Source organism: Bubalus kerabau, chromosome 2 (genome assembly GCF_029407905.1).
Source record: "Bubalus kerabau isolate K-KA32 ecotype Philippines breed swamp buffalo chromosome 2, PCC_UOA_SB_1v2, whole genome shotgun sequence".
In the NCBI taxonomy this organism is placed as follows: Eukaryota; Metazoa; Chordata; class Mammalia; order Artiodactyla; family Bovidae; genus Bubalus; species Bubalus kerabau.
The window spans coordinates 151,858,302-151,930,390 of record NC_073625.1 but is presented as its reverse complement, the minus strand read 5'-3'; the positions used below and the strand labels follow the sequence as shown (position 1 = coordinate 151,930,390).

At 38.3% G+C, this 72,089-nt stretch overlaps 1 long non-coding RNA gene across 1 annotated transcript; it reads left to right on the top strand.

Moving 5' to 3' along the window:
- Positions 1–31,816: 31,816 nt before the first annotated feature.
- LOC129643934 (uncharacterized) lies at positions 31,817–56,254 on the top strand. Its single transcript, XR_008710608.1, has 4 exons — positions 31,817–31,960; positions 52,559–52,612; positions 55,235–55,343; positions 55,795–56,254. It is a non-coding gene; the product is annotated as an uncharacterized LOC129643934 (long non-coding RNA).
- The last annotated feature ends 15,835 nt before the right edge of the window (positions 56,255–72,089 follow it).

Here is a 72,089-nt window from a genome sequence, read left to right as displayed (position 1 = left end):
ATCAACTAAACAGAAAATTAGCAAGGAAACACAAACTTTAAAGGATACAATGGACCAGTTAGACCTAATTGATATCTATAGGACATTTCACCCCAAAACAATGAATTTCACCTTTTTCTCAAGTGCACACAGAACCTTCTCCAGGATAGATCACGTCCTGGGCCATAAATCTAGCCTTGGTAAATTAAAAAAATTGAAATAATCTCAGGCATCTTTTCTGATCATAATGTGATAAAATTAGATGTCAACTAGAAGGAAATGGCAACCCACTCCAGTGTTCTTGCCTGGAGAATCCCAGGGATGGGGTAGCCTGGTGGGCTGCTGCCTCTGGGGTCGCACAGAGTCGGACATGACTGAAGTGACTTAGCAGCAGCAGCAGCACAGGAAAAAAACTATTTAAAATTCCAACATATGGAGGCTAAACAACACACTTCTGAATAACCAACAAATCACAGAAGAAATCAAAAAAGAAAACAAAATATGCATAGAAACAAATGAAAATGAAAACACAACAACCCCAAACCTATGGGATTCAGTAAAAGCAGTGCTAAGGGGAAGGCTCATAGCAATACAAGCTTACCTGAAGAAACAGGAGAAAAATAAAATAAATAACCTAACTCTATACCTAAGGCAACTTGAAAAAGAAGAAATGAAGAACCCCAGGGTTAGTAGAAGGAAAAAATTATAAAAACTAGGGCAGAAATAAATGAAAAAGAAACAAAGGATACCATAGCCAAAATGAACAATGCTAAAAGCTGGTTCTTTGAGAAGATAAATAAAAAAGACAAACCATTAGCCAGACTCATCAAGAAAAAAAAGGAGAAGAATCAAATCAACAAAATTAGAAATGAAAATGGAGAAATCACAACAGACAACACAGAAATACAAAGGATCATAAGAGACTACTGTCAGCAACTATATGCCAATAAAATGGACAACTTGGAAAAAATGGACAAATTCTTAGAAAAGTATAACTTTCCAAAACTGAACCAGGAAGAAATAGAAAGTCTTAACAGACCCATCACAAGCACGGAAATTGAAACTGTAATCAGAAACCTTCCAACAAACAAAAGCCCAGGACCAGATGGCTTTAGAGCTGAATTCTACCAAAAATTTAGAGAAGAGCTAACACCTATCCTACTCAAACTCGTCTAGAAAATTGCAGAGGAAGACAAACTTCAAAACTCATTCTATGAGGCCACCATCACCCTAGTACCAAAATCAGACCAAGATGCCACAAAAAAAGAAAACTACAGGCCAATATCACTGATGAACATAGATGCAAAATCCTTAACAAAATTCAAGCAAACAGAATCCAACAACATATTAAAAGATCATACATCATGACCAAGTGGGCTTTATCCCAGGGATGCAAGGATTCTTCAATATTCACAAATCAATCAATGTGATACACCACATTAACAAATTGAAAGATAAAAACCACATGATTATCTCAATAGATGCAGAGAAAGCCTTTGACAAAATTCAACATCCTTTTATGATGAAAACTCTCCAGAAAGTAGGCTTAGAAGGAACATACCTTAACATAATAAAAGCCATATATGATAAACCCACAGCAAACATTATCCTCAATGGTGAAAAATTGAAGGCATTTTCCCTAAAGTCAGGAACAAGACAAGGGTGCCCACTCTTACCACTACTATTCAATATAGTTTTGGAAGTTTTAGCCACAGCAATCAGAGAAGAAACATAAATAAAAGGAATCTAGATTGGAAAAGAAGAAGTAAAACTCTCACTGTTTGCAGAAGTAAAACTCTCACATGATCCTCACATAGAAAACCCTAAAGACTCCACCATAAAATTACTATAACTAATCAATGAATATAGAAAAGTTGCAGGATATAAAATTGAGACACAGAAATCCCTTGCATTCCTGCTGCTGCTGCTGCTGCTAAGTCGCTTCAGTCGTGTCTGACTCTGTGCAATCCCATAGACGGCATCAGGCTTCCCCATCCCTGGGATTCTCCAGGCAAGAACACTGGAGTGGGTTGCCATTTCCTTCTCCAATGCATGAAAGTGAAAAGTGAAAGTGAAGTTGCTCAGTCATGCCTGACTCTTAATGACCCCATGGACTGCAGCCCACCAGGCTCCTCCGTTCATATACTAACAATGAGAAAATAGAAAAAGAAATCAAGGAAACAATTCCATTCACCATTGCGACGAAAAGAATAAAATACTTAGGAATAAATCTACCTAAAGAAAAAAAAGACCTATATTTAGAAAACTATAAAACACTGATGAAGGAAATCAAAGATGACACAAATAGATGGAGAAATATACCATGTTCATGGATCATAAGAATCAATATAGTGAAAATGAGTATACTACCCAAAGCAATCTATAGATTCAATGCAATCCCTATCAAGCTACCAATGGTATTTTTCAGAGAACTAGAACAAATAATTTCACAATTTGTATGGAAATACAAAATAATACCTCAAATAGCCAAAGCAATCTTGAGAAAGAAGAACGGAACTGGAGGAATCAACCTGCCTGACTTCAGGCTCTACTACTGATCTACAGTCATCAAGACAGTATGGTACTGGCACAAAGACAGAAATATAGATTAATGGAACAAAATAGGAAGCCCAGAGATAAATCCACACACCTATGGACACCTTATCTTTGACAAAGGAGACAAGAATATATAAGGGAGAAAAGACAATCTCTTTAACAAGTGGTGCTGGGAAAACTGGTCAACCACTTGTAAAAGAATGAAACTAGAACACTTTCTAACACCATACACAACAATAAACTCAAAATGGGTTAAAGATCTAAATGTAACACCAGAAACTATAAAACTCCTAGAGGAAAGCATAGGCCAAACACTCTCTGACATAAATCACAGTAGGATCCTCTATGACCCACCTCCCAGAGTAATGGAAATAAAAACAAAACTAAACAAATGGGATCTAATTAAACTTAAAAGCTTTTGTACAACGAAGGAAACCATAAGCAAGGTGAAAAGACAGCCTGAAGAATGGGAGAAAATAATAGCAAATGAAGCAACTGACAAAGAATTAATCTCAAAAACATACAAGCAGCTCCTGCAGCTCTATTCCAGAAAAATAAACTACCCAATCAAAAAATGGGCCAAAGAACTAAACAGACATTTCTCCAAAGAAGACATACAGATGGATAACAAACACATGAAAAGATGCTCAACATCACTCATTATCAGAAATGCAAATCAAAACCACAATGAGGTACCAACTCATGTCTGTCAGATGGCTGCTATCAAAAAGTCTACAAACAATAAATGCTGGAGAGGGTGTGAAGAAAAAGAAACCCTCTTACACTGTTGGTGGGAATGCAAACTAGTACAGCCACTATGGAGCACAGTGTGGAGATTCCTTAAAAAACTGGAAATAGAACTGCCATACAACCCAGCAATCCCACTGCTGGGCATATGCACTGAGGAAACCAGAATTGAAAGAGACACGTGTACCCCAATGTTCATCGCAGCACTGTTTACAATAGCCAGGACATGGAAGCAATCTAGATGTCCATCGGCAGATGAATGGATAAGAAAGTTATGGTACATATACATAATGGAATATTACTCAGCTATTAAAAAGAATGCATTTGAATCAGTTCTAATGAGGTGGATGAAACTGGAGCCTATTGTACAGAATTCAGTAAGTCAGAACACAAAACACCAATGCAGTATATAAATGCATATATATGAAATTTAGAAAGATGGTAACGATGACCCTATATGCGAGACAGCAAAAGGGACACAGATGTAAAGAACAGACTTTTGGACTTGGTGGGAGAAGGTGAGAGTGGGATGATTTGAGAGAATAACACTGAAACATGTATATTATCATATGTGAAATAGATCACTGGTCCAGGTTTGATGTAAGAGACAGGGTGCTCAGGGCTGGTGCACTGGGATGACTCTGAGGGATGGGATGGGGAGCGAGATGGGAGGGGGGTTCAGGATGGGGAACACATGTATACCCATGGCTGATTCATGTGAATGTATAGCAAAAACCACCACAATATTGTAAAGTAATTGCTGCTGCTGCTGCTAAGTCGCTTCAGTTGTGTCCAACTCTGTGCGACCCCATAGATGGCAGGCCACCTCCAATTAAAATAAATAAATTAAAAAAAAGAAAGAACCCCAACATACTGGCACCTGATATCAGACTTCCAATCTCCAGAACTGTGAGAAAATAAATTTCTGTTGGTTAAGCCACCTAGTCTGTGGTATTTTGTTATGGCAGCCCAAGCTGATTAAGACACCACTTCATTTTAACACAGCCTCAAGAAGGCTTACTTCTTAAGCTTAACCTCATGCTGTTTTACTGTAGCTCTAACACATGATCTACCTAATTTAAATCTCACTGTCTGACTCCAATCCACTCTTACTAAAAGTTTACAGAATAATTAGGCAACCTCCAGAGGTATTCTGGCTCAAAAAAATGCACTGGGTTACTTTCAACAAATGGTACTGAATTTGTGCATGAAAAGTTTATTGACTACTATCTGCAAAGCAGGATAAGGGTCTGATTTTCTTAGTAGCTGTTGCCTATATTCAGAATAGCACCTGATGTCACTATGGACCCAATTTGGTATGCCATTTTTTTTCTCTCAAAATAAAAATGCAAAAGAAAAAAATTGACTTTAGGAAACTTAGTTAAAAAGAAGAAAAACCAACTCTCAATTTGAGACTCCAAAATTTAACTCCTAAAAGGGAATTTTTGTCTTCTTTCTTCTGTCCTCAAGTCTCCTTATTTGTTGCTTTAGAAGGTATCTGGGGAAGATGGGGCATGTCCTAAATATGATAGTTCACAGATTGATGGACAGAATGACAGTGCCATTAAAGCTATAGATATCCTTGCTTAGAAGCTTGTGAAACCAGGTTGGTGGTGATTCTAAACAGAGCTGTCCTGGGTATTATATTGTTTCCTCTAACCCTACAGGTTTTTCTGGAATTTTTATTGTGTCTGGTAACAATAACTCAATTATGTATTATAGCCTTTTCACATAAGTCATCAGATCTATTCTCTTGCTTTAACTTAGGTATTCTTCAGTCTTGGCTTAGAAGTAGATTATAAACTTTGACCATAATCCTTCCCTTAGCATTTGCCTGTGTTATAGTGTTAAAATGTTTTATCTTCACAGTGCTAAATGATAATATATAGCCATTTTTCTGTCGAATGATCAAGGACACTTAATCATGACATCCAATAGCAATGCACATTTGGGTTGATCATAATTCTAGATGACAATCTATCCTATAGAATGAACTGGATGGAGAATGACTAAAAGTTCGTTTATAGACTAAAAGTTTATTATGACAATATAATTTCTTGCCTCTATGTTAAACAATTGCTTAAACCATTCTCTCCTCTGCTTTTGAATATATGACCTTGTCCTTATTTAAATAGTACTGAGACGAATCACAAGTTAGTGACTTGGTCCAGAAAATGCCTTTTCCTGGAATATAAGAGCAACTAACATGCTCATTAAGAACAATGGCTTGTTTATCAAGCTTCAAGGCCATGGCCCCACTGTGCACACAAATGCATAACTAGTATGTCATAATTTGCCCATTCTGCACCAGATCCCTGCCTTGCAACATCTACCTCACATTCATTCAACCTAAGCCCTAAAACTTTTTTATAATTTTCTAATTCCCAGCTTTTGAGATACTACTATCCCTTATGATTATACAGTGTAAATGAGAAATAGATTTAAGGGACTAGATCTATAGATAGAGTGCCTGATGAACTATGGAATGAGGTTCGTGACATTGTACAGGAGACAGGGATCAAGACCATCCCCATGGAAAAGAAATGCAAAAAAGCAAAATAGCTGTCTGGGGAGGCCTTACAAATAGCTGTGAAAAGAAGAGAAGCGAAAATCAAAGGAGAAAAGGAAAGATATAAGCATCTGAATGCAGAGTTCCAAAGAATAGCAAGAAGAGATAAGAAAGCCTTCCTCAGGGATCAATGCAAAGAAATAGAGGAAAACAACAGAATGGGAAAAACTAGGGATCTCTTCAAGAAAATCAGAGATACCAAGGGAATATTTAATGTAAAGATGGGCTCGATAAAGGACAGAAAAGGTATGGACCTAACAGAAGCAGTAGACATTAAGAAGAGGTGGCAAAAATACACAGAAGAACTGTACAAAAAAATCTTCATGACCCAGATAATCACAATGGTGTGATCACTGACCTAGAGCCAGACATCCTGGAATGTGAGGTCAAGGGGGCCTTAGAAAGCATCACTACGAGCAAAGCTAGTGGAGGTGATGGAATTCCAGTTGAGCTATTTCAAATCCTGAAAGATGATGCTGTGAAAGTGCTGCACTCAATATGCCAGCAAATTTGGAAAACTCAGCAGTGGCCACAGGACTGGAAAAGGTCAGTTTTCATTCCAATCCCAAAGAAAGGCAATGCCAAAGAATGCTCAAACTACCGCACAATTGCACTTATCTCACACGCTAGTAAAGTAATGCTCAAAATTCTCCAAGCCAGGCTTCAGCAATACATGAACTGTGAACTTCCTGATGTTCAAGCTGGTTTTAGAAAAGGCAAAGGAACCAGAGATCAAATTGCCAACATCTGCTGGATCATCGAAAAAGCAAGAGAGTTCCAGAAAAACATCTATTTCTGCTTTATTGACTATGCCAAAGCCTTTGACTGTGTGGATCACAATAAACTGTGGAAAATTCTGAAAGAGATGCGAATACCAGAACACGTGACCTGCCCCTTGAGAAATCTGTATGCTTGTCAGGAGGCAACAGTTAGAACTGGACATGGAACAACAGACTGGTTCCAAATAGGAAAAGGAGTACGTCAAGGCTGTATAGTGTCACCCTGCTTATTTAATTTATAAGCAGAGTACATCATGAGAAACGGTGGGCTGGAAGAAGCACAAGCTGGAATCAAGATTGCCGGGAGACTTATCAATCACCTCAGATATGCAGATGATGCCACCCTTACGGCAGAAAGTGAAGAGGAACTAAAAAGCCTCTTGATGAAGGTGAAAGAGGAGAGTGAAAAAGTTGGCTTAAAACTCAACATTCAGAAAACGAAGATCATGGCATCTGGTCCCATCACTTCATGGGAAATAGATGGGGAAACAGTGGAAACAGTCTCAGACTTCATTTTTTTGGGGATCCAAAATCACTGCAGATGATGACTGCAGCCATGAAATTAAAAGACGCTTACTCCTTGGAAGAAAAGTTATGACCAGCCTAGATAGCATATTGAAAAGCAGAGACATTACTTTGCCAACAAAGGTCCGTCTAGTCAAGGCTATGGTTTTTCCTGTGGTCATGTATGGATGTGAGAGCTGGACTGTGATGAAAGCTGAGCGCTGAAGAATTGATGATTTTGAACTGTGGTGTTGGAGAAGACTCTTGAGAGTCCCTTGGACTGCAAGGAGATCCAACCAGTCTATTCTGAAGGTGATCAGCCCTGGGATTTCTTTGGAAGGAATGATGCTAAAGCTGAAACTCCAGTACTCTGTCTACCTCATGCGAAGAGTTGACTCATTGGAAAAGCCTCTGATTCTGGGAGGGATTGGGGGCAGGAGGAGAAGGGGACGACAGAGGATGAGATGGCTGGATGGCATCACTGACTCGATGGACGTAAGTCTGAGTGAACTCTGGGAGTTGGTGATGGACAGGGAGGCCTGGCATGCTGCAATTCATGGGGTCGCTAAGAGTCGGACACAACTGAACGACTGAACTAAACTGAAGACTCTCAAGGTGGTGTTCTTCTATACTGCAATAAATTTAACAAACTCATCTTTGCTTAATCAATATGTTTTCCTGGTGGTGTCTGAGAGAGGGTTTCAGTATATCTTGCCTCTATTTCTCACTTTTATGGGACTATTTTTATGACATCTGAAGCACAATAGGCTTCTTTGGGAAGCAAACACTTGCAATCTAATTTGCTTAAGGGTGAGACACTTAGCTTAACTGAGCAATCAATGAGCGTCTATCCTTCTATGTCATTTTCAGTCTTTTATTCTTATAGTTGAGGTCTAAAGGCAGTTGAGTCTCTAATTTTCTAATCCAAGACTTTGCATTTCTAGGTTATCTATTCCTTTCAGTTTTCCTTTAATCCAATTAATTCTTTTCTTAGCACATCTCTTTAATACCGTGTATCTTAGCCTGTTCAGGTGGCTATAACAAAAATATAGATTGGGTGGCATAAACAACAAACTTTTATTTCTCATAGTCCTGGAGGCTGGGCAATCCAAGATCAGTATGCCATCATGGTTGGGTTCCGGTGATGACTCTCTTCCTGGCTTGCAGACGGTCGTCTTCTTGCTGCATCTTCACAAAGCAGAGAGATTGCTGGTCTGTTATTTCTCTTACAGAGGTATCAGTCACATTTTGTGGGTTCTACCTTCATGACCTCATCTAACTTAACCACCTCCTAGAGTCCCCACTTCCTAATACCACCACATTGGGGAGTAGGGCTTCAACATTTGAAGTATAGGGAGACACACACATGCAGCCCATAAAATTTTGTAAAGAATAGAAAGGAAAAGTAATGCACACTAACTTTTTGCAACCACTTTCCTTGGATATGGGCTTCCCTTGTGGCGCAGCTGGTCAAGAATCTGCCTGCAATGTGGGAGACCTGGGTTTGATCCCTTGGTTGGGAAGATCCCCTGGAGAAGGGAAAGGCTACCCACTCCAGTATTCTGGCCTGGAGAATTCCATGGACTGTATAGTCCATGGGGTTGCAAAGAGTCAGACACGCATGAGCAAATGTCACTTTCACTTCCTTGGATATACAGGCTCAGTAGGCATATTGTTTGCACTCTAGATTATCTCTGCTCTTTTGCCATTGTGTAACATAAATCTTTCTCTTTTCAGCCTCTAATATCAATTCCTTTACTAAGTCCTGCCTGATCACTAGTAACCCCACTTGATTTTGATTTCTGTATTAGTTTGGGTAATGCCAAACATGGACAAAGAATAACCAAATACCCATGAATTAACACAATGTAAATTTCCAGGTGGTTAGTGGTAAAGAACCTGCTTGCGAATACAGGAGACATAAGAGACTTTGGTTCGATCCCTGAGTCAGGAAGATCCCCTGGAGGAGGGCATGATAACCGACTCCAGTATTCTTGCCTGGAGAATCCCATGGACAGAGGACCCTGGTGGGCTACCGTCCATAGGGTTGCAAAGAGTCAGACATGACTGAAGAGATTTTGCATGCATTCATTATCATGCAGGTATCTAACAGTCCAAAGAAGGTATTCCTGGTTAAGGAGCATCTTTGTCTATAAGGTGAATCCATACTGTGGCTCTACTATCTTCAGTTCCTGCTTCTGAAGATTGATATAATTGTGTGACTCAAATTTGGGGGTGTAGAAAGATCATTGCACATGGGAGATTTTTTACAGGTTAGGCCAGATTGGCACACATCACTTCCACTCACCACTGACTTTAACTCAATCACATGGACAAACTTGACTGCAAGGAAGCCTGGAAAGTGGGGCAGAACTGTAAGTCTTGCAAGAAAAGGAAATGAGTGTGATGAAAAGCTGGACATTCTCCGCCACAGCTGTGTCTTTTTAAGCATGCAGGTTGACACTTAGGTAAACAGACTCCTGGAGACAGTGTCAGGCAGTAGGTAATGGTGCTGGAAATAGAGATGCAAGAGCTCAGCCTCTGATGTGGCTGGGGAAATGGCTGACAAGAGACATCCTTATAAAATTGTGATATGGATAAGGAAAGACATCACATATTGGGATGAGTAGAATGTGCAGAAATTGTAGATTAATGTATTAGAGGCAACATTGAATGTACATATTTAGGGGCAGAAATGATTATGGTGGGTTTGAGGGGCTATGAGGGGATTTGCCTGATATGCAGATTTCTTTTAGAGACTAAGAAAAACTAATCTCTAACTGGAGATGTTGGAATGGAACTGAGATCAGCTCACATTAAAAAGTTATATTCTAGAGTCATTTAAATAGTATTGACCTTTTAGAATCATTGTCTACTTATATATAATTTTGTTCTCTTTAGGACTGAGGGCTTGTAGTTCAGCATTTGATACTTTCCTTTAGGTAGAAGATCTGTGTCAACAAGAGATACACAGAACTTTCAAAAGGGAATGGACTGGGAATGGCCTACTATGCATTCATTATGTTCTCCAATGTCAGCAGGAGTTTTCTGGGTCGCTGGTAGTTGTGTGGATAATGGCTGGAAGATGGAGTCCTAATTACTAAGACTGGCTTTGCAGAGGCACCACTGAGTGCAGCTTTGTTGGAACATATCTTTGTCTGAGATGATTAGATACTACAGCTAGATCATTGAAAGAGGCACAGGTAAAACTCTAATTTCCTTTGGCCAATCAGTGTGATTTTATAGTTAATGTGCTTGATTAAAAAAAATGGGAAACATAATAGAATCTTTCAAAATATATAGTCTATTCAATATGAGAAAAGAGTCCATTATTAGTGTCCTAGTATTCCCAAAAGGCTTTCTTATAATAAAAAGTTTATTTTTTTTTTGGATCTCAGGAACCTGAAACATGTTTCAAAGAAATACAGTGAGCTGTTCAGGGAAGGTGAGGAGTATAGAAATAAGGGGATCTGATCCTGTATCTCCTGTGAGATTTTTTTCTTATTTATGGTGACCTGTGTTATTTGTGGGGAAAAATAATCATGACTGCTCAATTGAACTCTTTCTAAAGGTGCGGACAGTAAACTCAAATCCAAAATAATATATTTGTGTTGTTATAATACTCTAGCAATGATATCCTCATCTTTGATTACTCAAACATGGCACAGAGTTGAACCCTTCAATGATTGTATGACTTGTATGTGAAATATATATTGTGTATAATGGACAGTCTTCATTCTCTATAATCCTAGCTAAGAAATATGCAGAGAGATAAGATGTGCCTTATGAACTTGAGAAAAATATCTGAATTCTTTCTCTTTCTTATATTAGGTTTGTTATTAATAAATTAAACAGATTGGGAAATTTTTGAGAGGGAAAGTTTGGTACCATTAGTAATTACTCTGGAAACATATAAATTAACTTGGATATATGATACCTATTGAAAATCTACATGAATAAATGAAACTGACAAGAAAGATGAAAAATCAGGCCTTAATCATTTACCAAATACTTCTATGTGGCAGGGTCTCTACTAAGCATCATATATGCATTATTTCATTTAATTCACACCCATGAGGCTGTTACTGTTATAGCCATATTCTAGATGAGGAAAATAGAGGTTAACTAATTCTTACAAAGAGGTTTGTTGTTTTTGATTTTAGGTGCTAAGCTGTGTTCAACTCTTTGCGACCCCATGGACTTAGCCTGCCAGGCTCCTCTGTCTATAGGATTTCCCAGGCAAGAATGCTGGATAGGTTGCCATTTCCTTCTCCAGAGAATCTTCCTGACCCAGGGACTGAACCTGCATCTCCTGCCTTGGCAGTGGATTCTTTACCACTGAGCCACCAGGGAAGCCCCTTACAGAGGTTACTAATACTTTTAAGATTCCATATCTGGTTGGTGGCAAAGGCTTATTTTAAGTTTTATGTATTTGTATAAATTATGGAAAATAACACTAAAGGGCGTTTGACAGTAAAGGCATAAATAACCACAGTTTTATTATAGCTCTAATATCATTATTATAATCTTTAAGACTTTATTTCTGACTTGTTTTAATGTGTGCTATTTTTCTCAAAGAAATTAAGAAATTATTACCAGAGTTATAACACATACGATAGAATAAAGAATTTAAACCATACAGAAAACATAAAATGAAAAGCAAAAGGCACTATTCCTACTCACACTTCATACTTCAAGCCTCATATTTCATAGTAATAATTTTTAATAATTTTAGTTTTTGCTTATTCTAGATATTATCACAATAATTCTAAAATAATATGTTCATTCCCCATTTTGTGATTAATCATCTTTACTCTGCATCTTATGACTACCTGCTATGAAAAGCAATGTATTAGTTTCATATTGTCTCCTCTTCTCCTCTCAATTTATAATAACCACCTGATTATAATTATTCTATTGAGCATTTAACTTTTTATGTAAATATAATTTTTCTGATTATAAAAATGATATATTCTTATGGTAAAATTGAGAAAGCAAGTTAAAATGTAAGGAGGAAGAAAAGGTGACCTGCAATCTCACCCTCACTGTCAGACCCTACGCTAGTATTTTGAAGACCATATTTCATGTCATTCTTTGTCAGTATATTAACATATATACACTCACATTAGAAACATCTATATGCTTATTTTCACCCTAGGTTGTGCTTCCCAGGAAAGAGACTCTGAAAACAGGGCTTGTGTTTAGGAAATTAATTGGACACAGTATCAAGGAGCAAGGAAAGTGAGAGGGTACAGTGGGAGAAACTGGGCTAAGATGCAGTTACTCCAAAAATCTCAACCGATTCAATGGGGAGCTTAGAAGCCCACCTATCTCTTGTCTCAGGAAATGTTAAGAATTTTAAGTATCCAGCCTGAGGCCCACTTCTTTGTGCCCCATGGAATGTAAACAGAAGGCCAGTTGTAAATGTCTAGCCTGGAGCCCATCTATCTCCTCCCTCATCACAATGTACAAGTAATTTTAAAGGTCATGTGCAACTTTCAAAATTATATACTATTAGTATATTAGTATTGTCAATTTCTTGTTTATTTCCCTCTCCATTCTCTCCTATATTCTCCTCATAGTGACCAAAGTTATCTATCTCATACATATTCTTTCTTATCTTTCTGCTTGCTCACATATTTATATATTATCACCCATGCTTTTGGAGAAGGCAATGGCACCCCACTCCGGCACTCTTGCCTGGAAAATCCCATGGACGGAGGAGCCTGGTGGGCTGCCAGTTCATGGGGTTGCTAAGAGTTGGACATGACTGAGCGACTTCACTTTCACTTTTCACTTTCACGCACTGGAGAAGGAAATGACAACCCACTCCAGTGTTCTTGCCTGGAGAATCCCAGGGACGGGGGAGCCTGGTGGGCTGCCGTCTATGGGATCGCACAGAGTCAGACACGACTGAAGCGACTTAGCAGCAGCAACCCATGCTTACACCTTTTTTTTTCAGGGATGGGGAAAGGTTCATAATTCATTTTATAAAAGTGCATGCATGTGTGCTAAGTCCCTTCAGTCATGTCTGGCTCTTTGCTACCCTATGGACCATAGCCCACCAGGCTCCTCTGTCCAAGGGATTCTCCAGGTAAGAATACTGGAGTGGGTTGCCATGCCCTCCTCCAGGGGATCTTCTTGACCCAGGGATCAAACCTGTGACTCTGTCTCCTATACTATACTGGCAGGTGGTTTCTTTACCACTAGCATCACCTGGGATGCCCTTTATATAAGTATAAAAGTATATAACTTCAGCACATTGCTTTTTGCTTTACGCATAGTTCCTGGAAATCCCTCCAAAGTAACCGATACAGTGCCAAGTCATTCTTTTTAATGGCTGTTTTTCCATAAAGTATTGCTAATTTAACTCTGTCTCTCTCCTCTCCAAGTTTACCCTTCTGTATTTAGCTCTGAGATTCTGATGCCTCTGTAAGTCACATCTTCCAGAATGCTGGAGTGCTCCATCCTTATATCTCTTGTTCACAATTATTATATAAGTGATTGCATGCACTGATATTTGACTCCTGAGCTCTCTCTCTTGTTTTTCTGAACTATTTGGCTGTTACTACGCCAATATTATACTGCTTTGTTTAGAATGGCCTAGATGTTAAATATCATTTCCCCTAGTCCACTTCCCACCCACACTAGCCTTCTTTTTTTAGTTTCTTGTCTATTTTCTGACATTTAGTCTTCTAATATCATTGACTCTAATTCCAATAATAGGCTACAGGATTACATTTGGAAGTGTATTCTATTTACTTATTAATTTAGAAGAATTAATATTTTAATGTCAGATCTACCATTAGAAAATATTACATTTTATGATTTCTTGACATTTTGTTTCAATCTTTGAATTAAGTATCTAGTTTTCTTTATATAAGTCCTTTCCCTTTAATTATTAAATATATTCCTGGGTATTGTGTGAGTATAAATAATATTTTTTTTCTATTTGCACATTTAAATATTAATGTAGTGGAAGCAGAAAACTAAGTATTTACATGTCTTTAAATTGAAGCATATATAGTTATGAGTGGAAAGAATTCTACTTTTCCTAAGATTGATATCAATTATTTAATTTTTTTTACTGCATTTGCTTTTGAGAATCTCAAAAGCAGTGCTGAATTATTATGGTGATAGAGGGCATTCCTGCCTGTTTGTCAGAATAATGAAACTGTTTTACCACTTACAGTGAAGCTTGCAGTTGTATCTACGTAATTTCTATTACTATTTGGCTTACATTTAATTAGTTGATTAGTTTCCTAAAATGCCATTTTAGCACTTGGTAATAAAATGATTGTGCTTTCCAGGTGGCTCAGATCCAATGGACAGAGAAGTATGGTGGGCTACAGTCTATGGGGTTGCAACAGAGTTGGACACAACTTAGCAACTAAACAACAATAAACAGCAATAAAATAAGTTGATGTTTTTCTTCTTTAATTTATAGATAATAAATCATGTTGATAGACTTCCTCATTTTGACCATTCATTCATTTCTAGAGCAAACCATGACTTGACTGTGTTTGTAGTTCTATATACTTCCTTGGGAGAAGATGATTCTTGCCCCTAAGGCTCTGTTTTCATCATTCTCTACTCTCTTTTCTCCAACAGTTGGCACCCTCCCTACCTTATTCTTTGAGTATTTCCAAAGTGTGCTTCTGGATTCTTGTTTTCTAAGCACTATGCTAAATAAATCTTTTTAAATCTCTTCCCCCCCCCATCATTTCTTATTAAGGCTGTATTTCTTATTAGACTCATGTATGTAGGTGAGGTAGACTTAGGGATATAAGAGGAGTACATACGTATGCTCTTTCTGCCATTTTTTTTTTTGCTTGAAGCCTATTTTTTTCTTTATTATTGAAGTATAGTTGATTTGCAATGTTTGAGCTATAGATACAATATTCATACATGTAGGCTTTTTCAGATCTTTTCCACTATAAGTCATTAAAAGATATTAAATATAGTTCCCTGTGGTATATAGTAGGTTCTTTTTTTCTTATCTGTTTTATATATAGTAGTGTGTATCTGTTAATCCCTCTTGCTGCTATCTTGAGTCAAAATTGTGGAGCTAAATGTGATTCTAGGTCTTTCATATGTCCTAAGCCTTTACACTATGCTGCCTATATAACAGGCAAAACTAATACAATTTTGTAAAGTTTAAAAATAAAATTAAAAAAAAAGAAAAAAAAGAATTAGAGCTGTTACACTAATAATTACATTTATATTGGAATAAAGATTGAAAGCTGAATTGTAATTACTGTATAGTGTCAAAAGTGTGAGAATATAATTTTAAAAAAGAATTAGCATAGAAAATCTGGAATTGACTATCATCATTGTAGTAGTTGTTGGTGTCAAAAGTGGACTCAATATATATTGAGACTTCAATATATATCATCTAAACATTGTGAGACCTGGATCTTTTGTAGGACATCTTTTATATTTCTTTTTTAAAAATATTTTAGTTATATTTATTATGTTTTATTTATATTATGATTATATAATTATATTTAGATATAATTATTAATATTTTGACTTTTAAGCATCTTAATATGATTTTTATGACTTTTCTATCACTATCTTACAAGCTTTTTTTTTTTCACTTTTTTATTTTTTAACTTTACAATATTGTATTGGTTTTGCCATATATCAAAATGAATCTGCCACAGGTATACATGTGTTCCCCATCCTGAACCCTCCTCCCTCCTCCCTCCCCATACCATCCCTCTGGGTCGTCCCAGTGCACCAGCCCCAAGCATCCAGTATCATGCATCGAACCTGGACTGGCGACTTGTTTCATATATGATATTATACATGTTTCAATGCCATTCTCCCAAATCATCCCACCCTCTCCCTCTCCCACAGAGTCCAAAAGACTGTTCTATACATCAGTGTCTCTTTTGCTGTCTCATATACAGGGTTATTGTTACCATCTTTCTAAATTCCATATATATATGCGTTAGTGTACTGTATTGGTGTTTTTCTTTCTGGCGTACTTTACTCTGTATAATAGGCTCCAGTTTCATTCACCTCATTAGAACTGATTCAAATGTATTCTTTTTAATGGCTGAGTAGTACTCCATTGTGTATATGTACCACTGCTTTCTTATCCATTCGTTTGCTGATGGACATCTAGGTTGCTTCCATGTCCTGGCTATTATAAACAGTGCTGTGATGAACATTGGGGTACATGTTTCTCTTTCAGTTCTGGTTTCCTTGGTGTGTATGCCCAGCAGTGGGATTTCTGGGTTGTATGGCAGTTCTATTTCCAGTTTTTTAAGGAATCTCCACACTGTTCTCCATATCTTTAGTCTGAGAGTCAATTTTGTAAACTTGTTGATAAAAGTCAAATTGTTAATATTTATGCAAAGCCAAATGAGTGTGCTAATTCCAAACTTTGAAGTTGGTATTTGTGAGTGTGTGTATGTATATGACAAATAAGTGAAAATGGCCTTGTGGAATTGTCTGGTATTGGTATAATAGAAAATTAAAAAAAATTGTATATATACAATATGTAAAGATAAAATTAAGATCTTTCAAAGTAATTTTTTTCTGTTTTTTTTTTTTTTTTTATTTTGCTGGGAGGGATTGGGGGCAGGAGGAGAAGGGGATGACAGAGGATGAGATGGCTGGATGGCATCACTGACTCGATGGATGTGAGTTTGAGTGAACTCTGGGAGTTGGTGATGGACAGGGAGGCCTGGCATGCTGCAGTTCATGGGGTCGCAAAGAGTCGGATACTACTGAGTGAATGAACTGAAAGAGAAGAACAGAAGTGAGACTTACAGAACAGTTATCATGGCATATGTACATAGTCATTCATGCTGCTGAGTTCTGACTAGCATTTTAGGACGTTAACAGCTAAGATGTTATTGTAGATGCCCCTTGAAACATTAACTGTGATGTTTACTGGAAAGGATTGAGGAAAATTAATTAGTAAAAATTAATAAAAATAAAACTGGATAAAATTTAAATGTAAATGAGGACTGGAGTTCAGAATAATGCTTGAGATTAGTGCATTAAATATTAAATTTTATACTAATTGGAATGAATACTTTTTCTCCTGTTTAGAAGCAACCTTTTTAATCCCAGTTAATTTTAATAATATTTTGTTAGAATATATTGACAACACCTAAAACATTTTTACAATTTACATGAGAGTTTGCACCTATGAATCATTGCTGTTTAGAACTATATGTATTTTCAACCTTTTGTTATAGGATAGTACCTCATAAAAATCTCTGTTACACTAGTTTTTAACTCTTGTCTTTACTTGACCTTTTTGACATGGGTTAATCTTGTAAGTTATTCCATTTCACATAGGCCTGAGTCAGCTGCTCTCCACAGAGCTGTGTCTTACTCCTTTATATGTGTATCTTGACCTTTGATATAAATTAATATCTCATACAAGACCCAGGTTTAACTTAATTTAATTTTATTTCTGTGTTAGAATATTGTATCTTTGTCTTGGCTTGTAGGGCTGCCATTGGGTGACTTAAGCAACAGAAATTTATTTTCTCACAATTATGGAGGCTGGAAGTCAGAGATCAAAATGTCAACACTTTTGGTTTCTTTGGAGGCCCCTATCCTTGGGTTGTAAATGGCCACCTTCTCTCTGTGTCTTCACATGACCCTCCATCTGTTCATGTCTGTGTCTCAATTGCCTCTTTGTATAAGGACACCAGTCATATTGGATTAGTGTGTTAAGTTGCTTCAGTCATGTCCAACTCTTTGCAACTCTATGGACTGTAACCCGCCAGGCTCCTCTGTCCATGGGATGCTCCAGGCAAGAATTCTGGAATGGGTTGCCATGCCCTCCTTCAGGGGAGCTTCACAACCCAGGGATTCAACCCACGTCTCTTGTGTCTCCTGAATTGACTGGTGTGTTTTTTACCGCTAAGGATACTAGTTATATTGGATTAGGGCTCACCATAATAACCTCACTTTTATCCTAATTACTTCTTTAAAGGCCCTATCTCCAAATTCTGAGGTACCCGAGGTTAGGATTTCAACATTCAAATTTTGGGGAGCATAATTCATCTCATAACAATCTTAATAATGATAGCATATTATTAGTTACATGGAATTAAAAGCAAATCACCTGATTTTTGTCATAAAATTTTTAGTAAAAAAAAATTAATTAAAACTCCTCTGCTTAGGTAAAAGTACTGCAGCCATGAAATTAAAAGACGCTTACTCCTTGGAAGGAAAGTTATGACCAACCTAGATAGCATATTCAAAAGCAGAGACATTACTTTGCCAACAAAGGTTTGTCTAGTCAAGGCTATGGTTTTTCCTGTGGTCATGTATGGATGTGAGAGTTGGACTGTGAAGAAGGCTGAGCGCTGAAGAATTGATGCTTTTGAAGTGTGGTGTTGGAGAAGACTCTTGAGAGTCCCTTGGACTGCAGGGAGATCCAACCAGTCCATTTTGAAGGAGATCAGCCCTGGGATTTCTTTGGAAGGAATGATGCTAACGCTGAAACTCCAGTACTTTGGCCACCTCATGTGAAGAGTTGACTCATTGGAAAAGACTCTGATGCTGGGAGGGATTGGGGGCAAGAGGAGAAGGGAACGACAGAGGATGAGGTGGCTGGATGGCATCACTGACTCGATGGACGTGAGTCTGAGTGAACTCCAGGAGTTGGTGATGGACAGGGAGGCCTGGCGTGCTGCGATTCATGGGGTCGCGAAGAGTCAGACACGACTGAGCGACTGATCTGATCTGATAGGTAAAAGTATAGTATATTTAATGTGGGAAAGTAGGATCTTTGTGGTACCTTGTAGTTCTGCATGATTTTAGTATTTCTCTGTGTTTTCTCATCATCATCTGCCTTGATAATGTTGACAAGATTTTAATTTATAATATCTGGGAATGTATTTCTACAAATACTATTTTAAAAAATATTATCAGAAGAGTTGAGATTGTCTAAGTTTTTTAAAAATTATAACAACCTTTATTTATGAATAAGTAGAAGGATATATTTAACAAATGATTTGCTTCATGGTTGGGTAAATATTTATTTACTTCAATTTATCAAATATATTGTTTTACTAAAAATCACCTAATACGTTTTACCAGGAGTTTTAGTTGTAAAGAAAAATAAAGTAAGAGAAAAAGTATTTAAAGTACATTTAAAATTTGAAAGTAATTTTATTATTTTTTAAATAATCTGAAAGACACTTCAAGGTCTTGCTTTGCCTCAATGGCAACATTAGGAATAATAGTTATTTTTGAATTTTTAATAAAATAAACAATGACATCTATTATTTAGTGAATCTCTGTTAATATACAAAAGAAATATGTGAAGTGGGCATTACTTCCTCCTTTTTATATGTGAGAAAATTGGAGCTCATTTAAAAATTTAAGAAGACAAAGCTAAGTAAATTATAAAGCTAAGAAGTGACAGAATTGAGATTCCAAATAAAGACTTTTTGTCTTCAAAGTCTGTTCCTTTAACCATTCTGCAGAAATAGGAGTATATTTATTAGAACTTGCCATGTATTGTCAGATAATACAGAATCCTACTGGAGCAGTATAATGAAGTAAGTTCTTAGAATGTAACAATATTGCTAGATAAAGCAAGGATGAGTCATAGCCCACATAAGATTCCTGGTAGGGACACATATTTCCTTAGGATGTTTGAGGAAGGATGAAGGTTAAGAGAACAAGCATGTTTCTGTTCCTGATTAATGTTCTGATGTGTTGAAGAATTGTGAAAGTAAGTATTGTTATGCAATCAAAGGATTGAAGTGGTATTTCTGACCCATAGCCATTGTAAGAAAATTGTCTTAATTTTCTATCTGGACACTTGGAGTAAAAATATGAGAAGAATGGGAACAAAGTACCTAGAGTCACACAATCACTGTCAACTCCCAGCAATTGGGAAACCCTAATTGAGAAAAATGAGTGATGGAATTTCACTTGCATTCAGTCAGAGTTTAACATGTTATGATTGCTGTGGGTAATCATATCCACCCATGGAAGGTATTACCTATGTGTATGTATTCTAGAGTCTCACTAAAGTGCTTGAGATAAGAATAACTTAATTGAAATTGAGATTGAAATTTAAATGTAAATGAGGACTGGAGTTCAGAATAATGCTTGAAGTTGAGATTAGTGCATTAAATATTAAATTTCATACTAATTGGAGTGAATACTTTTGTCTCCTGTCTAGAAGCAACCTTTTAAAGCCCAGTTAATTTTGATTACTATTTTGTTAGAATAAAAATATATTGACAGCACCTAAAACAGTTTTACAATTTATGTGAAGAACAAAGTAATAGCATTATTTACAAATGAGCCAAAGGTCCTGGGGACCCTTCTGTGATATCCAATGGCAAGGGTGGAGTGGAATTCAGCTTGAAAGATGGAGCTATCAAAAGTTCCAACATAATTAGTTGAAGAGAACTTCAGATGGGAGTATTTCCTGGGGTTGCTGGTGAGGATCAGGAAGGAAGGATGCCCCAACAGCAGTTAGGTATCTCTTGAGAAAAGTACCTCTTATCAACCACAAAGACACCTTGCACTGGATGTGAGAAAACTCAATAGGGACTGCACACTGATACTTCTATTTTCATACCCTCTAGCATATTTTGTTTTATGTATGATGATTTTATTTAAACTACAAATTATCCATCGTGTATATATGGAGTAAACATTACTGCGATTTTGGAATTTGAGAGGACTTATCTGCATGACTTTGACTTTCCTGTCCTTCCTTCCTTTTTTTCATGCATTCTTCCTTTTTCTTTTAACTTCCTACTTGAGTTTCTTCCTTATATTTTCAAAATATAGCATTTTATAAAATATACTCCATTACTTTTTCTTTGGTCCTTAGCATTCTTATTTTCCGAAATGTTTTTAGGCCTTCAAATTTCTTTATATTTTAACACACTATTGCATCTTTACATCACCTGTTAATTATTTTTCAACTGTGACATGCTTTGTATAAAAATATAAAGTTTCTATTTCAGTATTTTCTCTCATAAAGGAAGACTAACTTTCTCCCCATTTTGTCCTTTACTTGGAATAACTTCCCACACAAAAAAATTGTGTGTCACAGTTCTCTCATTTTCTGTGGATATTCTGTAGCTATGGTTGATGTGGTAATTATCAAGCTCTGGCTCCTTAGGGCAAGAGGATTATCCTTTTGTTGATAACGCTTTCTTTATTAAACAATATATCAAGCAATAAAGGAAGAAAAGAAACATCAAAAAGTAAGTAAAAGTTGTTTCCTGGCCTGTTTATTATTAAATGTATAATATATCAAACAACAGTCAAAAAATCTGAATCTTACATATCTATATATATATTTGATGTTGTTGTTTAGTTGCTAAATTGTGTCTGACCTTTTGTGACCCCATGAGTTATAGCTCGCCAGGCTCCTCTGTCCATGGGATTTCCCAGGCAAGAACACTGGAGTTGCCATTTCCTTTTCTACAATATACATATATATGCAAATTAAGGAGCAATCAAGAGATTATACAATGTTTCTTTAAGATGTTTTCTATAGTATTATAGTATTACAACTTACTATAAGCAATATTTGGTTTCACAAATATTTTATATGAAATCACATGGTTTCTATCTTTAGCACTGCTACTAATATATAGTTCCATTGTTGGAAAGGTTGAGTCTTTGACTAGTATAATGAATCTGTGATTTTGTGGCATCCAGGTAGTTTCCCCCCCAAATTCCACAGCTTGTATTCCTTTCTTATCAAACCTATTTTTTTTTCTTGGTATTTAAAAAATGTTTGTATCTACTATCTACTTTCAGATTTCTATTAGAAAGTTCATATAAGATAATGTTTGGGATGAAATAGCAATGTGTATCAAAACATAGATGCTGTCATATAGATGCTACATTTATATATACTTTTTTCTTTTTTTAAAATTTTTAAGGATTTTTTTTTAAATGTAGACCCTTTAAAGTCTTCATTGAATTTATTACAACACAGCTTCTGTTATATATATATATATATATATATATATATATATATATATATTTTTTTTTTTTTTTTTTTGGTTGCGAGGCATATGGGATTGTGGCTTCCCAACCAGGGATTGAACCCACACCCTCCGCACTGGAAGGTGAACCACCAGAGAAGGCATTTTTTTTCTTTTTATTATGGTAAAAACAAAACAAAGCAAAACACATAACATAAAATTTTCCATCTTAACTATTTCTAAGTGTACATCAGTAATCTTAAGTACATTCACATTATTATGTAACAGATCTCTACAAGTTTTTCATCTTGAAAAACAGAAAACCTATACCCATTAAAAAACAAAACAAACCCCAAATCAAAAAAACAAAAACCAAAACCTCCCATTTCCTCCTCATGCAAGCCTCTAGTAATCACAATTCTACTTTATTTTTCTATGAATTTGACTGCTTTAGATACCTCATTAAGTAGAATCATACAATATTTTAATTTTATTTTTATTCCATTGTATTTTTATACCATACTTGGTTTATCCATTCATTCATTGATGGACATTTGGGTTGCTTCTACCTCTTGGATACTTTGAATAATGTTGTTATGAACAGGGATGTGTAAATATCTGTTCAAGAAACTGCTTTCAATTTTTTTGGATATATACCCAGAAATGAGATTGAGAATATATGGTATTTCTATTTTTAATTTTTTCAGGAACCACCATACTGTTTTCCATAGGAACTGCACCATTTACATTCCCACCAACAGTGTACAAAGATTCTCTTTTCTCTAAAGTCTAGCCAGCAATTGTTACTTTCTGCTACATGTATTTTAAAATGGGGATTTACAACATGGAATACTCTCTCTGAAAGTTAAAGTGTTAGTCACTCAGTCATGTCCGACAATTTGTGACCCCATGGACAATTTGCAACCCTATGAACTATATAGCTCGCCAGGTTCCTGTGCCATGGAATTTTCCAGGCAAGAAAACTGGAGTGTTGCCATTCCCTTCTCCAGGGGATCTTCTCAACCCAGGGATTGAACTCAGGTCTTCTGCATTGCAGGCAGATTCTTTATCGGATACTCTCTCTAGGGGTTATTAAAAAGGTAACATGCAAAGCAATCTGTTTGAAATATTCTGAGTATCAGGAATTTAATTCCTTTCCTTTCTTACCAGTGAAAGAACAGTGCTATCTTGTATATAAGTAAGGCATAAACAATGTGTTATGGTTTTAGGAGACTCCATGGGTATGTAGTTTAAAATCTGGTCCATAAGAAATTAACATCGTGTGTTTGTTATTTTTATGTGAATTCCAATTTCTGTGTCCCAAAACATCATGAGAACAGAGGGGTAAGTGAAAAGCTTTATTTAGAAACAATATTTCTTTTTTTCCCCTAGCCTGAATGCTGAAAGTCTTATTTAGTAACTAAGATTTTTTGGGGGAAATGTTTTAGAAAACTCTTGCCCAAACCTAGGACAGTTAGTGATGCTGGGAATGATAAATCTGACACATCTTTCCTGTTCTGAGGCAAATCTTTAAAGTGAAATAAATAGTCACGGCAGCTTATCCTGACCTGTTTCCTTTATGTTTCCAAGATTTCTTTGTTCAATGCCAAAAGAAAGAAAATAAAAGTTGAATGCTTGTGATTAATGGCTATGCTGTATGAAGTTACACAGCATAATTTATGGGGTACCTTCAGATGTAAGCACCTCAGGCTTTGTGTAATAAAATAAAAAAGCACATAAACACAGAACTCACCTATAAATTAAAATTCCAATATTCAGTGTTATATTAGGTGAACCAATAATACAAAATTTTCTTTATCATCCAACTATGTCTTTATTTAACCAAAAATTCTCATCCCTAATATATATCTTATATACTATCTTAAATTATCATTTTTATCTTGAGTTTTTCTAGAATTTACCTCATGTAAATTTTTCATACATTTTTACCATTTGAAGTATGTAAAAAATTTACAATAGGACAAATGTATTTAACCCACAGGCATATAAATTTGATGTTAAAGAATTTTCTTCATTGTACATTGCTCTAATTGGAAGAATTTGTAAGTAAAGAGGGAGGAATTTATAGATTGCAATATCAGTTTTCATTCCAATCCCAAAGAAAGGCAATGCCAAAGAATGCTCAAACTACTGCACAATTGCACTCATCTCACACGCTAGTAATGCTCAAAATTCTCCAAGCCAGGCTTCAGCAATATGTGAACCGTGAGCCTCCAGATGCTCAAGCTGGTTTTAGAAAAGGCAGAGGAACCAGAGATCAAATTGCCAACATCTGCTGGATCATGGAAAAAGCAAGAGAGTTCCAGAAAAGCATCTATTTCTGCTTTATTGACTATGCCAAAGCCTTTGACTGTGTGGATCACAATAAACTGTGGAAAATTCTTCAAGAGATGGGAATACCAGACCACCTGATCTGCCTCTTGAGAAACCTGTATGCAGGTCAGGATGCAACAGTTAGAACTGGACATGGAACAGACTGGTTCCAAATAGAAAAGAAGTACATCAAGGCTGTATATTGTCACCCTGCTTATTTAACTTCTATGCAGAGTACATCATGAGAAACGCTGGACTGGAAGAAGCGCAAGCTGGAATCAAGACTGCTGGGAGAAATATCAATAATCTCAGATATGCAGATGACGCCACCTTTATGGCAGAAAGTGAAGAGGAACTAAAAAGCCTCTTGATGAAAGTGAAAGAGGAGAGTGAAAATGTTGGCTTAAAGCTCAACATTCAGAAAATGAAGATCATGGCATCTGGTCCCATCACTTCATGGGAAATAGACGGGGAAACAGTGGAAACAATGTCAGACTTTATTTTTTTGGGCTCCAAAATCACTGCAGATGGTGACTGTAGCCATGACATTAAAAGATGCTTACTCCTTGGAAGAAAAGTTATGACCAACCTAGATAGCATATTAGGAGAAGGCAATGGCACCCCATTCCAGTATTCTTGCCTGGAAAATCCCATGGACGGAGGAGCCTGGTAGGCTGCAGTCCATGGGGTTGCTAAGAGTCGGACACGACTGAGCGACTTCCCTTTCACTTTTCACTTTCATGCATTGGAGAAGGAAATGGCAACCCACTCCAGTGTTCTTGCCTGGAGAATCCCAGGGACATGAGAGCCTGGTAGGCTGCCGTCTATGGGGTTGCACAGAGTTGGACATGACTGAAACAACTTAGTAGGAGCAGCAGCAGCAGATAGCATATTGAAAAGCAGAGACATTACTTTGCCAACAAAGGTCTGTCTACTCAAGGCTATGGTTTTTCCAGTGGTCATGTATGGATGTGAGAGTTGGACTGTGAAGAAAGCTGAGTGCTGAAGAATTGATGCTTTTGAACTCTGGTGTTGGAGAAGACTCTTGAGAGTCCCTTGGACTGCAAGGATATCCAACCAGTCCATTCTAAAGGAGATCAGCCCTGGGTGTTCTTTGGAAGGAATGATGCTAAAGCTGAAACTCCAGTACTTTGGCCACCTCATATGAGGTGAAGAGTTGACTCATTGGAAAAGACTCTGATGCTGGGAGGGATTGGGGGCAGGAGGAAAAGGGGAAAACAGAGGATGAGATGGCTGGATGGCATCACTGACTCGATGGATGTGAGTTTGAGTGAACTCCGGGAGATGGTGATGGATAGGGAAGCCCGGTGTGCTGCAATTCATGGGGTCACAAAGAGTCGGACAGAACTGAGCGACTGAACTGAACTGAACTGAATGATTTTATATTTTTTGTCTTTAGATTTAATGTCTTTGGATCTAATTATCTTATTGTGCACTTTGGATTTGTGTATCAGTGTATGCTTTTATATGATCTTCCATATTAATTTTATTTTTGCATCCTCACAATTATTCTATGGATTATTACAGATCCATAGAGAAGGAAATGAAGTCAGAGTACAATTTCATGACCTGCCCAATGTCATTCAATAATTTAGTGATGAAGGCAAAGCTGGAGTTTTTGGCTCTTGTATGTGATATAGAATGTGTCTCATTGTATAGTGAGACACCACAAAATGTGACTGATTGGGGAAATTTCTAATCATATTGATAGAGAAGTACATTATTTCTTACATTCTGATGTAAGCCTACTTAGCTGAATTCCCTCTTGTCATCCTGCTACAATAATTCAAAGCACTTTTTTGGTGTTCAGTTTTATGATCTGGATGGTCACAGAAGCAGAGCACCTAACTTCTTCGGTGCTATGGCCTTTACATGTTGGGTCTTCCAGCCTCTGAAGTTGACAGAGAGGCTGTGCAATGCAAAACTACTCATGTTGCATTTCACTTGAGTGTGGGGTTTTCTCTATTTCACATTGTATGTCAAGAAAGTTGCCAGGAGTTGGCAACAGAAAAAGAGCAAAGCATGAGTCATGGTCTTCACTCATTTGGAGAAGAGCCCATTTAGGTGAGAATTTGTGATACAAGTGTGTGCAGCAGAGTGGAGAGGGGGGTGGCAACTCATTCCAAGTTCACGTGTACAGGCAATTTATTAGAGCTGGGCACTGTCTTTTTCCTTCAATATCAGGCATATCACACATTAGAAATGAGAAATTGGGAATGGGTGGGACTGTTTCACTGCTCCTTGTGTGTCCAGGTCATACAAAAGTCATGCCTTCTCTTCCTTTATGTAAATTGTGCTTAATAAGGTCATCAGTGATATCATACTGCCAAATCTAATGGCCAATTCTTAGTCGTCCTTTTTCTTAACTTCAGTTCAATCTCTGTCATGTCTGACTCTTTGCGACTCCCTGAACTGCAGCACTCCAGGCTTCCCTGTCCATCACCAACTTCTGGAACTTGCTCAAACTCATGCCTATTGAGTTGGTGATGCCATCCTTTTATTCAGCTTAGCAGCAGCATTTTACAGATCTGGTCACTCCAGCTTTCTTGACATTTTTTCTTTCATTTGGTCTCCAGGATGCTGTTATCTTTCAGTTAGCCTTCTAACTTAATCTCCTTTGTTTGAGTCTGCTCACTTTTTTGATCTCTAGTCATTACAGTGTCTTGGAGATAAGACTTTTCAGTCCTCTTTTTCTCTTTCCACACTATTTTCTTAGATTACACCTTCTAGTTCTGTGGAAAGGATAACTTTCATTTGCTGGAGATTTCTAAATTTATATCTCTACACATATACCATCCTTGGAAAATATAAAGTGCTCAATATACATTTGTTAAATAAATTGTGAGATTTAGAAAAATGGTAAATTTGACATAAAATAGGTCAATATGGTCAAATAATATCAAATTTTATAAACCAGTAGGCTTTGCCATCTGGATAAAAACAGGCTCTCCTGAAAAACAGATCAAGAAGTACAAGGACATGAAAAATTAGTTAGGTCAATTTAATACCAATTGGAGAAATATAAGACACAAAATTAAATAGCTGATATTTTTCCAAATTTTGGGTCACAAAGTTATATTATGTAAGTCATAAGATAGGAAAAAATAAACTAGTGTTATGACTGTCATCAACAGAATATTACAACAAAGGTGCCAACCACGGTTGCCTAGGATACCAAACTGTTTTCCATCATATAGGAATGGTAAAACAAGAATTTGATATATAGATTTACTTGTGCTGTGTAGCAGGAGCACTGTGGTATCACCCAGCTGACCCCATGGGATGCTGTGGGTGAAAAAAGGAACCAAAGAAGAAGAGGTTTTGAGTCTTTGAAATATGTGAAAGTGAACATGTTTGAGAATTTGGAGTACTCTCAGAGGCCCAGATCAGCCCTCACTCCCCCTCTTCTCTAGCATCAGTATCATCACATGGACTGGTTGCCTGATCAGTAACTGGGGCAGAGCATGCCCTTAGCCATGCTTCCACCAGTGACATGTGAGACCACCTGGAGGAGCAGAGACAGAAGCTGTCAACAGAAACATAAATGAAAGAGTAGGTATGAAGAGTGCAGGGTTCTGTTTCCCGTTTCTTCTCTGGGGCCTGAGAGGTAGAAAGCTCAACCACTGGGCATTTCATTGGGTGTAGGCAGACAGTCCCGAGGAAACTGCATGGGCCTTGAACCCAAAGGATCCTTGTTGCTCTTGCTCAATAATCCAGTTGCGTCGGACTCCTTGTGACCCAGGCTTCCCTGTCCTTCATTATCTCCCAGAGTTTCCTCAAACTCATGTCCCTTGAGTTGATGATGCCATTCAACCATCTCATTCTCTGTTGCCCCCTTCTCCTCCTGCCCTCAATATTTCCCAGCATCAGGGTCTTTTCTAATGATTCAGCTCTTTGCATCAGGTGGCCAAAGTACTGAAGCTTCAGCTTTAGCATTAGTCTTTCCAATGAACATTCAGGGTTTTTTTTCCTTTAGAATTGACTGGTTTGATCTCCTTGCTGTCCAAGGGATTCTCAAGAATTGTCTCCAACACCACAGTTCAAAAGCATCAATTCTTCGGCGCTCAGCCTTTTTCATCGTACAACTCTCATATCCATACATGACCACTGGAAAAACTATAGCTTTGCCTATGAAGACCTTTGTTTTCAAAGTGATGTCTCTGCCTTTTTAATATGCTGTCTAGGTTTGTCACAGCTTTTCTTCCAAGGAGCAAGCGCCTTTTACCTTCAAGGCTGCAGTCACCATTTGCAGTGATTTTTGGAGCCCAAGAAAATAAAATCTGTCACTGTTTCTATTTTTTCCCTTCTATTTGCCATGAAGTGAGGAGACCACATGCATCTTAGTTTTCTGAATGTTGAGTTTTAAGCCAGCTTTTTCACTCTCCTCTTTCAACTCCATCAAGAGGCTCCTTGGTTTTTCTTTGCTTTCTGCCATTAGAGTGGTGTCATCTACATATTTAAGATTGTTGATATTTCTCCTGGCAATCTTGATTCAGCTTGTGATTCACCCAGCCTGGCATTTTGCATGATATAGTCTGCATATAAGTTAAATAATCAAGGTGATAATATACAGCCTTGATGTACTCCCTTCCAAATTTTGAACCAGTTCACTGTCCCCTGTCTTGTTCTAACTGTTGCTTCTTGACTTGCATACAGGTTTCTCATGAGGCAGGTAAGGTGGTCTGGTATTCCCATCTCTTTCAGAATTTTCAAAAAAAAATTTCAGTTTGTTGTGATCCACACAGTCAAAGGCTTTAGTGTAGTCAATAAAGCAGAAGTAGATGTTTTCCTGGTACTCTCTTGCTTTTTTGATGATCCAATGGATATTGGAAATTTGATCTCTGGTTCCTCTGCCTTTTCTAGATCCAGCTTATATATCCAGAAGTTCTTGGATTAAATACTGTTGAAGCATAGATTTAAGGATTTGAGCATTACATTGCTAATATTTGGAATGAGCACAATTGTGTGGTAGTTTGAACTTTGTTGGCACTTCTCTTCTTTGGGATTGGAATGAAAACTGACCTTTTCCATTCCTGTGGCTACTGCTGAGTTTTCCAATTTGCTGGCATTATTGAGTAGAGCACTTTAACAGCATTATCTTTTAGGATTTGAAGTAGCTCAGTTGAAATCCCATTACCTCCACTTGCTTTGTTCTTAGTGATGCTTCCTAAGGCCCACTTGACTTCGCACTCCAGGATGTCTGGCTATACTTCTGAGTGATCACACGATTGTGGTTATCCAAGTCATTAACAGCTATTTTGTATAGTTCTTCTGTGTATTATTGCCACTCCTTCTTAAGATCTGCTTCTGTTAGGTCCATACCTCTTCTGTTCTTTATTGTCCATCTTTGCATGAAATGTTCCATTGGTAGCTCTAATTTTCTTGAAGAGATCTCTAGTCTTCCCCATTTTATTGTTTTCCTCTATTTCTTTCATTGTTCACATAGGAGGGCTTTCTTGTCTCTCCTTGCTATTCTTTGGAACTCTGCATTCAAATGAGTATATCTTTCCTATTCTCCTTTACCTTTTGCTTCTCTTCTTTTCTCAGTTTGTAAGGCCTCCTCAGATAACCTTTTGGCATTTCTTTTTCTTGGGGATGGTTTTGGTCATTGCCTCCTGTACAATGTTACGAACCTGTGTCCATAGTTCTTCAGGTACTCTATCAGATCTAATCCCTGGAATCTCTTTGTCACTTCCACTGTATAATCATAATGTACTTGATTTAGGTCATACCTGCATGGCCTAGCAGTATTTCCCAGGGTAAGAAGGGTTGTTCATGTGGTCTAAAAGGCACCCAAAGTGGAGGGGCCTCCAGACTTGGCATGAGAACGTTGTTGTCTGTGTGATGGGAGACTGGGAAGCAAAGTGAATGTGTCAGAGCATGCTAATTCAAGGGCACAGTCAGAGCTTGTTATCTCAGTGCAGGCCAACATTTGTTAAGTAGATCACTAATCCTGAAGACTTTATACACCAATTTGCAATATTAAATTGGTAACCTACAGTGTGAGATCTTGCATGGGATTTCCATTTCAGCTTTATTATTTTTCTATGACTTTATTATTTGTCTGATTTGCCTTTCTGCTGCACCCTCAAATCATATGGCAGATTAGTCTATTAAGTTTAGCTGGTGGTCATGTACACTGAGTTTCCTGCCATTTCAGAGAAGCAAGATAGTTCCTGAGATAGTACCCAAAGAGGGCCAGAACATTTTTCTGGATGTAATTCCTCTTTCTGTTTTCTTCCCAGTATTTTCTGAAACCTAGCATCACCTCTAGTTATATTTGGAAATCAATCTAATTGATAGCAGCCATGCTCTTTTCTAATTCTCCATGTTTTCTTTGAAGAGAGCGCTGAAGAGGTGTGAACAATATTAGTTGTTCTTAATGGCTGCTGCAACTTTTTGAACAAAATACTTAAAGTGTGCAAGGTCATTTATTCTAGGTCATTCATTTATTGATTTACCAATCAATCCCTTTTATATCCCTTGTAGCATTTTGACACACTATTAAATGTGCCCAAGCACTGTGTATTTATGGTCAACTCCTGTAGAATTATAAATGGGCATTTAGCTCTCAATGGGCATACATGCCAGCTTCATATTCTTAATGTGTGTTCATGCACCATTTCAAAAGGAAACATATCCAAATACTTGGGCCTAAGGGTTCTTCCTTAACCCTTGCCTTGGTTTCTGCTGTTAATTTCCTTTAGCATTTTGCTTCCTTGGTTTCTAAAGTTTGCTCTCCATTGGAATCACCAGTAGATTAAAAAAAAAAAAAATCCTGACTTGTCTTGTTCTGGCTTGTCTCCCTGTCCTAGGCATGCTGGCTTATTTGGCAGGGGGTGCAAGCTGAGCTGGAGAAGGCAATGGCACCCCACTCCAGTATCCTTGCTTGGAAAATCCCATGGACAGAGGAGCCTGGTAGGCTGCAGTCCATGGGGTCGCTAAGAGTCAGATATGACTGAGTGTCTTCCCTTTCACTTTTCACTTTCATGCATTGGAGAAGGAAACGGCAACCCACTCCAGTGTTCTTGCCTGGAGAATCCCAGGGACGGGGGAGCCTGGTGGGCTGCTGTCTATGGGGTCGCACAAAGTCGGACAGGACTGAAGCGACTTAGCAGCAGCAGCAGCAGCAAGCTGAGCACTGGGAGTTTTAAAGGCTTCCCAGGTGATTCTAATTGCTGCAAATATTAGGAGCAACCATTCTACTATCTGTGGTAGGTAGCACAAGTTATGAATAACAGGTTATAAACAGCCAAGTGTTTCTTAAGTTCACTTAGGAAACATTATTTTCTATAGAATTACAGTGGCTCCATGAAAGAGCAGCTGAAATTTGGGTGACTGATGTAAGTAATGATTGAGTCATGCATGGACTCAGCTGAAACTGGTAGAACCCTGGGGGGATCCCTATAAATAGCCTGGGTAGCACCTGAAACTCAGTGTTCTCCAAGGGCGAGGACAAGTGAGTTTTGGGTAAAGCAGGAACCTCCAAGTCCCTGGTTTAGAGTCTTCTCGGAGTCTTGAAGGTAATACAAGATGAATCCCCACTCGTGTACCATACCCCAAAGTTGTTTTTCTAAGGTAGTCTGAAATAACTTCGCACAGAAATAATTAGTTTGACAAAATTTGAACCTTGTCAGGAGCTTCCAGAAGACCAAAACTTCTTGGGAGCTCTGTGTTTCTGAGACATTGTTTGAGAATTACATGCTATCTTGAGAATTGCTGAGGTCTTTTAGATAATATTCATCACAATTTTTCTTGCTTCATTTTATTACTTTCTTTATGCTTGCTCTCCAATCATAATTTTTTTGTTTCTGCGGGCCATATGTATTAAAAACAAAACAAAAGAAAATGGAAAAAATAAACTCTAGGAATTGATTGCCTTAATGAGACTGGGCTGGTCTTAGGAGAGCCTGAAGGACTTCTGTTAAGTTCCACTATTGATTTTATCAAAACAGGTTTTTAATTGTAATTTAAGTTTTGGTTGGATGAAAATTCAAATTACAATAGATGTTTTGAGAAAGTTATTAAATCAAATATAGAAATTCCTCTGAGAAGTAATGCTCCCTAGCCTTCTCTGTGCCAGTGGTGCCTGAAAAATGTGCCCCCTTCTTTTAAGCACTGAACAAAAGCAGTCATTGTTTGGAAGAACCAAGATGAAAGGTATGTGAATAAGAAAAAGGATTTTTTTCTTCTCACACTAATTAATTCACACATTGCCCTGAACTGAAATGCAGTCTTTTGTGGTCAGAATTAATTTTCTCTTGGGTGGGAAAAGCAATGCTACTGTTTTATTTTAAGACCAAAAAAATGATTCCTCCATTTGGCCAAGAAAGTTCAAAACAATTAGAGTGGATGTCTAAATGAGTAAGAAGTTAATTCTTTGTCTTGGGAAAATAACATATGCTAAAGTGAGGAGAAATAAATGGCTGATGTTACTTCAGAGAAGTTAAGTACAACTGTCTTTCAATAAGGCATCTTCTAGAATGCCTAATCTGAGATTAGGGTTTGGTAAGAAGCAAGATGCACCTGGGCTATCCAGAACCCTATTAAACCTCACTTGGCTCACTTCCTCATATTTAGAAGATGTTCACTCTCTTAGCAGGGAATGCTTGAATAAAAGTGAAAAAAATTATTTCAACTCTTTTACTCTTAGAAATAAAATAAGGAATTGCTAATTTCATTACTCTCAGTTCTGTTTCTCTTAATACGGACCAGGTAACTCTAGATGCCCAGGGAAAATTTAAATCTCTAACCCATAAACTTCAAGAATTGCTTCTTAAACATAGGGTTAGAAGCATTTGATGGTATTGCATCAAGATGGCAATCAAATTTTAATATCTGATACTCCCATTTTAAATTATAACTTATCTTGAAATTGAAGTGAAAACTTTTACTTAAAAAGTGATGAATGAGAAAATAAATTCCTCCTGAATTGTTTATTCTTTCTTTACAATTAAAAGGATTGAATGAGACAATTTGAAAAATTGTGGTAATAATTTCTACATAGGCTATGTAAAAAAATAAATATTCAAATAATCGAAAGCAGTTTGTTTCATTTTATATACACAATCTATAAAATCTATAATACATATAACTATGCAAACTAGTGTGTATACACATATATAGCAAAATATATAGTTTGCTGGGGTTACCATCACAAAGTATCACAAACCAAAGGGCTTAAAACAATGGAAACCTTTTGTCTCATAGCTTCAGAGCCTGGAAGCCTGAGATGAAGGTACTGGCAGGTTTGCTTCCTTCTGAGGACAATGAGGGGGGAAATCTGTTTGGGGCACCTCCCCCAGTTTCTGGTACTTTGGCAGTCTGGTGTTCACTGGCTTGTGGAAGCATCATTCCTTCTCTGCTTTCATCTTTACATGGTGCTGTGTGTGTGTGTGTGTGTGTGTGTGTGTGTGTGTGTGTGTGTGTGTCTAGGTCTAAATTTGTCCTTTTCTTACAAGGACACCTGTCCTCTTGGATTAGGCCCAACTGAATGACCTCATTCTGACTTCCTGGGCAAAAGACAGGCTCAGAAACCATGGCTAGAAATCTCTGGGTGAGGGGAGGATGGTAAGCTCCAGGGAGAGCAGTTTGCCCCGGCAGACTTCTGCTGAAGGTGGCCCAAATTGCAGAAGAGGTTAACTGTAAGTGAAGGTTGGAATTTTGACCATTACACAGGACTAATACATTTTTTAGTACTGATATGGGAACAGCATTTTGTAACTAAATGTAACCAGAGGACTTAAGAACTGATCTAAGATTGACTGGAAAATTTAGAGATAGGCCAAGACCTTACCAAAAAGTACAGTAAAGTATGAGTCCAAATACAGAGTTTAAAGGTAGAGTGAGGGAGGATAAATTTTTTTTTTTTTGGTGAATCCTATAGAATTTCATTTTCCACTTCATATTTATATCTTAATTGTTTTTTTTTAATTTAATTTTATTTTTAAACTTTACATAATTGTATTAGTTTTGCCAAATATCAAAATGAATCAGCCACAGGTATACATGTGTTCCCCATCCTGAACCCTCCTCTCTCCTCCCTCCCCACACCATCCCTCTGGGTCGTCCCAGTGCACCAGCCCCAAGCATCCAGTATCGTGCATCGAACCTGGACTGGCAACTCGTTTCATACATGATATTTTACATGTTTCAATGCCATTCTCCCAAATCTTCCCACCCTCTCCCTCTCTCTCAGAGTCCATAAGACTGTTCTATACATCTGTCTCTTTTGCTGTCTCGTACACAGGGTTATTGTTACCATCTTTCTAAATTCCATATATATGCGTTAGTATACTGTATTGGTGTTTTTCTTTCTGGCTTACTTCACTCTGTATAATAGGCTCCAGTTTCATCCACCTCATTAGAACTGATTCAAATGTATTCTTTTTAATGGCTGAGTAATACTCCATTGTGTATATGTACCACAGCTTTCTTATCCATTCATCTGCTGATGGACATCCTGGTTGCTTCCATGTCCTGGCTATTATAAACAGTGCTGTGATGAACATTGGGGTACACGTGTCTCTTTCCCTTCTGGTTTCCTCAGTGTGTATGCCCAGCAGTGGGATTGCTGGATCATAAGGCAGGTCTATTTCCAGTTTTTTAAGGACTCTTCACACTGTTCTCCATAGTGGCTGTACTAGTTTGCATTCCCACCAACAGTGCAAGAGGGTTCCCTTTTCACCACACCCTCTCCAGCATTTATTACTTGTAGACTTTTGGATCGCAGCCATTCTGACTGGTGTGAAATGGTACCTCATAGTGGTTTTGATTTGCATTTCTCTGATAATGAGTGATGTTGAGCATCTTTTCATGTGTTTGTTAGCCATCTGTATGTCTTCTTTGGAGAAATGTCTATTTAGTTCTTTGGCCCATTTTTTGATTGGGTCATTTATTTTTCTGGAGTTGAGCTGTAGGAGTTGCTTGTATATTCTGGAGATTAGTTGTTTGTCAGTTGCTTCATTTGCGATTATCTTCTCCCATTCTGAAGGCTGTCTTTTCACCTTGCTAATAGTTTCCTTTGATGTGCAGAAGCTTTTAAGGTTAATTAGGTCCCATTTGTTTATTTTGGCTTTTATTTCCAATATTCTGGGAGGTGGGTCATAGAGGATCCTGCTGTGATGTATGTCAGAGAGTGTTTTGCCCATGTTCTCCTCTAGGAGTTTTATAGTTTCTGATCTTACGTTGAGATCTTTAATCCATTTTGAGTTTATTTTTGTGTATGGTGTTAGAAAGTGTTCTAGTTTCATTCTTTTACAAGTGGTTGACCAGATTTCCCAGCACCACTTGTTAAAGAGATTGTCTTTAATCCATTGTATATTCTTGCCTCCTTTGTCAAAGATAAGGTGTCCATATGTGCGTGGATTAATCTCTGGGCTTTCTATTTTGTTCCATTGATCTATATTTCTGTCTTTGTGCCAGTACCATACTGTCTTGATAACTGTGGCTTTGTAGTAGAGCCTGAAGTCAGGTAGGTTGATTCCTCTAGTTCCATTCTTCTTTCTCAAGATAGCTTTGGCTATTCGAGGTTTTTTGTAAAACCATTCTTTACTGAATACTAAGACATATACTGTTTCAGGCTCAATGCTAAACCTTTAAGAATCATTTTTTAAACTCTCATTAAAAACCTGTGGATGTTATTATTACCTTAATTTTATCTAGATAATTGCATCAGGAAGGTTAAAGAACTTGACAAAATTGCTCAATTTTGTCTGGTTCAATTTTTTCCTCCAAGTCAAATACTATGTATATTCATTTTTCATACCTTCTTGTTCTCCCAACCCCACCCCAGATGAAGAAAATAACTCAGTTCTTTTCCTATACTGAATAATCAACAGATACTGAAGTGTAATTTTCTAGAATCAGGGTTAGAAGCTTAAAATAGTGATGTAAATTTGTGATAATAGTTGTTGCTTAGTATTACTATAAGAAGATAAAACAATTGTTTACATATCATTTAAACAGCAGATCCAACCTTCCTTTTAGTTTTCAGATGTGTCAGTTTTTCCAAACTATGAAATTGTCAAGACCAGACTTTTATATTTACCAGTGCACTGGTCACATAAAACATACTTAGTGATTAAAATATCCTGGAATAGAAAAACAAATTCAACAGAATTTTTCTAAAGAAAAACTTGTGTGTTTGTTTGACAAAATAAGCTCCATCTTTCAAGAGAAAGCAGAAGGAGTGAAAAGGGGAAAAACTTGCTGTTTTAAAATTCCAAAAATATGGTTACTTTTATATTACCTTTTATTCTGAGCTGGAGATTTGAATCGAGAAATTGGGATTGTGAAGAGTCAGTTGAGGAAATATTAACATTTATAATTTAGGCTGGAATTGACTACCAGACTTCATTGATATTCCAGTGGTTGAGTGACTCCATTTGTCCATAGTAATTCAATGCAACCATGTATAAACTCATAGATGCTGTGTATACAATACTGAGAATGGAAAAGACAGCTTTTCCTATTGACCATGCAAAATGGCTGTGATGTTTAAACAGTGTATGTAATCATCTTTAAATGATAAAGCAGTACAGTTGCTGTTATTTGAGATTTATTTGTTGATGTACATGGGTAGTCCTATGTGTCTGGTTTAATTTTGCTGAATACTCAGTACAAAGAATCTGTTTAAATGTGTATTCTTACTGGAAAGACAAGATTTACTGTCAAAGGTCTCCTGGGACCCTGTGAGTGAGCACACTTTGGTAATATAGAGGAGCAATTCCAGTCTCCATGTCTGAGTTCTTCCTCCTGCTGTGGAGGTGTCTCATTACTAATGCTCTGAAAAGCACAAACTCAGGATTAAGGATCCTGTGCCTTCTTCCCTGGGGCTTCCCTCTGCTTGATAGTCAGAGATAGTGCTAACAGCCCATATCATCTATGTATGAATTCTTTCCCCAGTGCTACCTCTGTGTTCTGCCTTTTCTTAACTCCTTCAATTATGAGCAGAGATTGTTGACCACCTGCCAGGTTTGGCTTCCCTGTAACTTTCCTGCTTGGTTTTTGTGCTCTTCTGAAGTGTTCTGAGATTGTATGTCTGACATTGTTCTTGACTGCTCTCCAGCCTGGGTCCTCTTGATTACACTGAACTAGGAACTGGGCATCTTAGTTTGTGGTCTTCTAGAAGTAAGCTCTGAAAGAAGGATTTGGGTGCAAGTCGTTTGCTGGGAGATGATCTCAGAGAACTTTGGTAAAGAAAGCAAGTCATTGAAAGTGATTGATCAAGCAATTGATCATGGTGGGCAAGTGGAGCCCTAGCCTGCAGGGGAGCTCTGGAAACAGTATAGAACATTCATTTGAGTACCTCATTTGTGGGTAACTCATCAGTGTTTCTGGTCTGTTCAGTGTTGGGCAGAGTATACAAGTGTCCAGAAAAAGCCCTCAGGCAAAGTGCTTGCACTTGGGTGGAAGGAGGGTTTTCCCAGAAATGGTAACAGCCAGTGGGTATCAGTAGGGCACCAGCAGCATTTTTTTGTGGGGATACACATTTTCTAGTGGTGGTGGTTTTTCAGCTACTAAGTTGTGTCCAACTCTTTGCAACCCCACGGACTGCAGCACACCAGGCTTCCTTGCCCTTCACCATCTCCTGGAATTTGCTCAAACTGAGGTCGATTGAGTCGGTGATGCCATCCCCATCCTCTGTTGTTCCCTTCTCCTCCTCCCTTCAATCTTTCCCAGCATCAGGGTCCTTTCCAATGAGTCAGTTCTTCACATCAGGTGGCCAAAGTATTGGAGCTTCAGCATCAGTCCTTCCAATGAATATAGAATGTTGATTTCTAGTGGTTAGGGTTTAGCAAAATATATTTTTGCCCTTCAAGGCTATTCTTCCCATGAAATTTCTGGTATGCAGAGGCTTCATAGAGGAGATGGATTATCCTGCAGCAGGATAACTGTGCCTTATGAAAAGGAGGGAATTGCTTCCCAGGATATGAAGCTAGGTGGTGGTGGTTAATCACTAAGTCATATCTAATGCTTTGCAAATCCATGGACTGCAGAATTCCAGGCTTCCCTGTCCTCCACTGTCTGGAGTTTGCTTAAATTCATAAAAATTGTTCAAATCCGGTGTGGATGAAGCTAGGAAGAACTGTAAAGGCTGGACTAGAGTCTCTGAACAAGGCTCAGGTGCAAAGGACAGTGAGGCTCCTGAAATAAAACTGCTGATAGTAAAATTAGCTTGCGGCCCATTCTAGTGTGATGTCTTTGGACTCCAAACAAAAGCTCTGTAGTGAATGAGGCTTTGGCAGAAAAGGTGGCTATTGTGGAAAGCCCCCTTAGACTCTGTCACTGTGGCATGGACTTGAGCTTTGAGGTGAATGTCTGGGCCTAATGGTGTCAACTCTAGAGAGCCTAAGCCTGAAAGGGGTTGATCATCCCCAAGGAACAATGTTGATAGAGTGAACTGGACAAGCAAAAACATAGTTGCAGGTTGCTCTATGGTGTGATGCTAGGTGTCAGTGGAATGACGGGGATCCTGTGCTCTTCTCTATTGCTCACTTCCTACCGTCTTCTAGACTGCTCTAATCTCTTTCTATTCCCTTGAATAACTCAGGAGGAGTGAGAAACATCACATTAAAGACACTAGACTTAGGGCTATTTAGTGTATTGAGTAATGAACTAGAAGAGGACAATGAAATATAGCCATAATTGAACGTGGAGTTTGTGAAGCAGGCTGTGATGGTTAAAGGAGGAAGATAATTGAGTTTTAATTCAGTGAATTTGACTATTTTGTCAGGCTTGTGGTAAAATGAAATGAGTGTGATAGTGTGTTGTAATCCTGTGATGGTGTTTTATGTGAGACATAAAGGCTTTCCTATGACCTTCTTGCATGTGCCAACAGTCTGCAGGCATAATTAATTATAATGTGGACTTTAACATTTTGATGTGGGGTGGAGGGTTTTATGAAGTACAAGGAAAATACTCAGAGTATCCTTTATGCTAGTTCCATTTAATAGTTTTGAGAAGAGTTTTAACATCTGATTCCATAAAAATTTTCAGGTTGAACCATCAGTAACTGTAATATTCCTGACAACTCTGCATGCAATAGCCCATTTCATTTTCTGTAAGGAGACAGGCACCTCCAACTTGATTTCCTTGTTTTATTCCCCATAGTGTCAGGTTTATAAAAACACAGACTTTTCATCTTGTCTTAGATGACATCCTGGCTCTACAAGCCTTTGTAAGATGCTAGTTTTAACTTAATTTGTGCTGGTAAAAATCATATTTCTGTGTTTTAGAGAAGTACAGAATAGAGCTGAACTTGATTGTTAGCTAGAAGCATGTCTAAAGTCTTGATCAGTTTTATTTATATTCTGTGTGTTATTCTAGACATTTTTCTGTGACATTTATTATTCAGGTCAACTTTATCCAGATGTAATTTATTCATTGTAAACTATCCATTGAAATTGTACAATTTGGTAGGTTTTGACAGTTGTATACTATAAAACTATGCCACAACAAAGAGACAGACAATTTCCATCACCCTAAAATTTTCTTGTGGCCCTTTGTGGTCCTCTCCTCAAGCCCTGTCCCCCCTCACCCCCGCCCCAGCCCTAGGCAAACACTGACTTGCTTTTTATTTTTGTAGATTAGTTGGCATTTTCTAGAATTTTATGGAATCATACACTATACACTTGCTTGTGTCTGACCTTTTTCACTCATCTATGACTTTTAAGTAAAAAAAGAAAATAAAACTTTAATTGTTAAGGCCTGTAAGTAAGCATTGACAGATTCAGCTGAGAGCAACAATAGAAAATCTATTAATAGCTGCTCAAGTGTGTACTACTGATTGGAAGGATAATCATAAGCTTAAATGAGAGGTATCTTATGTATAGTATTCATGATATGGAAATATTAAGTGAGCTTATGGTTTCTCTACAAGATAAAACGTTCTGCCAAAAACTTGAAATTTCAAATACTTACAGATATTCAATTTTGCTTTTATTTCCTGCTAGAAATTAAATGACTTCCATGAAGGGACAGTTTAATTATGTTTCTTGCTGACAAGAATGCTAGGTCAGAGTATGTGGATCAGGGATTTTATCTCTTGTTCTCTGTTATACATAGTTATTTCTACCAGCTGTCTAATTGGTATATTGAATTGGTTTATATTAACTGCAACCTTGATGCCAGTGGCATGGCTACCATTTTGGTTAAAAATTTAGATACCTTGGACATGTATACACTATCTATATGTAAAATTGATAGCTAATGGGAAGCTGCTAGAGGGGTAGGAAGGGAGCGGGGAGGGAGGCTGTATATATAATTATGGCTGATTTGTTTTGTTGTATAACAGAAATCACAACATTGTAAAGCAATTATTCTCCAATTTAAAAAAATTTACATGTTTATTGGAGAATTGACAATGCCTGGGATTTTTCCAGTGACTTAACAGCAAAGATGGCCTAAAGTGCCCTTTTAAATGCTTATTTTAGTCAAGTTAACAAATACTTAAATTATTCAAAAAGTGTACCTATACATACAATTATAACATGATTATTTCAGATCTAGTAAACAGTTATAGGAGCCCTGGCTGCGAGGGCACAGGAGGGCCTAGAGGAGCTATCCCACATTCAAGGTCAGGAAGGGCGGTGGTGAGGAGATACACCTCGTCCAAGGTAAGGAGCAGTGGCTGCGCTTTGCTGGAGCAGCTGTGAAGAGATACCCCACGCCCAAGGTAAGAGAAACACAAGTAAGATGGTAGGTATTGCAAAAGGGCATCAGAGGGCAGACACACTGAGACCATACTCACAGAAAACTAGTCAATCTAATCACACTAGGACCACAGCCTTGTCTAACTCAATGAAACTAAGCCATGCCCATGGGACAACCCAAGATGGGAGGGTCATGGTGGAGAGATCTGACAGAATGTGGTCCACTGGAGAAGGGAATGGCAAACCACTTCAGTATTCTTGCCTTGAGAACCCCATGAACAGTATGAAAAGGCAAAATGATAGGATGCTGAAAGAGGAACTCTCCAGGTCAGTAGGTGCCCAATATGCTACTGGAGATCAGTGGAGAAATAACTGCAGAAAGAATGAAGGGATGGAGCCAAAGCAAAAAGAATACCCAGCTGTGGATGTGACTGGTGATAGAAGCAAGGTCCAATGCTATAAAGAGCAATATTGCATAGGAACCTGGAATGTCAGGTCCATGAATCAAGGCAAATTGGAAGGGGTCAAACAAGAGATGGCAAGAGTGAATGTTGACATTCTAGGAATCAGCGAACTAAAATGGACTGGAATGGGTGAATTTAACTCAGATGACCATTATATCTACTACTGTGGGCAGGAATCCCTCAGAAAAAATGGAGTGGCCATCATGGTCAACAAAAGAGTCTGAAATGCAGTACTTGGATGCAATCTCAAAAATGACAGAATGATCTCTGTTCGTTTCCAAGGCAAAACATTCAATATCACAGTAATCCAAGTCTATGCCCCAACCAGTAATGCTGAAGAAGCTGAAGTTGAATGGTTCTATGAAGACCTACAAGACCTTTTAGAACTAATACCCAAAAAAGATGTCCTTTTCATCATAGGGGACTGGAATGCAAAAGTAGGAAGTCAAGAAACACCTGGAGTAACAGGAAAATTTGGCCTTGGAATATGGAATGAAGCAGGGCAAAGACTAATAGAGTTTTGCCAAGAAAAAACACTGGTCATAGCAAATACCCTCTTCCAACAACACAAGAGAAGACTCTACACATGGACATCATCAGATGGTCAACACCGAAATCAGATTGATTATATTCTTTGCAGCCAAAGATGGAGAAGCTCTATACAGTCAGCAAAAACAAGACCAGGAGCTGACTGTGGCTCAGACCATGAACTCCTTATTGCCAAATTCAGACTGAAATTGAAGAAAGTAGGGAAAACCACTAGACCATTCAGGTATGACCTAAATCAAATCCCTTATGATTATACAGTGGAAGTGAGGAATAGATTTAAGGGCCTAGATCTGATAGAGTGCCTGATGAACTATGGACTGAGGTTTGCGACATTGTACAGGAGACAGGGATCAAGACCATCCCCATGGAAAAGAAATGCAAAAAAGCAAAATGGCTGCCTGGGGAGGCCTTAAAAATAGCTGTGAAAAGAAGATAAGTGAAAAGCAAAGGAGAAAAGGAAAGATATAAGCATCTGAATGCAGAGTTCCAAAGAATAGCAAGAAGAGATAAGAAAGCCGCCTTCAGCGATCAATGCAAAGAAATAGAGGAAAGCAACAGAATGGGAAAGACTAGAGATCTCTTCAAGAAAATAAGAGATAACAAGGGAACATTTCATGCAAAGATGGGCTCGATAAAGGACAGAAATGGTATGGACCTAAGAGAAGCAGAAGATATTAAGAAGAGGTGGCAAGAATACTCAGAAGAACTACAAAAATGATCTTCACGACCCAGATAATCACAATGGTGTGATCACCGACCTAGAGCCAGACATCCTGGAATGTGAAGTCAAGTGGGCCTTAGAAAGCATCACTACGAACAAAGCTAGTGGAGGTGATGGAATTCCAGTGGAACTATTTCAAATCCTGAAAGATGATGCTGTGAAAGTGCTGCACTCAATATGCCAGCCAATTTGGGAAAACTCAGCAGTGGCCACAGAACTGGAAAAGGTCAGTTTTCACTCCAATCCCAAAGAAAGGCAATGCCAAAGAATGCTCAAACTACCGCACAATTGCACTCATCTCACACGCTAGTAAAGTAATGCTCAAAATTCTCCAAGTCAGGCTTCAGCAATATGTGAACCGTGAACTTCCTGATGTTCAAGCTGGTTTTAGAAAAGGCAGAGGAACCAGAGATCAAATTGCCAACATCTGCTGGATCATGGAAAAAGCAAGAGAGTTCCAGAAAAACATCTATTCCTGCTTTATTGACTATGCCAAAGCCTTTGACTGTGTGGATCACAACAAACTGTGGAAAATTCTGAAAGAGATGGGAATACCAGACCACCTGATCTGCCTCTTGAGAAATCTGTATGCAGGTCAGGAAGCAACAGTTAGAACTGGACATGGAACAACAGACTGGTTCCAAATAGGAAAAGGAGTACGTCAAGGCTGTATACTGTCACCCTGCTTATTTAACTTCTATGCAGAGTACATCATGAGAAACGCTGGACTGGAAGAAGCACAAGCTGGAATCAAGATTGCTGGGAGAAATATCAATAACCTCAGATATGCAGATGACACCACCCTTATGGCAGAAAGTGAAAGGAAATAAAAAGCCTGTTGATAAAAGTGAAAGAGGAGAGTGAAAAAGTTGGCTTAAAGCTCAACATTCAGAAAATGAAGATCATGGCATCTGGTCCCATCACTTCTTGGGAAATAGATGGGGAAACAGTGGAAACAGTGTCAGACTTTATTTTGGGGGCCTCCAAAATCACTGCAGATGGTGACTGCAGCCATGAAATTAAAAGACGCTTACACCTTGGAAGAAAAGTTATGACCAACCTGGATAGCATATTCAAAAGCAGAGACATCACTTTGCCAACAAAGGTTCATCTAGTCAAGGCTATGGTTTTTCCTGTGGTCATGTATGGATGTGAGAGTTGGACTGTGAAGAAGGCTGAGTGCCGAAGAATTGATGCTTTTGAACTGTGGTGTTGGAGAAGACTCTTAAGAGTCCCTTGGACTGCAGGGAGATCCAACCAGTCCATTTTGAAGGAGATCAGCCCTGGGATTTCTTTGGAAGGAATGATGCTAAAAGCTGGAACTCCAGTACTTTGGCCACCTCATGCGAAGAGTTGACTCATTGGAAAAGACTCTGATGCTGGGACGGATTAGGGGCAGGAGGAGAAGGGGATGACAGAGGATGAGATGGCTGATGGCATCACTGACTCGATGGACGTGAGTCTGGGTGAACTCCAGGAGTTGGTGATGGACAGGGAGGCCTGGTGTGCTGTGATTCATGAGGTTGCAAAGAGTCGGACACGACTGAGCAACTGAACTGAACTGAACTGAACCGGTTACAGATACTTAACTCATGTGATTGTTAAACTCTATAATTTATGTACCATAAGGGGCCTCACTTTACAGATGAGGAAAATGAGGCTGAAAGTCTAATGCCTCCAGTGTCAAACAACTGGTAAGTGGCTGATGCAGAAGTCAAACCCAGAAGTCTGATTCCAGGGTCCTGCTCTTAGCCAGATTGGTTTTTCCTGTTCATTGGCAGATCCTTTCTAGTTTACACTGTATATGCTCAGCCTTGGCCTCTGCATATTAGGTTCCAACTCTTGGTCCTTTTTGGCTTTATTTCTCTCTACCTTTTGGCATTATTGGCTCTCCTACCAACTCAGAATTTTTGTATCTATATAGGCAGGAATAAGGAAGGGGTGGTAGGGTGGGTGGGTGGTAGGAGTAAGGTGGTGAGTGGTGCCTTAGCACCTCAGGTATGTGATTTGGTGTTCAGTAGTTTGCCAATCTTTGTTTCGGTTTTAGCTTACATATTTATTTCAGACAAGATTCAGAGAGTTCATAAGACCTTTCCAGGCATCACCTCATTTTTTGATGAGTTCACTTTTCCATGTGCAGAATCCATGAGAATGTCACCTTGTTAGACTTGGCATTGGCCAAGCCTTTGCTAATGAGTCTAATTTTGGGCTCCTAACTGTAGAGAGTGAGGAGGGGTGGTGTATAGAGAGTCTAAAAGAATAATGAGAGTGATTAATGGGTTTGAGGCTGGGAACTTCTGAAGAAAGGATGCAGGAAATTTACCAATGTGTACAGAACAGACACAAAGACCTTTCTAGGTTATTTCACAAAGGTTAGCCATGTCCACTAAGGTCAAAACAAGAGATTTCATAGCTGAGGCATTCAGATGAAAAGTCAGAAAAGGTAGAGACTGTAAAGCTCTAATATAGTTTCTGATGAGTTAGCTGCTTTTTGTGCCACTGTAATGGGTAGTCCTATAAGATTGCCTGTTAACTGTTGTTAAGGCAGTGTTCTGTAAAGGCTGCTGTTTATAGAAACGTTCCTCTTCTGTCACTGAAATTTTCAAAGAATCGGGTAGTATCTGCCCAGTCCACATATCTTTATTTATTTATTTATTTTTTAATTTAATTTTATTTTTAAACTTTACATAATTGTATTAGTTTTTCCAAATATCAAAATGAATCCGCCACAGGTATACCTGTGTTCCCCATCCTGAACCCTCCTCCCTCCTCCCTCCCCATACCATCCCTCTGGGTCGTCCCAGTGCACCAGCCCCAAGCATCCAGTATCGTGCATCGAACCTGGACTGGCAACTCGTTTCATACATGATATTTTACATGTTTCAATGCCATTCTCCCAAATCTTCCCACCCTCTCCCTCTCCCACAGAGTCCATAAGACTGTTCTATACATCTGTCTCTTTTGCTGTCTCGTACACAGGGTTACTGTTACCATCTTTCTAAATTCCATATATATGCGTTAGTATACTGTATTGGTGTTTTTCTTTCTGGCTTACTTTAAAAAACAACATTGGGAGGAATTTAACTCTGGAGTTTATACAAAGGTTGTGTTGAGATTGATTGAATGTATACTCTGTAATAAGAACTATACAGGCTGCACCAGGCATATTTGGTATACGCTTGATGAAGACAGTAGTTGCCAAAACCAATTTCCAGGGTTTCCTCACTCTGAGACGAGCAATGATAACCCTTCCATACAGGGTCCCTGTGGAAGACCACAGTTGTCCCACCTGTGCTCTGGGGACCTAGCAAGCATCTCTTCAGTGTGTCCCATATAAGCTCATCTTATGCTAATCTGTACACAGTTACCACATTGTCAAGATAAAAATCACAAACGGTTCTCAGTGTCTGCTTATATACTTGATCAAAGCTCCATCTTTGACAACTGAGTTCTTGTTAACTTATTTCTTTGGCTGGTTCTTCTTTTCTATTAATACCAGATCTTATTCAAATCTCTGCCTCTATTTTTGTTAAACTTCAGAACTGTTTGACAAATTTTCTGGTTCTGAGGTTGTTCATTTTTTGGAGTTGACTTTCTTATGCCCACTTTGTGATAACCATCAGTCCCTGGGATGTCAGAGTCCCTGTCCTACTGGGGACATGCTACTCATTTTATCCAAAAAGAGCTGAGATTTGTGGCTTGTATTCCCAAACAAAATGTGTATAGATAAATGGATACAATCATAAAATTGGATATATCTAAAAAATTATATTTCACTCCAGAGATGCTGATATTCCTGTGCTACTGCTCTTTCCTCATTCCCTTTTTAGTCTCTAATGATGTACCTGATGAACTGTACTTCTTCCCCTCACTTTCCTCTAACTTTGTTGTGTTTTTATCTCAGTGAATGGAATCATATTCTATTTGGTAATTTTAACCAGAAGCCAGAGAAATATTCTAATCTATTACCTATGGATACCTATCCCAGAATAGACCTTGAATGAATCCATTTTTCTCCACATCTCTTATCTGAAACACTACCATGCCTCACTTAGACCATGGCAGCTCCCTACTAAACTTGTAGTTCCTCGTGCCATTGTATGCTTCTATGCAGAACTATGCCAGGTTATTTTTTCTGAAATGTAAATCTAATGATTTCATACTCTGCTTAAAACCATTCAGTGGCACTGCACTTTGGATACATTATTTATTTATTTTTTTTTAACATGGCCAATCTGATCTTGTCACTGTCTGTGTATCTTCTCTTTCCTTGATGCTATCACATTACCCTCACTGGCCTTCTTTTGGCTCTTCAGCTATTCCAACTTTTCTTCTGCCTCAGTGCCCTTGCCTCAAAATGTTTACTCTCCTTCTCTTCATTCAGTTCAGTTGCTCAGTAGTGTCCAACTCTTTGCAACCCCATGGACTGCAGCACACCTGGCTTCCCTGTCCATCACCAACTCCCAGAGCCTACCCTAATTCATGTCCATTTCATCGGTGATGCCATCCAACCATCTCATCCTCTGGCATCCCCTTCTCCTCCTACCTTCAGTCTTTCCCAGCATCAGGGTCTTTTCAAATGAGTCAGTTCTTCACATTAGATGGCCAAAATATTAGAGTTTCAGCTTCAGCATCAGTCCTTCCAATGAATATTCAGGACTGATTTCCTTTAGGATTGATTGATTTTATCTCCTTGAAGTTCAAGGGACTCGCATGAGTCTTCTCCAACACCACAGTTCAAAAGCATCAATTCTTCTGTGCTCAGCTTTCTTTATAGTCCAATTCTCACATCCATACATGACTACTGGAAAAACCATAGCCTTGACTAGATGGACCTTTGTTAACAAAGTAATGTCTCTGCTTTTTAATATGCTGTCTAGGTTGGTCATAGCTTTTCTTCCAAGGAGCAAGCACCTTTCAACTTCATGGCTGCAGTCACCATCTGCAGTGATTTTAGGGCCCAAGAAAATAAAGTCTCTCACTGTTTCCATTGTTTGCCCATCTATTTGCCGTGAAGTGATGGGACCAGATGCCATGATCTTCGTTTTCTGAATGTTGAGCTTTAAGCCAACTTTTTCCACTCTCCTCTTTCACTTTCATCAAGAGGCTCTTTAGTTCCTCTTCACTTTCTGCCATAAGGGTGGTGTCATCTGCATATCTGAGGTTATTGATATTTCTCCCGGCAATCTTGATTCCTACTTGTGCTTCATCCAGCCCGGAATTTCCTATGATGTACTCTGCATATAAGTTAAATAAGCAGGGTGACAATATACAGGCTTGATTTACTTGTTTCCTGATTTAGAACCAGTCTGTTGTTCCATTTCCAGTTCTAACTGTTGCTTCTTGACCTGCATACAGATTTCTCAGGAAGTAGGTCAGGTAGTCTGGTATTTTATTTAACTGTTAGCCAGTCTTTCAGGTTAGAGCTTAAATTCTATTGCTCCTCCAGTCTAAATCAGATCCCTTCTTAGTATCTTTCGTCATGCTCTTGATGGCATAAGCTGTATGTCTTGCGTTAATATCCATTTTCCTCACTGGATTTTAAGTTCCTGAAGTCTGGCATTATGTACTTTTTCCCTCCTCTGTTACCTTGGTTCCTAGTTCAGTAGGTGTTTCATAAGTATTTGTTATATCAGTGATTAAAATCCTTTCTAAGAAACTTTCATAGTTACTAAAAGTGTTGCTGCTACTGCTACTAAGTCACTTCAGTCGTGTCTGACTCTGTGAGACCCCATAGATGGCAGCCCACCAGGCTCCACCGTCCCTGGGATTCTCCAGGCAAGAACACTGGAGTGGGTTGCCAGTGTATTACATACCTATTTGGAGGAAATTTCAAGTATAAATGTGTAGCTTACATCTAATAGGAGCTGTAGACAAATCTTTACTACAGTTTAATTAGGGATAGTCCTAGGGATATGATTCATTTTGAATCCTACCTTTCGGTTGGTTATATTTATAATCTGTATTTAAAACCTTTTAGGAGTGCTTGTACGTATTTTGAGTTTGATTCTTCATTTTTCTTTAAAAAGTGCCACCTGTCATTTCTTAGGTTGTCCATGCCTAACACAGATCAGATATAGTGACTTTTGCATCCTGGACAACTCATTTTAAATAGAACTGTTGTACACATATTAAGGCATCTAGTCCTAATGAAGTAAAGTTGGAGTTTATTTTCTCCTGGCTTCTTCAAGCCCCATCTTATTAAAGAACCATAAAGCCAGCCACTAGCTGTGCTCAGTTCTGGTTGCTACTTTATCATTTCATGCTTGAGATTAGCTAATGACTTTCTTGAGTTTTGCCTCTTAAATAATTGGCAGTTGCAACAGGAGAGATGTCGTTCTCCTTTCACTTGTCCAACTAAAAAAAAATGGGACTGACCTACAAGGTGCTGAAAATGGCTTTTATGCTCCTGCGACAGTTTTCTGTCTAATTGGAGAGCTTTCTTCTACAAAGAAGAGACCCTTTAAACTAACAAAAGCCCCTTGCTCTCTGGACATCTCTTACACACCTCTCCCTGCCTCCTAACAACCTCTCTCCCCCTGCCTAGTCAGAAGAAAGATTTTTGCACAATAATTGTTAATTAAGATACTGTCCCTAGAAGCTGTCAGCTGCTTTGCTTTAGAATTGCAGAAATCTCTTGAGAAAAACAACTGTATATAACCCAAACAATTAATGTTATTTACATAGTCATAATAATCCACTAAGAAGTATTGTTATCTTCTTAGAGTCATTTGAGAGAGAAGTCAGGGTAGATAAGTGGGATTTAACCCTGGTACACAGAACAAGAAAGATGAATAGATGCCTTTTAAAAGTTCCTTTCAGGCTTTTGAGTCTATGATAAATCATGTCTTCTTGCTTTTTGCACAAAGAGAACAATGGTTACAATGACAGTCACTGTTTTTTGAGCGAACACTGTGTACCAGATTCTGAACCCAATATTTTTATAATCATAATCCAATTAATCTTTTAAATCAGTCTAGAAGGTAGACATTTGTTTCCATATTTTACGGGTGAGAAAACTGAAGTGTAGAGAAGCTGAGAATATGTTGTCACCTTATTGTTCCCAGATTTACTTTGTGATTGGTATAACTTGATTGCCAGAAGACCTCAAGTATTTTAAGTAGACCGCCCCAAATGTACCTGATAAACGGTAGGAATTTGAGTTTGTAAAAAATCAAAGAAACACCTATCATATTTTTGCTCTAAAATTATGAGCTGGAGAAAGTAATGGTGTATGACTCATGGCTACTGACTTCCATAGGCAGCCTTTGCCCCATGATGAGTGTTGTATTACAATGGGTGGCTTCTATTTCTTTGCTTGAACATTTTGAAACCGAACAGATTTCAAGTCCTACAACTCTAAGAATCTAAGACAGTTGAAGATATTGAAATTTACATCTTGAGATTAGAGTGAATCTTATATACTGGCCCTCATAGGCATAAAGCTCTATGAAATCTTTGATCATTTCATGAGTGGCAAAATGATACTTGCTTTTAAATTTCTGCTGGCTGTTTCCAATCACAAGTCACTTCTTGAGTAATGCCTCATGCAGTTTCATAACCGTGTGAGGATGCCAGTTAGAGCAACAATATTGCCCTGCCAGATGATCATCAGTGTCAGGAGATGAGGCAGACTCCTATTGCTTGATCAAGATGTTTAAAATCCCATTCTGCACAAACAGAAATGCTTGGAAGGATATAATGAGAGGTAATAGTAATTTTTACATTGCCTGTCAACCCTAAGCCCATTTCTATCTATCACGGAAATGATAGAACTCTCTCTTCTTGGGCTTTTCTTATTTGCATAACAGCATCAATACCTTTCAGTCCCCTCCCCCGCTCCAGTTTCCCACTAAAACAGAACCTTGATTTGCAGTGTCGTAATGCATTCTGGCATAGACAATTCACTCCTTGAAAAATGTATAAGTCAGCTACCAATTAAGCACAGAAATCAGTAATAAATAGAATACCAAATAAAATATTTGTATATTGACTCCAACAACTTACCTGGTCGCAAACTATCTCTCTATGTTCTTGCGTGGAACCCTGGAAGCGATTTTCTGGTCATATTCTCTACCATTTGGTTTTAATTGGTTAATCCCTATACTTAGAGAATTCCCACCCAACACGTATGAGTATAGAAAGCAGCTGCCTTCATGCTAGATGGTTCAGTATATCAATTAAAAGTGATGTATGGCTATTTGCTAAAGTTACACTTATTTTAAAAAATATGTCTGTGTGAACTGAAATCTACAGAGGATAAAATGAACTCACTTAGAGGGAAGTCATGTCATCAAGGGGCTGTTGGCTGGACTCCCAGACAGGTCCCCACAAGGTGGTCTTTCCCTCAGTGGAGTTGCTGCAGTTAAGTAGGATACTGACAGCCTTAAAGACTTAGAAGTGCAGTCTTGTCAGTGTCATGAAGTACTCAGGTTTAGGATGCTGTTTTCTGCTAACAAAACTCAAGAGACTGTTACAAAAGCAGAATGTCAATCCTTTAGTTAATGAGAAATATGACTTTCAGTTTGAACTGTCCTTACTTTGATCCAAGGCCAAAGCCTTCACTTATGCATGAATCCTGTTCCTTCTCACTGACTTTTTAACTGCTTAACCCCTGCAGTTTTCCTGCTTTTTCCTCTATCAACAAATTTCTCTTCATCATTCTGTCATTATTGAGCATGCTAACATATCTCCCATCTTAACAAAAACCCTACTAATATCTCATTTTCCTCCAGTTACCATCCGATTTCTCTTTCTTTTCTTAGCAAAACTCCTCAAAGTTAAGTGACATGCATATTTCATACATTTATCTCCCTACCTCCTGTTTGCTCGTTAGCTGACTTCAGATAGAACCACTTCTTCACCATTCCACTAGAACAATGTAGAATAGAAAAGCATGAAAAGAAGACCTAACATTGTTAAAGGCATGACTTCTTCCCTAAAGTTGTTGTTGTTTAGTTGCTAAGTCATGTCTGACTCTTCTTGAAACCCCGTGGACTGTAGCCCAACAGGCTCCTCTGTTGATGGGGTTTCCCAGGCAAGAATACTAGAATGGGTTGCCATTTCCTTCCTGACCCAGGGATCCAACCTGCATCTCCTGTATTGGCAGGTGGTTCTTTACCACTGTGCCAGCAGAGAAGACCCTTCCCAAAAGTACCTGTACTTATTAAACAAAAATCAATTTTCAAATTGTTTTTGGAGGAAAAAATGTTCATTAGTTTTTCAGTAAACAGTCTGGTTGAAATATAGAGAAGTTCAGTCAAAATCTTTTCCTAGGCTCCTTCTGTTTGTTTAATGCTACTTGCAGAGATTCAGCTTGCTAGCCTATAAGTTGGGAAACTGATGTGCAGTACAGATACTTTTACCATTTCTGTGGCCCATGATGCATACAGGTCTTTAAGATCCAATGGCATGAGATGATGCCCACATGTTGGTTTTGTTCACTCACTTTAGAGTCTGCTGCATCTCCATCTTAGATAAAGTTTCTCCTATAGAATGCTGCAGTAATAAAATCTTGGCACAGTGACTGATGTATAAAACCCAAGCTGCTTAGCACAAGGCCTTAGAAGATCTGGCCTCAGATCTCTGAGGCCTGGTCCTACCACCTCTTGCTCAATTTGTGAAAAGTGGTTTTTCTTTTCCAGGAACACATCCAGCTTTTTCTCCCTTACAGTCTTAATACTTCTTAATACTTCCTGACTAGATTGGAATACTTTTCTCCTTATCTTTCAGGTTTCTGCTGAAAAGAAATTCTCTGAGAGGATATCTTTGGCTACTCTATATAAGGTAACATTTCATTTCCCTATTTTGTTGATTTTCTATGAACACAGATTATCTGAGTGACTGAATAATGGCCAGGAACTTGTGAATGTTCCTTTAAATGGGAAAAGGAATTTTGACATGGGAACATTATCTCGGATTATCTGAGCAGGTTCAATGTAATCTCAAGGGTCCTCATAAGTGGGAGGCAGGAGGATCAGTCAGAAAAAGGAGAGGTGACGATGGAAGCAAAAGTGGGAGGGAGTGATGCATTTTACATATGGAGAAAGGGGCACAGACCAAGGAATGCAGGTGGTCTTCTGAAGCTAGAAAAGGCATTCTGTCATAGATCCTTGGGGAGAAATCTGACTTAATTTTAGCCAAGATTCATTTTGGGCTTCTGAATTCCAGAAATGTAAGATAAGTTTGAATTGTTTGTAGCAACCAAGTTTGTTGGAACAGCAATAGTAAACTAATACATCATCTGAATTTTATGCTTGCTTATTTACATGCTCATTTATTTCCATCTTCCTAGTTAGTATGCAGACAACATAAGGGGAGGAATGTCTCTCTTGTTACTTGCATCAGTGTGTGTCCAGTGGTTAAAATAGTACTTGGCACAGAATATGTTCTAAATCACTCTTGGCTAAATGATTAGGTGGGATTACTTATGTTCATTGACTCAGACAGTATATATCAGTCAGGGTTAAGAGGGAGAAGCAGACACACACAGACACATAAGACTTAGATATTTTGAAATTCTGGAATTTACTGAGTCTCTGTACTGCTCATTGTCTTCTCAACTGATCTGATCTTGGAGCTTAAAGTCCCCAAAGCAGTTGTGAAGGGCAGATAGATACAAACTGGGAGAGAATAAGAGCAAGTTGGGATATACAAGCTAGAGTCAGTGAGGACTGATTGAAGTGTCACTTCTTGTGACTTTTGACTTTGGTGAAATGAATGTCTTGCAGAAATTCAGGAGCTTGTTGTCTTGTGAAACCTATATACCTGGCCCAGGACTTAGTTATACTGAATGAGATGCAGGGGGAGTTGGGGGAGTTGCAGGCCTGGCTGCAGTCTCATGCCAGCAACATGAGTCAGAAGATGAGTAATATGTATGAGTAGCAAAATTCTGTTCCAAATCTACTCTCCAAATTCCCCATGAGAATCTATGTGGTGGCCTGTCTACTTTAACTGGAGACATACAGATGTACAATTAAAGATAACTTCCCAGGTGGCGCCAGTGGTAAAGAACCTGCCTGCCAATAAGGGAGACACAGATTCCATCTCTCCATCAGGAAGATCTGGGGAAGAAACTGGCAACCCACTCCAGTATTGCCTGGAGAATCCCATGGATGGAGGAGCCTGGCAGGCTATAGTCCAAAGAGTCGGACATGACTGAAGTGACTTAGCACAAGTATAACTCATAATCAGGATATTTAATGGTATCAAGTTTTGATTGTCATAGTTTTGGTGATCTTCATAGTGGACACACATGCCTACACACACATAAACATGCATCTTTTAGGCATTCTAGAGAGTTCTTGAAATAGCATTTGGATGGTCAATGAAAAACATGCCTCTTAAAAATTGCTTCCAAAATAGACATTTTACACTTTTTTCAACTTTCACATTCTTTCTTAAGATAATATCTTCAGCGTGTATCCAATCTGGTCTTAATGTTTTGGGATCTATTTTTGTCTTAAGAGGTTTTGTTGTTTTGAGCAGATTTGTTACATTGATTTACAAAACTTCTTTGCTAAGCTCTTGACATTTGAGGAATAGTTAATATCCATTACCAGAAATAAAATATTTCATTTTCAGTGAAGAAGCAGAAATGAAATTGAGGGCATGGGGAAGACCTAGTACTTTTCCCACTCAGGTTGCCCCGTGACTCACTGAGTTCTCTTGGGTACCAGGACACATCTCAGACGTTTCTCCCCCTTTCCTCTCTGTTCATTCTGTTTTTCACTCCAGTCTTTGAGCATTTGTTGAGTAGAATTAGAATAATCAATGTGTGTGTGTTCATTCATGTCTGACTCTTTGCAACCCCATGGACTCTAGCCCACCAGACTCTCCTGTCTGTGGGATTTACCAGGCAAGAACACTGGAGTGGGTTGCTGTTTACTTCTCCAGAGGATCTTCCCCACTCAGGGATCAAACCCGGTCTTCTTATTGGCAGGTGGATTCTTTACCACTGAACCACTTGGGAAGCTGTAGAATAATCAATAGAGCCTCTGAATTGAAAGAAGGCCAGATTTGAAATTTAAGAGATGTAGAAGATAAGAGAAGGTGGAGAACGAAGAACATGAAGCAAAATTTGGAGTTGAGAGGGAGTTTTAGACAGTTAGCAGAGAAAGGTATTGGTGGTAGCTACAGAGCCAGTGAGATACTGAGTGAAAGAGTGTACTATGTCCACAAGTCCACAGTGTAGAAGGGAGTGAGTGGAATGAATGGAGAAGGCAGCATCAACATATATTCACTATTGTGTGTAAAATGGATAGTTGCTGAGAAGCTGCTATATAACACAGGGAACCCAGTCTGGTGCTCTGTGATGACCTAGAGGAGTGGGACTGGGGGGAGGGAGGGAGGATCAAGATAGAGGGGATATATGTATATTTATGACTGATTTGTATTGTTGTATTGCAGAAACCAACACAACTTTGCAAAAATTTAAAAGCAAAAACTGGTAGAACAACAAAAAATTTACTGTGGCTTGAGTAGATACTTTACTGTTGTTTTGAGTGACTCAAGAAAGGTAAGTATTTTCCATTTTTTCCTCTGTCCACTGTTTTAAAATGTGACCAATACCTTGTGGGAAGAGTGGGGGCAAAGAAGAGTCACTTTTGTTTCCCTCATGAAGCCTTTTATCCAGTAAATAGAAAATCTAAAACTGGAAGGAATACGATGAAAGAAGAGGATGGTTTATGGTGAACCTACAACTTGGGGGCCTAGCGTAGATCAGGGGGCTGAAGAATACTTCTCAGAGAAAGCAACATTTATGTAGAAACTTGTCAGATGGCATTTGTGGGAATGAAGGACATGATTCATGTAAAGTGTTTAGCACAGTGTATGACAAATGGGTATTAGCAATATTATAATTATTTTAAATCATGTAGTGTTCTTGTATCTTCTTTAAAACTAGATGGTAAAAGCATTCATGGCAGAGCAGATTTTTCTGTTCATTTTAAATCCCTATAAATTTCCAGCTCTCCTCCTCGTAGTGATGTATAGTTAAGAGAACTCGAGTCTGCTGCTGCTGCTAAGTTGCTTCAGTCGTGTTCAACTCTGTGCGACCCCATGGACAGCAGCCGACCAGGCTCCGCCGTTTCTGGGATTCTCCAGGCAAGAACACTGGAATGAGTTACCATTTCCTTCTCCAATGCATGAAAGTGAAAAGTGAAAGTAAAGTCGCTCAGTCATGTCTGACTCTTCTCCACCCCCCAGACTGTGGCCTACCAGGCTCCTCCATCCATGAGATTTTCCAGGCAAGAACACTGGAGTGTGTTGCCATTACCTTCTGTAGACAAGGATTAAAATCACAAACTATGAGTTGTGTAAGTCTAGGGAACATATTTAACTGGGCTATAGTTTTCTTACTTGTAAAGTGAGAATGATACTGCTTCAAGGAATTTCTGTGATGATTAAAAATGAACATGTCTAGTACAACATGTGAGTGAAGTCTCTGTCATGTCCAACTCTTTGCGACCCCATGGACTGTAGGCTGCTGGGTTCCTCCATCCATGGGATTTTCCAAGCAAGAATACTGGAATGGGTTGCCATTTCCTTCTCCAGAAGATCTTCCCAATTCAGGGATTGAACCCGGGTCTCCTGCATTGCAGGCAGATTCCTTATTGGCTGAGCCACCAGGGAAGTCCATAGAAGTACAACATAGATGCACAGTAAAATTTTTAATAATATTAAGTAATATTTCCTTATATCAAGGGAGAAAATTGGTAGCATTTTTAGTTGTATATTAATCATTTGAAATTTATGATAATTTGATTGTAGGTGAGAGAAATTTGTGTCATCTATAGATGAATCTGATTAAGAAATAAAGAAATAATGTTCATATAATGTTTATCTTAAAAGATGACAGCTTTTAGAAAAACTTCTATCCAGAATCCCAAAAAATATAAGAAGGAAAAACAAAAGTCACCCATAGTCCCCTTCTCCACTTAGTCCCTCTTTATAGAAGAATGTTTGTGAAAAGTGAAGTTGTTACTTAGTCGTGTCTGACTCTTTGTGACTCCATGGACTATAGCCCACCAGGCTCCTCTGTCCATGGGATTCTCCAGGCAAGAATGCTGGAGTGGGTTGCCATTTCCTTCTCGGGGGATGTTCCTGACCCAGGGATCCAAGCTGTGTCTCCTACATTGCAGGCAGATTCTTTACCACCTGAGAAAGCCCAGAAGAATGTTTAGAGTATCCAAAAAGTATTTATACATGATGAGCTATTAACTCTAATTAATTATCTATTAATTGAAGAAGTGCCTTAAAAATCTATACTCAAAAACACTGTAATATTAATAGTTCATTCCTTTGTGGTTAAAAGAAAATTCACTGAATCATTTAACAAATATCTACAGATACATTTTCTATATATTTTGGAATAGTTTTTTTACTTATTAGTAAGGTTATAATTCTTATGTAAAGGTTTTATAGTTAGATGACAGATATGCTATTTGTTTTAATGTTCCTTATTGTTGTACAGATTGGTATCTTAAAAGAAAGTACATGTCCTGTGAAAGGAAGGGTTAAAAACCATCTGCTAGAGAGGCATGCTCCTGGCTCTCTGGGAAAGGTATTACTTTGGATGATGATTTTTATCTATAATTACCTTTCCTTTTTGTTCTCAGAGAGCCTGATCTTTATTATAATATGTATTGCTTCATATTCACTAAACTATATATGAAAAATAATCTTTGTTTATAGTTTGAGGGGAGTTTTGAAATTACTGCATGAAGATACTTGAAACTTTTGCTTCATTGAAAAGCACTGGATGTTTTGAGAAAAATCAATAAAACATATTCCTACCATTACCCAAAGGGAACAAAGTTATTGAGGTTTGAAATAGCTTGCCCCCAAATCATAATTCCTCTAGCATGGGGATTTGTGGAGTACCCTTTGCAGCGAACAGCTAATCATGCTGTACTTGGTGAATTACTTTCATTATATAAAACAAACTTAGTCATTGCACATTGTAAGGAATGTTCAAATTGTTTCATTAAAAACACAACGTTATGCATGCTATTAATTTTTAAGACACATTACCAAATGGGTCATGAATATTAAGTGAACACATTTATTCTACCCTTTAAAAAATATACACATTAATTTGTAGTTGATACAAACTTCATCTTCAGAGTATAAAACAGAAGACAGAATATGCACAGTTCCCTTCACTTGGCTGCAAAATGATTCACCTGAAAATCTAAAATCATTGAAAAAGTTTAGTGCAACTGTGATTATTCTCACAGACTTCCATTGTTTACTGTTCACAGGCACAAATATGCAATTCTCAACTGTCTTTCAACCTCAGAGGCTGCAATTCTATTGGTTGCTAGTAGATGGCAGAATGATATTCTGTGGGTCATGTGTACAATTCTGTCCACACAGATACAGTTCCAGGTAAAATTCGCATTAGGTTTGTGAGACTCAAAAGATAAAGTTTATGAGAACACATTTTCAAAGTTGTGTTTTCTGATGGAAAAGTTCCATTTACAAATATGTATTCTTTGAGATGGAAGGTTAATAATGAATTTTTCCAAATAATAAATGGCTATTCATGCATCAAGACTTTATGCTCAAAATGAGGTTCATTTGTGATATGTTTATTATTAAAATATAAAAGCAATGGTTGTCTGTCCTCCGCTATTTCCAAGGTTTGTCTATTCATAAGTCTAGGCTTGAAAAGATGAAAAAATACATCTTCAGCAATGGTAATATAACCAGATAAGAACTATACAGTGTTAAGCAGAGTGCTTTGAGGTCAGTTAGTGGGAATGGTAGCTTTGCTATTAAGTGGTGGGGACAATGGGGGGATGGCATATATATCCATTTAGTTTGGACTTCTAGTAATTCCATTCCTACTCCATCTTTTATTTGGTTTTGAAAATGTCTATTTTGGCAATAAGTGAGAATTCACACCTATCAGTCTTATGACTATTAGGCATGCTCTATAATATTCTATTTACCTTGTTTATTGTCTGATAGCTGCCCCTCACCCCCTACTACACACTAGAATGCCACACACACACACGAATGTGAACTTCCAGAAGGTATGTGTTTGTTATCAGGTTTTGTTTTTTGCTGCTGCGTACTCTGTGCTTCCTAGCAGAGTGACTGGCAGAGTATGGATGTTCAATAGATATTTATTGAATTCATAACTGAATACGTGAAAGATAAATTACTTTTTGCAAAGTATTTGCAAACCCCATCAAAGAGGAAGGAAGAAGAAAAAAGCATCAGTAGTTCTATTAACACCATTGGTATCATTTTTGTAGGTACGCTGAAGGGTCATTTTCTTGCATTATTTACATTATTGCACTCATATAATATAAACAAATTTGCACATTCCAATTAGGTCCGTTTTCCTGCTGAGTCTTGTTTACCATAGACATTTTGAGAACAAGGGTCAAAGGAAGTTGCCTAGACTACTACTATGCAGAATAACTGCATTAACATCTTTTTCCCCCAGTTGCTGTGTTCTTCCTAGGCAATTTGTATCAATTATGCCTGCTAAATGGTGTTCAGATCCATTCACATTTTCTCTCTCCTCCCATACCCCTAATCTAAGCCACAGTCAATCTCTAACCTTTTGTTTGGATTATCACAATTGCTTCCTAAATGACTTTGCCTGCATTCAGCCTTGCCTGTCCTCAATGCCCAGTTTCTATTTTTACCACCATTTGCTTTCTTCTCATGAGATACAGGATGATTTCTTCCAGAAAACATTGATTTCAGTCCTCTGCCTGATATTCTGCAGTGGTTTTCAATTGACCTTGGAGTAAAATCCCCAAAGCCCTTGCATGATACAGCTGGTGACTCTATCTCTAGCCTCAGGGCTTGCTCATCTCTTATTTTCTGAGACCTGCACAGAGTGTATTGAACGTGCCACTCTCTTTCCCTTAGACCTTTAATGGAATCCACTCAAGACAATATTTCCCTTACTACCTACATTTGCTTGGTTAAATCCTCTTGATTCAAATAATCTGGGATTTGGATGTGGTTATTCCCTAATCAGTAAAGTGATTACAGTGTCTGTCACATGGTGAGTGCTGTTGGTATTTGTTGCATTGAATCTGTGTTTTCATCACACCCTACTATACAGATGGATTTTTAAGGATATTTATCACAGGAATAGTTAGAGATGCAAGAAGAAAGATGAGATAATGAGGACGTCTATTGGTAATTGAATCATATAATGATCATTTGCAATTTAAAAATGACATGATTCAGGTTGTTTAATTTGAATTTCACAGATGGAGAAAATCATCACTCAAGTTCTTTGGCAATGAAATGGTCATTATGTTGTTTTATGAAGCTTTTGTGTGCGAAGAAAAACACTTCTTCTGTAATAAATCACCTGACATCCCATCTCTGTAGTCTAGGTGCAGTTATCATAGTTTAAGTGGAATGGCAGTCTTTGAAATGCATTGCCTCAGCCATTGCCTTGACTCAGCAATTCCCAATACCTGGTTGCAGTGGAGAGTTACGGGGAATTGACTGATATTTTAATATTAATCAGAAGAGATGTAGAATCAAAAGCTAAAGAAATTTGTCTATGGCTGTAAGGAGAGATTCTGAAAATTTATATATATCCGTTGGAGAGTCTGACACATGTGCAACATATATTGCTGAGGGAAAATTACTGAGAGATTAAAGCTCCCAACCTTATTGTGTAGTTTATGTACACATGAGTATGTTACAGCCATTTGGATGTGGAAAAAAAAATCAATGAACACTTCTTCCCCTGCCTCCCACCCCGCTATGCTCTGTCATAGAGCATATGGAGAAGGACATACATACCTCTTGTCATGGCGTGCACCCCCACCCCCGCCCCCACCAAAGGGAGTCTGGGTCTTTATACCTGAGCAGAGGAGTCTTGTTAACTCAGAATTTTTTGAGAGGAAAATAACTTACCTTGTTGAAAATACTCTAATTTTGAGCTGCTGTGTTTAATCTGTTGAACTGATATACTAATTAAACAAGTGGTCACCAAAAATAGCAACTTTGATATGATACTAGGAAAAGGGCAGAAGAAGATGATAACCAGCTGAGAGGAGCCACAACCAGTTTTCCTGTGAATTTTCCAATCTCACAGTCTAATAAAAAATATAAATCTGTTTAATAAACTTTCCGTGTCATTTTTCTATTCTTGCCTTTTAGAAGCACTTAATACACTTAGTCAATAATAATTCTCTTTATCTAGATGGTTACTTTTTTTTTTTTTGGATCAATTCTGCCTTTAAATGTCTTCTGAATATTGGTGATTGATATAATTGAAAACTCAAATGATCAAGAATGAAAAATTAAGTTCTTAAATATGTCTTAGAAGGAAATATGTTCCGTTTTAAGTAGAATCAGAATTTCTTTTTTGTAGGAGAGTGCAAAAGGTATGAATATCAAGTAAGTGCTGGTGGGAATAAACTTCTTTGCTCATCTCATCAAGCTCAGACTATTAGGCTTAAAGACACCCTTAGATTCGGAGATGTGGGGAGAGATGCTCCCTGTGTTTGATTAATTTGGATGAGAGCGTTTTCATTATCTATGGCTCCACAACAAATCACAAATCACAACAAAATGTAATGGTTTTAACAGGAAGCACTTATAATATCTGCTGGTCATAATTTGGGCAGTTCATCAGTTCACACTTAGGATATCTCATGCAGTTGCAGTTAGATATATGTTGGGCTGCAGTCATCTGAAGGCTTGACTGGGGCTGGAGAATCCATTTCCAAGGAGGCCCACTATCATGGCTGGCAAGTGGTACTTTCTGTTGTTCAGGACCCTCACTCCTCTCTACATGGACTTCTCCATGTAGCGAAGAGTTCCCTGGGGAAAACAACTGGCCTCTTCCAGAGCATATTGAAGCCAGGTGGAAGCTTCAGTAGTTCTTATGAGAGCCTCAGAAGTCACGTACTAATGCTTTTCCTGTACTGTTGGTCACACCTGTAAGTCCACTCTGTAGTGGGGGAGTGGAGTACACAAAGAGGTGACGTGGATATTGGCATCTACAAAGAATGATATGAAGGTAATAAAGAATCGGGGGAAAAATAGAACAAAGCTGAGATGGAATCCCAGGCCTGAGTCCATCCTAACCTCTGATGTGTATGAGGTGGTAGGAGAAGGGGATTCTTTTAGCTAATAAAACATCAAGTTATATCACAAAAGATAACAACAGTAAGATTCTTTGATTCTGAAGAACCTATAAGCAGGACCATAAGAAGCTATAATTGCTCTCCCAGATGGAGCTAGAATGAAGGTGTTCTGAAGGCTAGAACACCACCCAGATGGGCTGCAGGGCAATCTGACAGGAAGGTGTAAAAAATTAGATGGTAAGATCCCCTGAATTCTTACCCACTACTAAAGGGATTATTATTATTTTTTTTTTCTTTTTGGGAATGGAGTCTGACTGTCTGACTATATTATCCTTTACCCACTGACTTTTTGGAACAAATTTGTGTATACTCATTTTGTAACAGCTAGCTTTTGTTTTTAGATTCTACTGTGGAAAATTTCCCATGTTAATAATATTCACATATGTAATGAGATTTACCACAGACTCAAAAGTCATAGTTCTTAGTGCTATAAGGGAGGAGGTCAATTTGCTTGTCCTACTCATGCCATCTCAAACAGAGGGACTCTGCTTGTGTATGCTTTTTTTTTTTTTTTCCTTTTACTACAGCTATGTGTAGGAGATTTTTTGATAAAATGGCTTTACTGCTAAAATGGTTTCAAAAGTGCTGATCTAAGACATCATTTTAAGTAGTTGCATCCTGTGTGTGAATATAACATAAATTATTAAAACAATTGTGAATATTTTGGTGGTTTCTTGCTTTTAACTATTATAAACATTGCTGTGATAAACAATATCACATGAGTAATATGAGTACCATGTGTACTCATCCATAATTACTCATTTAATTCCTAGAAGTAGACTTCCTAGGTTAAATTACACATTCCTTTGTGAGATTTTAAAATAAGTACTGCCAAATCACTGTCTAGAAAGGAGGCACTAATGCACACTTCCACCGGCCGGGAGTGTGTGAGTCCTGGGTTCTCTGTACCTTATTCAACACCAAGTATTATCATTAGCAAAGTGTTTTCATTTTCAGTTTTGTGTAATTTTTAAGTTATTACTCAAGTTGAATATTCTTCATGTGTTTCCTACTTATTTGTATATGTCTTAATGATATCTCCTTTTGCATTTTCTTTGGATGGGTGTCAGGAAAAGAATCTCTGATAAACAGGCTTCTTCAGTATTCATTGTCTTTTAAGTTGTTTAGTAGCCAAGTTGTGTCTGACTCTTTGTGACCCTGTGGACTGTAGCCTGACAGGCTCCTCTGTCAATGGATTTTTCCAGGCAAGAATACTAGAGTGGGTTGCCTTGTCCTTCTCCAGGGGATCTTTCTGACCCAGGGATCCAACCTGTATCTCTTGGCTCTCCTGCATTGCAGAGGATTCTTTACCACTGCATCATCATTGTATTATGAAGAAAACTCTTTGCTAAGGTAATGCTGAGTATAAGGATATAAATGGGAGAAATTAATAGAGGGCTTATTGCTTTATGCCTAAAAGAGAGACAGTGAAATAGCTGATGGAGGAAGAGGAGAAGGTGGTTAGGAAAGGAAAGCGATATGGGAGAGAAGGTTGATGGAGACTTGGGCAGAGTATCATGGAAAAACTGGGAAACAGAGGAGACACGTAATCCGTGCACAGGAGAAAGTTTAAGGGAGAATAGAGTTTAAAGGCAGAGAGTGAAAACCAGGATGGTTAAGCATCCTGGTTTTCCTGGACCATGACGGTTTGTGCATAATGGTTCAGGGATATTATTCATGTGCCCTTGTTCAGATAGCAAATTATATGGTGATACTACTTAGAGGGATTTTAAAAGAATATTTACAAAATAGCTTGTGATATATTTAATCATCTGTTTTCCCATATAATCTTCAGTAAAACATTCTAAGGAAAGTTATGACCAACCTAGGTAGCATATTCAAAAGCAGAGACATTACTTTGCCAACAAAGGTGCATCTAGTCAAGGCTACGGTTTTTCCTGTCGTCATGTATGGATGTGAGAGTTGGACTGTGAAGAAGGCTGAGCGCTGAAGAATTGATGCTTTTGAACTGTGGTGTTGGAGAAGACTCTTAAGAGTCCCTTGGACTGCAAGGAGATCCAACCAGTCCATTCTGAAGGAGATCAGCCCTGGGATTTCTTTGGAAGGAATGATGCTGAAGCTGAAACTCCAGTACTTTGGCCACCTCATGCGAAGGGTTGACTCATTGGAAAAGACTCTGATGCTGGGAGGGATTGGGGGCAGCAGGAGAAGGGGACGACAGAGGATGAGATGGCTGGATGGCATCACTGACTTGATGGACGTGAGTCTGGGTGAGCTCTGGGAGTTGGTGATGGACAGGGAGGCCTGGCGTGCTGCGATTCATGGGGTCGTGAGGAGTCGGACACGACTGAGTGACTGAACTGAACTGAAAACATTCTTTATTAACACATTGATGAGGTGGATCTGATTTTGAGATGCATGAAACAACCGCTCCCTGCTTCAAGAAAAACATGGACAGTTGATGGAGAATCTCTCTGAGGATGGCCTTCCATTACCTGCTTCTGCTCACTATACAGCTGTATCCACAGCCACATTTGTGTATATGCCACAACTCCTCGGCCATTTGGAGCTGCATATATTTTCCAAGAATTTACATTACTTGAGTTTTTAAAAAATACAGTCTTTTTCCAGTTTTTTAAGTAATCTCCACACTCTTCTGCATAGTGGCTGTACTAGTTTGCATTCCCACCAACAGTGTAAGAGGGTTCCCTTTTCTCCACACCCTCTCCAGCATTTATTGCTTGTAGACTTTTGGATAGTAGCCATTCAGACTGGAGTGAAATGGTACCTCATAGTGGTTTTGATTTGCATTTTTCTGATAATGAATGATGTTGAGCATCTTTTCATGTGTATGTTAGCCATCTGTATGTCTTCTTTGGAGAAATGTCTGTTTAGTTCTTTGGCCCATTTTTTGATTGGGTCGTTTATTTTTCTGGAATTGAGCTGTAGGAGTTGCTTGTATATTTTTGAGATTAGTTCTTTGTCAGTTGCTTCATTTGCTACTATTTTCTCCCATTCTGAAGGCTGTCTTTTCACCTTGCTTATAGTTTCCTTTGTTGTGCAGAAGCTTTTAATTTCAATTAGGTCCCATTTGTTTATTTTTGCTTTTATTTCCAATATTCTGGGAGGTGGGTCATAGAGGATCCTACTGTGATTATGTCAGAGAGTGTTTTGCCTATGTTCTCCTCTAAGAGTTTTATAGTTTTGGTATTACTTTTAGATCTTAACTGGAAATAGAACTGCCTTACGACCCAGCAATCCCACTGCTGGGCATACATACTAAGCGAACCAGAATTGAAAGAGACACGTGTACCCCAATGTTCATCGCAGCACTGTTTATAATAGCCAGGACATGGAAGCAACCTAGATGTCCATCAGCAGATAAATGGATAAGAAAGCTGTGGTACATATGCACAATGGAGTATTACTCAGCCATTAAAAAGAATACATTTGAATCAGTTCTAATGAGGTGAATGAAACTGGAGCCTATTATACAGAGTGAAGTAAGCCAGAAAGAAAAACAGCAATACAGTATACTAACACATATATATGGAATTTAGAAAGATGGTAATGACAACCCTGTATGCGAGACAGCAAGAGAGACACAGATGAATAGAACAGTCTTTTGGACACTGTGGGAGAGGGAGAGGGTGGGAAGATTTGGGGGAATGGCACTGAAACATGTATAATATAAGAAATGAATCACCAGTCCAGGTTCGATACAGGATACTTGGGGCTGGTGCACTGGGATGACCCGGAGGGATGGTACGGGGAGGGAGGTGGGAGGGGGGTTCAGGATGCGGAACACATGTACACCCGTGGCGGATTCATCTTGATGTGTGGCAGAACCAATACAATATTGTAAAGTAATTAGCCTCCAATTAAAATAAATAAATTTAAATTTAAAAAAATAAAATAAACCTTTAACATATATTAAAAAAAGCAAAACACTTTAAAATTGTAAAATATATAAATAAAATTATTATTTCAAAAAAAATACAGTCTTTTCTCTTAGAAATTGTTCCTCTCTTGTCTGCCTAGTGAACTTTTAAGATCCTGATCAGAGCTTCATTTCCTGCCATTCTTCCCTGTGATATCAGTGCTTTTCTTTATTGTAGCATTTATTACATTATTCCCTTGGTTTGCTAGAGTTTGGCCTCCCAGATGATACACTTATGTCTTTGTCTTTGTCTATCTCCTATAAATACAATGCGTAGCAAGGAATAAATACATTCATTGAGTGCTTAGCACTGTAGCAGGCACTGGTAGTCGATGAATCAAATATAAGAATATTCATGGCAGTCTAGAATCCAGTGAAAGAAAAAATATATAAATTCATTAATTACCAAGTGCTGAGTTTGTAGAAGTTTCTATAATACAAGGTACAGAGGTACCACAAAGGGAAGTGATTAGTTATGGGGTGATCAGGAAGTACACATAGAAAATTACTCTTGGGTGGTTTTGAAACATTTATAAACACTCAGAAAGTGAGGGAGACAGTTACAGAAGGCACATGCATAGACACTGAGGATTAAAGGAGTAGGTTGGGAGATTAAAAGTACTTGAGGGTATCAAAGATGTGTGCTCACTAGTTGACTTGCATGCAGTTAGAAATACTGTTGTATCAGTTAAATAATAAATTCTTATTAGAGGAAACATGAGCAGAGGCTTTGAGAAGTGAAACACTAGGTATATTGACATTGGTGATTCACTTACCTATAATTTCATTTTTTCCCCCTTTTTCTCCCTGCAGTTTTTCTGTTTCCCTGCTTCGGGGTTTACTCCTGTGTTTTTTTTTTTTTTTTCCCTGTGACTTCTCCATTCCTTTAATAGTTTGGGTTAGGAAGGAAGGGATAGACAGACAGCTGGACAGGTAGACATGAAGGACAAGGGGATGTGTAGTGAGGCTGCTGTGTCTGTCTTCTTGAGAGAGGTGGTCATTGCTTTTCACACTGTTTCCTTGGGTTTAAAATTTTCATTCTTCTACAGAAATGCAGGAATACAAAGATGGGTTAATAACTATATTAGACAAGAAAAAGACACAAATGATTTCTCTGTATTCACCATGAGAGATGGGGTTCTGTAGTCATTAAGAATTGAGCCAACATTCCTGAGTTTGAATCCTGTGTCTTCTACCTAGTAGCTGTGTGACCTTGAGCAGTTGACTTCCCAGGTAAAGAACCCACCTGCCAATACAGGAGACATAAGAGACATGGGTTCAATCCCTGGGTTGGGAAGATCCCCTGGAGGAGGAAATGGCAAACCACTCAGGTATTCTTGCCTGGAGAATACCCATAGACAGAGGAGTCTGACGGGCTACAGTCCATGGGTCGCAAAGAGTCAGACAACTGAAGCAACTAGCATGTAAACATCAGTATTTACCTCACAAGTTTGTTAGTGAAAGAAAATGAGGCAATTCATATAAAGTACCTAGAACAGTGCTTGAAATTGTAAAAAGACTCAAATGTTTGCTATTATCATCATTATCATTGACTGGAATTTTATCTCCAAATCTAGTATCTTTATCTCTTTGTTTTTGTATTTGACTCCACAGTCTCAAAAGTGATTTTTCCCTGTAATTCTTCTAGATGGTCTGGAACTTTCTGTTAATGTGTTCTATAGCCGATTTCTGTAAATATGAAACTGAAGGGCATATAAAGATTCAACCTGTGAGTGTGTAAAGCCACTTAGAGCAGACAGCTGGCTTGACTTTCCAAGTATTTCATAATCTGAAACTTTCATAACAGGTTATTTTTATCCCTTCCCTATTGTTTACACTTTCTTCTTAAACATCCTTGATAGCAATAATAATGTTTCAGGATCACTTTCTTCCCTTAGTAACTTTTGAGAACATTACCTACCCTATGTACATTTATTTTAAAATAGCACGTATACCTGGATTAATATAGTATATGCATTATAACCTTAAAATATAAATTTGAATGAATGAGATAAAAATAAACAATAATTTTCCTTGTTCAATGAGTCATATGTACAAACTCATTTTGGAAAACTCAAAGGTACAGGCTATATATTACCACCCAGTGATGCAGGGTGTATCCATCAGTGAGTTGTTTCCTTCTGTTGGACAGTTCTAAGTTGTTTGAAAGTTTTTCCTCTTCAGTTCAGTTACTCAGTTGTGTCTGACTCTTTGTGACCCCATGGACTGCAGCACGCCAGGCTTCCCTGTCCTTCATCAACTCCCAGAGCTTGTGCAAACTCAAGTCCATTGAAGTAGTCATGATGCCATCTAACCATTTCATCCTCTCTTGTCCCCTTCTCTTTCTGCCTTCACTATCTCAGAATCAGGGTCTTTTCCAATGAGTCAGTTGTTCGCATCAGGTGGCCAAAGTATTGGAACTTCAGCTCTAGCATCAGTCTTTCAATGAATATTCAGGACTGATTTCTTTTAGGATGGACTGGTTTGGTCTCCTTGCAGTCCAAGGGACTCTCAAGAGTCTTCTCCAATACCATAGGTCAAAAGCATCAACTCTTTGGCGCTCAGCTTTCTTTATGGTCCAACTCTCACACCTATACGTGACTACTTGAAAAACCATAGCTTTTACTAGATGGATCTTTGTTGGTAAAGTAATGTCTCTGCCTTTTTTTTTTTAATTTTATTTTATTTTTAAACTTTACATAATTGTATTAGTTTTGCCAAATATCAAAATGAATCCGCCACAGGTATACATGTGTTCCCCATCCTGAACCCTCCTCCCTCCTCCCTCCCCATTCCATCCCTCTGGGTCGTCCCAGTGCACCAGCCCCAATCATCCAGTACCGTGCATCGAACCTGGACTGGCAACTCGTTTCATACATGATATTTTACATGTTTCAATGCCATTCTCCCAAATCTTCCCACCCTCTCCCTCTCCCACAGAGTCCATAAGACTGTTCTATACATCAGTGTCTCTTTTGCTGTCTCGTACACAGGGTTATTGTTACCATCTTTCTAAATTCCATATATATGCGTTAGTATACTGTATTGGTGTTTTTCTTTCTGGCTTACTTCACTCTGTATAATAGGCTCCAGTTGTCTCTGCTTTTTAATATGCTTTCTAGGTTTGTCACAGCTTTTCTTCCAAAGAGCAAGCATCTTTTAATTTCATGGCTGCAGTTACCATCTGCAGTGATTTTGGAGGCCCCCAAAATAATGTGTCTCACGATTTCCATTGTTTGCCCATCTATTTGCCATGAAGTGATGGGACTGGATGCCATGATCTCAGTCTTTTGAATGTAAAATTTTACGCTAGCTTTTTCACTCTCCTCTCTCACTTCCCTCAAAAGACTCTTCAGTTCCTCTTCACTTTCTGCCATAAGGGTGGTGTCATCTGCATATCTGAGGTTATTAATATTTCTCTCAGCAATCTTGATTCTAGCTTGTGCTTCATCTAGCCTGGCATTTCAAATGATGTGAAATGCATATAAGTTGAACAAGCAGAGTGACAATATCCAGCCTTGACATCTTCCTTTCTCAATTTGGAATCAGTCTGTTGTTCCATGTCCAGTTCTAACTGTTGCTTCTTGACCTGCATACAGATTTCTCAGGAGGCAGGTCAGATGGTCTGGTATTCCCATCTCTTGAATTTTCCACAGTTTGTTGTGATCCACACAGTCAAAGGTTTTTCCTCTTACAGATCTTGAAAAAAAATTCTAAAGTTAATTGCCACTTACCATAAGTAGGCCCTGAGCTTTGTCCTTTTTTAGGCACACTATTTCTGTTTTCATAATATCTGAAAGCTAGATGGTATTTTCCCCTAATTGCAGATATAGATTATTAAAGTAAAGAGAAACAGTTTTCCCAGTAGGTGATCAACGCTTGTAGTTGCAGTTCCATTCTCTGGATATGATATGAAATGAAACGGAAACCTTACCTCTCTCCTTGGACTCTAGTTTCCGTGTGACCTTTATAAGCCCCTGCACAATGCCATGTACATTCAGCTTTAGCTTTTGTCCAGACTGTCCCAGTTCCTGAGATGTCTTCTTTCCTTTCTTCTTCCTCCACTGTCTCTTACCATCCCTCTGGTATGAGTCAATCCCTGCCTTTCTCTGTCATGTCCTTGTGCATCTCTTCCACATGGTGCTCTGCTGCTTGGGTGCAGTTGAAACATGTGATGTCTATAGCACATCCTTCTGATTTTGATATTAAGTTTATGGTCATTACATGCTTACATGGCTTAAAATTAGTTTACAAGTTGCTTTCTGGTGTGGCTCCTGCCTTATAATTCTGTGTTCCCCCTACACTAGGCAGAGTTTGGGGCACATCATAGAGTGTCACTCATACATTTAGATACTATTTTCTGTCTTCTGTTTTGCAGGCATGAAAGTTAAGCAAAATATGGGAAAGTAAATGATGAAGAATCACAGAAGGAAAAGGTTCTATTTGTTTCCAACTCTTCTCTTAGTTGATATCTATGTATATTCCTTCCCCCTTATGATCAGTCTTAATCTTGGTTTCCATATCTAGTGCTATGGATCCCTTGTTCAGGTTACCTTCTAGTTCTTTAACTTCTTGTGCAGCATTTCTTATTACCTGTCAGACCTTTATCAGGTATGCATTTTCTGGGCAACCGTTTCTTCAGTACCCATATCAGTTATAAATTACTCATTACAGAGGTTGGGGGGGTCCCTGAGACTTAGGGTAATCTCTTATTAAAGCACTAAGAAAGAAATATGTCTTGATCTGAGCCCTATCGTAAGTGGAAGAGAGGGATGGGAATATTTGTTATGAAGTTCTAAATTAGAATGGATTTCTCTTGGAAGGGCCTTTGTTCAAGGCTTGAGTTATTCAGATGATAAGTGAAGAGTGAATAGGTATGGGTTAGATTGTGGGGCTTCCCTGGTGGCTCAGACAGTAGAGACTCAGACCTGTTTTGGGATTTTTGTAGTTTTTTTCCATGCAAAATATTATTTACAGTGGTGCAGTAAAATAGTTAAGTAAATTAAAGTGACCTAGTAACAAAGATGGATTAGGTAAAGCTGACTGCAAATCCATAAGCTCTGCTGGCATATCATTTGGTTCTTCAGCAAAATCCATTCTCTCTTTTGAAATTGTTGATTTTGGTAGTTTTGTATTGGGCATGGGTGATCATTTTCTAAGATTGACTTAAACAGTTACAATTTGAAAACTGAAAATTTATTTCAACCTATAGTTGAATTATTGTTCTTGTTTCTGTTCACTTCTCACACTTTCACATATAAAAATCTTATATTTAAAAAAAAAAGTCCTTAGAGCAGATATAACGGAAGATGGAGCCATAGCATGACCAGATTACTTTTACAAAATTAAATTGCTGGAGATGCAGACAGAATCTAGTTTTCCTGCCTCCCAGTTGAGGAATTTAAAGTGCTTTTTAAGTTTTCAAGGAGAGTCAGTTTAAACTCAGCCAGAGGTGACATGAAGGAGGCTACAACACACAAATAAATAGTTTTTAGGGGCATTAAAGTAGTTTCTGCATCTATCTGTTCTGGGTGGAATGGATAAGTCTCTTTATTTGAGTAAACTGGAAAAAAAATGTGGTTGGTTCCCATTCTGGGGCTTGCATGACATTAAAGGAGGATTGCTACCAACAAAGAAATGGCCTTCATCCATCACCAAAGGGGTGAAGGCCACCTTTCTCCTCTATCTCACTAATGGTGGGTACCATGGTGTTTCAGCAGATGCAGTGAGATTGCTAGATTATCAGGGATAGCTTTTTCCCTTCACCTTTCTGAAAGTTTGAAAGGTCAAATGAGGAGACTGATAATTCATGGTGATAGGATATATACTTGGTGACGAATATTTAGCTTTTGAAAGCTGAGATTATTTATCCGCCATACTCATTAGTCTCTTCCTTGCCCAAAAACTCTTAAATCATGCTTTTACAGAAATGTTTGTTGCAAGACAAGAGGTCTCTGTAATGAAGGTCATCTGCTACCAGACTCCAATATCTGCTAAAGCTCTCTGATGATAGCCCGAGTGGATTCTTTTGACTTGCTTCAATTTGTCTAACATATAACAGCAATATTTCTGGTGTAGTGATCGGATATAAACACACCTTGTAAAGATTTCTGATGGAATTAGACTGGAAGACATCAAATTTGGAGCGTTATAATCAGTGTTAAGGTGAGAGTTGCTGCACTCTAGAGTAATATGGCCTTTCATGTCAACTTGTGTTCCC